We start from the raw sequence: 72,089 nt of genomic DNA, 5'->3' as shown, positions 1-72,089 counted from the left end.
AGGAGAGACCCACCCACTATCTGAGATTGGGTAAATGAATCCTGCATCTAGTAGCTTTTGCAGTTCTTCTTTGACTATAACCTTGAGAGATGGATTCATTCTCCTTTGGGGTTATCGAACTGGTTTGCAACCTTCTTTGATATAAATGTGGTGAGTACACACCGAGGGGTGTACTCCCATCATTTCCTTGTATCTCCAAGAAAAGACATCCAAATGTTCCTTTAGGATGTTGCACAACTTTTCTTCTTCATGTACAGAAAGAGATGGGTTGATTTTTAAGGTTCTCTTAAGGCCAAATTCTATGGTTTTGACACAGGTAGGATTTGAATTAGCTAAGCATAGATCAATCTGATGGTTTTTCTGGGTTTCCTTCACTACTTCCTCTAAAAACAATATGCTGGGAGTTGGACTTTGGAGTATGTGTTCAATCAAATAATCGTCATCCAGTTGTCCTCCTCCCATGGTTGTTTCTAAGGTATAGGGTTGGGTTGAATAAACTTCATCTTCTTGCTCCTCTTCCAACCATAAAGGTAAGTCATGTTATAGAGATGGTTGAGTAGGATGGTACATGACTAACTACTTGGACATATGCCCATTTTTAATAGTCATATTTCCAACCCTGCAACTGATGTAGGCACTAGCAGTGGCTAACCAGGGCCTCCCAAGGATGAGAGGGTAACCAGTAAGCTTAGCCTTAGGCTGGACAACTAGGAAATCTGATGGGTACTCCCAAGAGTCAATGGAGACCATCACATCCTCTACAATCCCCTCAAGGGTCACTATGGAATGGTCTGCAAGTTGCAAGATTGTTGTGGTCTTTCTCAATGAACCGTGGAGATTGAGCTTAAGCATGGTATCCTTAGTCATCACATTAATGGAAGCCCCAAGATCAATCAAAGTGTGTGGAACATTGGTTCCATTGATGTGCACATCTACTACAGTGCTTCCAGGGTCCAAATACTTCGGACAAATTACCTGCCCCAGCATTAAGTCGGACAGTTGTCTAATGACATTAATGGTAGGGGTGTCTCTTTTTCGTCTCCCTGGATGTTTGAACCACTTATCCTTAATCAACTTGTTGTAAATATGGCTTGGAGAAGTAGAATTTTGACACATGGATTTTTCAATTCTCCCAGAAGTTCAACCTCTTCTGGGGTAGGCTGGAGAGTATGAGTTAATCTCTCAGGAAAGGGTGGTGGATTTACTTTAGGCATGCTTTCCTCTCTTTCTTCCTCACTCTCCCTAGGTGGAGGTAGAGGTTGGTTGTCTAGGAGTACTCTCCCAGATCTCAAGATGATTTCCTAAATCTCCACAGCATAAGCAAGATATGATGTCTCTCCACTGTATACTTGTTGTGCCTGTTTGTTGTTCATGTTTGGATTTGGTTGGGTAGACATCTGGGGTTGTTTAGGTGGAGTAGGGTGTAAAATATGTGGTTGAGTAGGTGGTGAAGGCAATAAAGTGGGAGCATTATTTTATGGGGGTCTCCACCCCTAGGGCGGTGCATTCCACTGAGGCTGTGGTGGAGCATATGGATGAAATGAATGGCTGGTCAACTGGGAATCATACTGAAGTGCAAAGGACCATGCAAGAGGTGTAGACCATGAAGGATGAGCAAGGGGGCCCTACGAGGGAATGGATGTGGTCTAGTTGGGGTTGTAATAAGCATGCGATGACCCTTTCATGCCTTGCTGGTATGGTCGATGTCCATCAGGCCTCCTTTGATTTATGTAGCAAGCCTGTTTAGTCACCCCTTCAATTCCCTAATACACAACTTTTATTCTAGGTAGAGAAGGGCACCTGCCTATGGAGTGGTTTTCTTCACAGACTAAGCATACTTCAATCAAGTTCCATGGACATTCATTCCTCAGGTTCCTCCTTATGCATCTAGGGAAGAAAATAACTAAGGCTCTCTCTGCCTCCTCCTGTTTTCTCTTAATGTGCATAGTGTCCATCTAGAGGGCAAGGGTTTTAAGCATTTCACTCTTGAGATATTCTAGCATGTTCCAAATTTCACCCTTGATGGATTTCGTGGTAGAGGATGGATTGGGCATTGGTTGAATAACCCTACCCTTCTTCCTAGCTACCCTAGAATGGTTCCTAAAGCCAGTCTTGATATCTTCATAGGGTAGCTAGTAGATGTCCCCTCTTGCTAGAAGGTTTAGGGTATCCAAAAGATATTCCCCTACCCCTCTAAGAAGGACAAGTTTCAGTGACTCAGGGTCAAGTGTGCACCTGGCCATTTTGTAGGTAAGCTAGAATCTTTCTTCATAATCCTCTAGGGATTCATCATGCCCCAAGGTCATCCTAAAAATTTCCTCTTTAGTGTCTTTAGACCTGCAATAGTATCGATACTTGTTGTTGAAGGCTTGCTACATCTGAGCCCAAGTTGTGATGCTATCCCCAGGTAAACCCATGAACCAGCACAAAGCTGCATATTTGAGAGTGGATGGGAAACACTTCAACTTCTGCTCATCATTGGTGTAATCATAGATTCTGGATATGACAACAAACTCAAACAATAAAGTGTCTAGATCTTCTGAGGTCAGGCCATGGAAATGAGGACAGTAGAGGGACTTATATTCTTCATCTTGGTATCCCCATTAGTTTCTCGGATGGGAAAGGCACCCTCAACTCTTTCTCTATTTCCTCTTTCCTTTTCTATTTTCAGTCATTGGGTCAGTTGAAATGGGTTCTTCTTCTTCTTCTCCCCTTATAGGCTCTCCAAATATCTCTGGTTGTTCACCTAAGGGTTCCTCCAATTCACAACCACTGAAGAAGAGGGAAGATTGGCTATTTGAAGCGGTGGGGGTATTTGGCAAAAAGTTCCCTAAGTTATCCCTATTCCTACGAGGCATGAAAAAAATTGTTTTTTGTTTTCTTTTGTGTTTCTTTTTCAAGCTTTGAAAATAATTGCCTAATTGAAATTGTAGACTGAATGAAAACTAATTGCTTGAACGAAAACTAACTTGTAGAATGGGAAAGAAAGAAAAGAATTCATAATGGAAAGGAAAGCAAAGAATGTTGAATGGAAAAGAAAGAAATCTAAATTACTTTTGCAGAAATGAATGAAAACTAACTTGTAGAATGGGAAAGAAAGCAAAGAATGTTGAATGGAAAAGAAAAGAATCTAAGTTACTTTTGCAGAAATGAAGCTAATAGCAGAATATCAGAGACAAGAAATGGAAGAAAGAAAGAAGTAATCACATATTACTCAGACACCTCCCCAGCAACGGTGCCAAAAAGTGATGAGCACCAGTTTTGAAGCATGAATTTTGCAACTCCTTAGGCAACCAACTTTACTTTATCAACCCGGGGTTCGTACAAACTTGGAGGTGACATTGCTGTATACAAAAGTAAATGTGATGGGTATGCTCTTTGTCACTGCGAAGCTGACGATAGGCCACAAAGTTTTTTCAAACCAGACTTCTATGGACTCAGAAGAATCTTGATTACCAATGAGGAAAAGATAATTCTACACTAAGAGAAATCTTGTCTACTGCAGTAAGGAAAAAAACAAAAATCAAATGCTTAAACACACCATTTTCTAACTAATTGCTGAGAGGATATGCTTCAAAAGAATTCTAAGTTAACATGTATGCAATCCTATTGTCCTAAAAATTCAAATTCAAAGCATAAAACATCCTACTGTTGTGCATGTAAATGAATAAAATAAATATGTTTTTCTTTTTGTCCTTCTTTTATGTGAAAGTGTGAAAGCTAATCTCTTTTAGTGATGTGGCAAGTGGATTAGGGATGATGGTGAATAGTTAGAAGGATTGGGATACCAATAGGGTTCCTTTTCTACATTCCTAGAGGATTTTTCATCAATTTGGCCTCAAAATAGGCCACTACAGGTAAACTTACAGGATGTCCTAATGCATTCTATAAGATGTCCTAAAAACCTACAATATCCCCTGTATTTCTACAAGATACAGTTGAGAGAAAAAGTAGGGGTGTTGAAGGTGATTGAAGGCTTAGGGAATGTGGTTGGTGGATGGAATGAGGCAAGTGCATTCCTAGGACCACTTCATAACTCAAAACTAGAGTTGGGAGATGGCTGGATTTGCTCAACAAGCTTGGAGATGTTTTCTTGTGAAATGATGAAATTGGTGAGGGTTTTAGTGAAAGGAAAGGATTGATCATGGGTGGATGAAGTTGGAATGAGGTTGTTAATCATGAAATGTCTATGTACTTCTGAAACACATGCACTGCATCAAACTTTTAGATTTACCCAAAAATCATGTAAACAAGAAGGATTTCAATTAACTAGGGAAAACATAATTTCATGAGCTAGTTGCCTACTTCATGCATGAGGAAAACTTGTAGAATGAGATGAAACATTGATGAGATCTAATGTAATAATGAATATATAAGAAATGATAACTAAATCGTACTCTTGCAAACTGATCAAATGCTGGCTTAAGTACAGAAAAACCCTAAATTCCATGAGAAAGTAGAATTATGTCCTTTTCGGGTTGCATAGGAGTTCTTTCCTACAACCATGATCCCTGAAGGAAGGAGTGAGGGAAAAACCACCTAATGACAACTTTTTTATGTTCCTTTATCTCTTCTAAGCTATTGTTGAAGTAAAGTACAAATGAAAGCAAACTAATCAAATCTACACTACTTGCAATGAAATAATTCTAAAGATAATTCAACCATTAATCTATGAAATCAATCTAAGCATACAAATAAAATAAGAGGATACTTAGATACTAGGGTTGGGACCTAACGCAAGAGCTTCAAACCTCTGAGTTAGCTCAGTGTTGGATCAAGGAAATGCTCATTCTCATTATAAAATCAGAAAATTACATAACACTGTCTTCCACAAGTCTTAAACTCGAAAATGATTAGTGTTTTTACAAAAAAAAATTCAAATCCTAATGAGGCTCTAGGCCTCCTTATTTATACAATCGAATTTTCTGACAATTTCCTTAAATCTAGGGAGGCTCGGCTCCCAAAGTCAAGATAAACTAGCTCTTTAACTGTCACTTGCCCGGCTGCCTTTTGATCTCCATGACTTGGCTGCTTGTACTCTGAGCTAGTGTGATTGATGGAGGAATATTCGAATAAGTGAGGAGTAAATGAGGAGGATTTACCTCCTACAATTTCTCCTCCTTGTCTCACTTGATTTTTAGCCTTTAATTAGCCAAAATTTCCATGATTTTCTCTCAAAAACCTGCAATTAATCCACATTTGTCCACTAGGCATAATATCTCAATTTCACTCATCTCATTAAACAAAATACAATCAAAATATGTAATAAATTGTGATAAGAGTTTATTTAACAAAGCTATGAGGTGGATTAAGGTCCTATAGTTACCCAATGATGAGGCCCATCACTTTGTGTGAACGGTATAAAATATTTTTGTGAACTTCGACACGTCTTAGTCCCTTCCCTGCTGAAATGTGGTCCACTTTATGTACTTATTTTCATAGCTCCCAACAGTGTAATTCTACTCCTTGATTGCATCCCATAAATAATTCCAAGTGCATGTGGATGAAAACAGTGAGGGTTCCCTCTCGTCCCTCAACTCACAGTAAGTTTCCCACCAATCCTTGATGTGGGGGGAAGCTTTGAGGAGTGAAAAAGTAATATTTTCCCTATTTCAGAAATCATGAACCAAAAAATATCCTTCCAACATATTTTACCATGAAGATGCATCACCTATGGGCATCTTCTGAAGGAGATCAGTAAATTTATCCATCATCTCTTTCCTTTTTCGCTCAAGGGATTCTTTGAGAAATATTTTGAAAGGATCTCCTACTCCCTCTTCCTTCTTTTCTTTCACCATGGGAGGCCAGCCTTGCATAGGTTCAACCATTTTAAGCCCTAACTCCTTATACCCTGACCTCATTAAGGAAATGCATTAAAAAATAGGGAAAGAGTAGACCACTCTGATACCACTGATATAGATTTATGTATGAAGGAAATGAAATATATATAAATAGAAACACAAAGATACAATGAAAATATAACTTTCATTCATTAATAAAAGAGTACTGAAAGCTATTTACATGGAGAAAGGAAATAAACTAGATTAGGCGATGGTAGCTTATCTCTGAGAAGAGATGTGGGAGCACCATGCCTTTTGATCTATGTTACAATCATGCTCGAAGGCCTATTTATTATTGAGAAACAATGGATAACTGTAAACATCCAAAAACATAACTTTAGGAGATGAAACGCCAAAATTATGTGGGCCCTATTGGGTTAAGTTGGTACATCAACTTCCCAAGTTCATAACTTTGGCATACAATCCTTGTTTGACATGTGTGATACCTTATTAGAAAAATCTATTTGAGGACTATAACTTTCAACTTTAAACCCCTACCATAGCCCACGGGTTTTCCCGTTTTCCAAAAAGCATTGTTTAAGGCCTCAAAACATTCGTGGAAATTCACAACTCGAAAAAAATCTGAAAAATACTAAATTGTGCTATAATTAAGGAAACTGAAAGAGACAATGGTGGGGATCCAAGTGGAATAGGTGGGTGGCTCATCTCTTTTTCAAGCTCTTTCTCTCTCACATAAACAAAGAAAACTCTATCAAATGGTGGAATTCTCTTCACAATGGTATGCTCGATTTCTTTGGAGCAATTTTGGTAGCATAAAAATGCACAACTTCTTCTTGTTTTTCCTCTCCATGCTCTTGCATTTATAGCAATTTTGAATGCTCCTTCCCTCCTTTGGCTCATCAATGACTTTGTTTTCCTAAAAAATTAGATGATAGCTACCATCCCCTTACCATTAAGGATTTTTCGGGCTCAAGGCTTGAATGGCGAGCGCATCATGTCAAGATCTTGAGTGTTTTTCAAGTAATTTTGTGTCCCATGGTGTTGATTGTGCTTATAGCAACCATCGTGGCTATCAAAGAAAAAAGAACTAGGTAGTGAATAATTGTCTTTGGAGCACCTATGAGGGTTGATTTTAAAATTCAACATTAGTAGAAATTCCTGGTTTTTCCTGTTTCTTGTTGAAAATGTATCTTTTGTACGTACTTCTTACTGACTCTAAGTGTATTCTATTTTGTAGAAATTAGTGTACCATTGTTTCATAGTAAAATTTATATTCTTTTACTTTCCTTGATGCTTTAAAAGTTTCTTCCTTTATTCATAAGTTATCCTCTCCTTTTTTCATCTCATATCTAGTGAGTATTTCATTTATTTTATCCATATCCATAACTTCTTTAATTTATTCAATGTAATATATCTTTGAATTAAATTTCAATGGAACAAACATTTGTAAACAATTATTTCTTCATCAATTGTTTCTCCAAGTCCTCTAATAGTATTCACAACCTCATCTACATGATTGGAGAACCCTATAATGTCTTCTTCTTCATTCATCCTTAAAATTGCAAATACATTCTTTGTTTTTGAATCTTAGCCCTCTTTACCTTTTCATCTCCTTCATAGTTTCCTTGAAGCTTGTTCTAAATTTCTATAGTAGCATCACACTGCATTACCTTGAAAAATTCTGAATCGGGAATACCAGTTAGAATGGCTTTCATTCTTGTAGAATTATTTACAAAATAATTTTTATCATCTAGATCTATTGGAGGAGTTTCTACAACGTTATAAGCATCTACCACAAAAATCTACACATCAACAACATAAGACATTAGATATACGCTCACCCTTATTTTCTAGAAGGAAAAATTTGTTCCATGAAAGAGTGGAATTTTGTTTGAGAAAGCATTTTCCTTACTATCCATTTTTTCTTCTAAGATTTACCTTCCAGTGCTTATATTTCTTTTGAACGAACTTGCCTTCTAATATTTACCTTTCAGTGGTTAGGTTTATTTTGAAGGAACTTTCTCTAATACCAATTATTAGATTCCAGAATTATATTTGGAGGAGGGATGAATTGGTATAATGACATTTTTTTTCTTATTTAGGCGCTCAAACAACATAAAATATCAATCTCATAAACTAAACAAGTAACACAAGATTATGTGGAAGTCGTTATAGGAAAAAAACCAGAAATATATTTATATAAAAATATCATTTACACACCAACCTACAAGAGACACCAATCCCCTTTATTGCTTCATCGATACCATCCTTCAAGAGCCACCAACCACCTATGCTACTTTGCAGGCACCAACCTATAGGATACACCAATCCCATATGCTACTTAATAGGAACCAACCTACAAGAGACACCAAACTCCTAATTGCTTCTTAGGCACCAACTTACTGAAGACAACAACCCCATTTTCGACTTTTTAGGTACTAATATGCATCAGACACCAATATGCCTTTCTCTCCAATTTTCAATATGATTTTCTCTATTTTTCTTCTACAATTCTCTGCTCCATTCAGGGAAAATTTTAAGAACCCCCCCTAAATTTATAAATATAATAAATGGGCGAATCTCCATGGTATATAGGAAAAATGGAAGGCGATTTTATCAATAATATAATATGTATATATAATTTTTTGGCGAATCTCTCAGTAGGCATGGCGAATATTTTACTCAATTATAAAATACTGTAAGATCTTGGCGAGTCGTTCACTAAATAATAAAACTTTGTAAAGTCCTAGTGAATCTTACCATAGGCTACATGCTGGTTTAATTCCCCCATTTAAATAGGCTACATTCCAGGTGAATACCATGGGTCAATACCATGTGCCATTTTGGTGAATACCATGGGTCAATACCATGTGCCATTTTTATTTTTATTAATTCTAATATTAGGGTTAATAATGGTTTTTTGCATGGTATTAATAACAATCTAGTCCATGGTATTTGTCCCATAGTATTTTGGCCATAGGTTTCACCTAAATATAACCCATTTTTTGAGTGTTCGTAAATATAAGGTGACTTATGGAGTAAATATAAAAAAATGTTCTATTTGTTTACCATACCTCTCGTTTATTTAGATTTTTATTAATTTACCATACCTCTTTTAAAAATATGGTATTTGGCCCATAGGATTCACTTAAATAAAACCTCTTTCTTGAGCCTTCATAAATAGAACGAGGGTGATGGACTAAATATAAAAACAAGTTTTATTTATTTACGATACGTCTAGTTTATTTATATTTATTTATTTACCATACCTCCACTTTAGTTATCTTTTTATTTGTTTACACCCTTACATGTATATAAGGTGACTTATGGAGTAAATATAAAAAATGTTATATTTATTTACCATACCTCTCATTTATTTATATTTTTATTAATTTACCGTACCTCTTTTATAAATATGGTATTTGGCCATAGGATTCACTTAAATAAAACCTATTCTTGAAAATGGGCGAATGGATTCACTTAAATAAAACCTATTCTTGAAAATGGGTGAATGGAAGGTTGTAAGTCCTAATTTCAAGGGCTAAATTTACCTTTTTTACCCTCTCCCTTAAAATAAGGTGGGCTATTTGAGGTGATTTGTAAAAATGTACTATGATACAAAATATTCGCCCACTAAAAATTTAAAACCCCTTAATTTCGCCAAAGGGCGAACATTCGCCCCTAAAATTATCCTTGGCTCCATTACAATTGCCTCATCATCATTAGCTTTGCTTCAGACACTTTACTCTCTTAAATTTGCAAAACCATCTCTATTGCTTAGGTCTATGTAATCACCAACCTATCAAAGACACCAATCTACTTGGTTCTTTGATTTTGTAATATGATTTTCTCTAGTTTACTTCTACACTTCTTTCATCCAATGCAAATACCTCGTCAACATGAACTTCACTTTAGGCACTTTACTTTCCTAAATGTGCATAATCCTCTCTACTACCTAGATCTATTTTTTATTGGGTATTTATCTTACTTGCACAACTATTACTTCATTTCATTCAACATCAATATTCCTTTACATGCCCTATACAACACAATATTGTAGACCATGACACTTTGTTGCATTTCACTGTGGATTATACCCACTCTACTCACTCCATTCACACTTCAGTTCATTAAAAGTTAATTCTCACACTTCATATCACCCAAACACCTCTATGTTGATATTTAATGTAGTGCAATGCTTCACATGTCTACACACATCCATGTGCTTCCTTCCATAATAAATACAGATTTTTCTTCTCTCAATTATTCAATTTATATATTCTTCCTCATCCAAGGTTGTTACCAATAAATTTACAAAATGATATTCCTTATTTTTTACTCTCCATTAAATCAACCTTGAAACCCAATATTTAGAGATTATTTAACCATACACAAACACCAATTTTGAACTTTTCCAGGAATTTAGAAAATACTTGGGAATTCAAGGAATATAAGGAATGATTTAACACCAAGAAATCTCATAAAATCCAAGTTTATTTGGGCCTTTAAAAGGAAAATTTTTCCATTAATATCAACCATATTTATATCCCCTAAGATTGTCATTCAATGAATATTGGGCTATTGCATTTCAGGAGAAAACACCCATGGGTATAATATTTAACACCTAGATGCTAAGTCATTAAGAACATAGAACCATACGCTTAGACAATGATCTATATTAAGTCATGATCTATCAAGAACACTTGAACACTCTTTTTCGAGAATACTATAGGATTCTCAAGGTGTAGGGGTGCTAATATCTTAGATTCTATACTTCAACACCTTACGACTAGGCTTTGAGACTATGGGCCAAACCTTATCAGGTAATCAAGGCATTGGTAGATAGTTTTCGTAATTCCATCAAAGGATTATAGGGTTTCTAGGGCTTGATAAAACCAAACTTTCATTTTAATACCAATGATCTATTGTATCTCTCGATATTTTCAATTAATGGATACCGATCTATAAAGTGATGTGATAGAAAAACATTACTTCGAGACTCCAGGACTCTCACGACCTCATGAAGCCATATTTTCCATTAATTATTAACTACTTATTCTATCACCCACCCTTTTCAAATAAAGGATCTAAATATATCAATTTATCTAATAACAAACATAACTTCGATATTTTGGGGTTCTAGGGTGTAGTTATCGTACCACCTCATTCACCCAATAACCAATCATAGTTTGACACATGACTATTATTAATGTGTCCTCCGTCATATGGCTGTACTGACACATGTTATGTGTCACTCACCTTTACACAATTAGCCATCCAAAAACACTAAATAACAGTGGCATGTGTCCATTACCATGCCACCTGCTCCAATGGGCATGCCACATCACTTCTCTATCACCTACCACATCATTTTTCTATCTAGATAGCATATCCTGAGCTATGAGGTATTTATGGAATTTGAGAAATTTTGCATTAGAAACTTTTCCTATTTTCCAATGGTCGGGGGATGTAGAACTCTTAGCCCTTAGGCACTCTACAACTAGGAGCTTGACTAGGAGATAATCTTGTTGAGCATCAGGAAAGCGATGAAAATTTGCATTAAGAAACTGTTGGGTCCCTATAATACTAGTAATTACCCCATTACTATTGTAGTTGCATCCCTTATTAATATTTTTGTGCCCCTATTACCCCCTTATTGTTATTAATGTGCCCCATAAAATCCCTCTATTGTTATTTTTGTGGCTTTATATTATTATTGTTAGGTCGGCTAGGTTATATTGTGACTCCTTAGACTCCTATATATAGAAAGGAGGTTTTGTCATTTGAATCATTCAAGAATTGTTCATTTATGTAATGTAAAGGAGGTTTCCCCTCGAAGAGGCTAAATTCTAAGGCATTGTTCTATCTTTTCTATCTTTTCTTGAGCTGGTTTCATAACATTTGGTTTCAGAGCTTTGGATTCGAGGGTTTCGCTGCTCCAAACAGGTCATCGTGGCATTTTCGCTATAAATTTTTTTCTGCGATGTTTCAGAAGTTGAAAAAAAACCCATTTGATAAGAAATCACGATGAACCTCAGATCCAAATTTCAGAGCTTTTTGCTCTATATTTGCGGAGATATGATCTGAGGAAGTTGGTCTTTTTGCAGACTCCTGAATTACATTCCAAACAAGTGACCTCGGGAAAATCGTCATAACTTTCTCTCTAGGGATCAGATTGAAATTTTGTAAGAAGGTATAGAAATAGGACAGACTGTAGTTTCTTGTACGCATTTTTCAGATCTAAAGGTCGAAACAGTGACTCGTGGTACGTCGTACAAGTTCGCTCTACTGAACTAGTCTATAATCAAGTCACTGTAGGAGATTTCGCATAACTCTTCCTTGGAGAATCCAATTTGGGTCAGACTTGTGGCATTGGAAAGAGGACACAGAGGGATACTGCAGGTCACAAATTCAGAACTAGATGATTGGAAAGTACAGAGATACATCAGAGGCAATATTGAGCTCCTACAAAGTGAAAAAAGGTGTGTAGATTTTCTTAAATTTTTGCTTAAGCTTGGTTTGAAAATTTATTTTGAAGGAATTCAAAGGGCATAGTAGAGCATTATTATCAGTCACTAATGCCCCGAGGAAAGAAAATGCAAACACCTAGTAAGGAACCTGAAAACTCTAGCATGACTCATGAAGAAGAGGAAGAAATGCCACATGATATATCAAAATTACAAGAACAAGTGCAACAAATGTCACTATCACAAAAGCTAACAGAAGCTAAGATAAATGGCATGGAAGCTAAGATGAATGGCATGGAAGCTAAGATGGACAACTTGAAGATAGATTTGAACACAAATTTGAAGACAGGCATGGCATATTTGAAGACAAATTTGACAAATTTTCTACAAGAAATACTTACCAATGGTGAAAAGGTAGTAAAGGAAACTCATGATGCAAACAAAAGAAATGTTAATCATGATTTTTTAGACTCTAATGTGGGATCAAAAACCCACCATATTCCAAAAATCGATATGAGGAAGTTTGATGGCAAGGATCCTGCAACATGGATATTACAAATGGAGCATTTTTTCGATCTCAATAATGTGCAAAACACACAAAAGGTACGTATTGCAAATTTATATTTGGAACCAAATTAGTTTGTATGGTTTCAATGGCTTTGCTCTCGTAAACAAATTATCACTTGGGGAATTTTTACGGAAGAATTGATAGCACATTATGAGGATACAAAAAGCAACACTTTTTTTAGCCAATTGATAAGTCTCAAACAAAAGGGTTCAATAATGGAGCACATTGAGGAGTTCCAAAAATTGAACATAAGGGTAAAAGATATTCCAGAGGAGCATAGGATTGATGTGTTCATAGGGACTTTAAAGGATAATATCCAACATGATGTTTTCCTTTGGGAACCTAATTCATTAGAGAAGGCATTCAGGTTAGCAAAAAAAATGGAAAGAAAAATTATGGCAACCAGGAAGCATACCACTCACAACTATAAAGATGGAAGCGTGCTTGCTCTTAGTCTTCCACAACCTATAAGGTTGACACCACAACAATTGGAAGAAAAAAGAGTAAAAGGGCTTTGTTACAGTTGTGATAGCAAATACACTAAAGGTCATAAGTGTGCTGAGAAGAAATTATTCTACATAGATTGTGAAGAGGAAGAAGAAAAGGAGCAAGAAAGGTCAAAAGAAGAGGATATACTCCAGGAACAAAGCCTAGATAAAGAAGAAATGAATCCAACCATATCTTGTAATGCATTGGCGGGAATTACCACTCCTCAAACCATCAAGATAGAAGGACAAATCAAGAATAAAAACGTACTAATGTTGATTGATTCAGGAAGTGCCCACAATTTTATTCATTGTAATGTAGCAAAAGAATTGAATTGCTTCTTATACCCAGCACCAGAGTGTCAAGTGATGGTTGCAAATGGAAGAACAATAAATTGCTCTGGAAAGTGCCATAATATCAAGCTATCGATGGGAGAATATGTATTGACTAGCCCAATTCTTTCCATTCCAATGGGAGGTGCTCATGTTGTACTAGGAGTACAATGGCTACAATCCTTGGGTACAATAGCTTTCAATTTTCAAGAACTTTTCATGAAATTTTCCATGGAAGGGAAGGAAGTTGAATTAAGGGGTATTGCAGGGAAACCGGGAAAGATAATTAGCTCTAATGGTATGACAAAGCTTCTAAAAAATGAACAAAGGGGTGTAATTGCACAATTATGTTCGCTAGATGTTTCCACATTGCAATCATCTATTTCTCTAGATCTCCAAAAAGTCTTGGACAATCATTCCAAGGCATTTGATACTCCCAAAGGTTTCCCACCTATTCGTGATCATGATCATGCTATTCATTTGATTCCAGGAAGTGTTCCTCCAAACATCAGGCCGTACAGATATCCCTATGCCCAAAAGAGTGAAATTGAACGTATGGTTGCAGAAATGCTAGAGGCTGGTATAATTCAACTGAGTCAAAGTTATTTCTCTGCTCCAGTAGTATTAGTGCACAAGAAGGATGGATCATGGCGCATGTGTTCGGATTATAGGGAGCTCAACAAGCTCACTATTAAAGATAAGTTTCCCATTCCCGTCATTGATGAATTACTAGATGAATTGCATGGATCAATTTACTTCACCAAGTTGGATCTTCGTTCAGGATATCATCAAATCAGAATGAAGACTGAAGACATTCTGAAAACAACATTTAGAACTCATGAGGGTCATTATGAATTTTTGGTCATGCCTTTTGGCCTTACCAATGCACCTTCAACATTTCAAGGTTTGATGAATTCCGTTTTCAAACCATTCATTAGAAAATTTGTGTTAGTATTTTTTGATGATATACTAATCTACAACAAGTCTTGGAAGGATCATGTTGAACATGTTGACAGGGTGCTACAACTATTGGAGAAGAAACAATTATATGCAAAAGGATCCAAATGTTTCTTTGGAGTACAAGAGGTGGAATATCTGGGTCATATTGTATCTCATGAAGGAGTTAAGGTAGACCCTAGCAAAATTAAAGCAATTAAGGAATGGAAAATCCCCACATCCATAAAGCATCTGCGAGGATTTCTCAGGTTGACAGGGTATTATCGCAAGTTTGTTAAGAATTATTGGAGAATAGCAGCACCTCTAACAACATTATTGAAGAAAGATGCATTTTCATGGACTCTAGAAGCAAAAAAGGCCTTCGAACATCTTAAAGAGGCAATGTGCCAAGCACCGGTCTTAGCTACACCGGACTTCACAAAAACCTTTATTGTGGAATGCGATGCTTTAGGAAATGGAATTGGTGCTGTTTTAATGCAAGATGAAAGACCCATTGCTTTTGAAAGTCATCCAATCAAGGGAAAGTTTTTACACAAAGCTATTTATGAGAAGGAAATGTTGGCAATACTCCATGCACTTAAGAAATGGCGACCCTACCTAATGGGAAGACACTTCAAGGTAAAAACAGATCATGATAGCCTTAAATACTTTTTAGAACAAAGATTATCCTCTAAAGAGCAACAAAAGTGGGTCACAAAGATGTTGGGTTATGACTTTGAAATCATCTACAGAAAAGGGAAGAAAAAAGTGGTGGCAGATGCACTCTCAAGAAAGGATGAGGATGTGGAAGCATTGTTGTGCGCCATTTCTATTATCCAACCAGATTGGATAAATAAAGCAAGGGAGGAATGGAAGAATGATGAAGAAGTATGGGCACTTATTTGAAAGTTACAACAGGATTCCAGTACGTCTGATACATTTAGCTGGAAAAATGATTCTTTATGGTACAAAGATCGCTTATACCTCTGTAAGAATTCTCAACTAAAACAAAAGATTCTTATGGAATTGCACACTTCTCCCTTAGGATGGCACTCAGGATTTTTAAAAACTTACCACAGGGTTAAGAAGGAATTTTTTTGGGATGGCCTTAAATTGGATATTCAAAAATTTGTGGCGAATGTTTGGTTTGCCAAAAAAATAAAGTTGAAACAATTAAGACACCGGGTCTATTACAACCTTTATCCATTCCAAGCCAACGCTGGGAGGATGTTCCAATGGATTTTATCACAGGTTTACCCAAGTCTAAGGGAAAGACTGTCATCATGGTGGTAGTTGACAGACTTACCAAGTATGCACACTTTTGTGCATTATCACATCCATTTAAAGCCAGTATGGTTTCTACTGCTTTTATGGAAACCATTCAAAAGCTACATGGAAACCCAAAGATTATTGTAAGTGACAGAGATCCCATTTTCACTAGAAATTTTTGGACAGAATTATTTTCTTGTCTTGGTACTCAGTTAGCTCATAGCTCATCTTATCATCATCAATTTGATGGGAAAACTGAGATAGTAAACAAATGTTTGGAAGGATATCTTCGTTTCTTTGTATCTGATAAATAGACACAATGGGTCAAATGGTTGCCTCTGGCTGAATGGTGGTATAACACTTCCTTCCATACAGCAACAAAAATGACCCCATTTATGGCACTTTATGGATATCAGCCACCATCCATCACATCATATTTAAGAGAAAATTCTAAGGTTCAAGCAGTGGAACATCACATCGAACATCAACAACAAGTCCTCCAACTCTTAAAGGATAACCTCGTGTTGGCACATAATAGAATGAAACAACAGGCAGATCAACATCGTAGCGAAAGAAGTTTTGATGTAGGTGATTGGGTATTCCTATGGCTACAACCATATAAGCAAATGTCCCTCAAGCAAGCTAAGAAGGATAATAAATTATCACCAAAGTATTATGGTTCGTACAAGGTGTTGCAAAAGATTGGTACTATGGCATACAAATTGGAGCTTCCTGCAGCTTCTCGATTGCACCCAGTTTTCCATGTTTCATGTTTAAAGAAGGTTATAGGCGACAAGCTCCCAGTTCAAACAATATTGCCAGAACTTTATGAGGAATGAAAATTTATATTGGAACCGGAAGCAGTCATAGAAACAAGAACTCGACAGCTATGAAATCGATCAATTTCAGAGTATCTTATCAAGTGAAAGAACTTATCCGCTGAATATTCCACATGGGAGGATGAGAATTTTATACAGAAGCATCCATAACTACTCAAGTGTTGAGGACAACACTTTTTCTGAAGGAGAGGGGCATGTTGGGTCCCTATAATACTAGTAATTACCCCATTACTATTGTAGTTGCATCCCTTATTAATATTGTTGTGCCCCTATTATCCCCATATTGTTATTACTGTGCCCCATAGAATCCCTCTATTGTTATTTTTGTGGCTTTATATTATTATTGCTAGGTTGGCTGGGTTATATTGTCACTCCTTAGACTCCTATATATAGAAAGGAGGTTTTGTCATTTGAATCATCCAAGAATTGTTCATTTATGTAATGTAAAGGAGGTTGCCCCCTCGAAGAGGCTAAATTCTAAGGTGTTGATCTATCTTTTCTATCTTTTCTTGAGCTGGTTTCATAACAGAAACCATATGATTATCCAAGAATTTGATCACAACTTTTTCATTCCTGTATTATGTGACCTTATGTGTTAACTCTTCTCCTATGATAATAATGACAACTCATTGTCTATGTATTTATGCATTGACTAATCCAATCTACTTTATCTTGATCTAACTGCACTCCCCCTGGGAAGTTACACATTTTCCAACACCTTGGACTTCTCAAACTCTTTCTTTTATTCTCCTCCAACTAGTTGTATTTTATCTACTTCCATTTACTTTACCTATAATCCCCATTACTTCAATGATATCTTGTTTAATTTCCTCTATTGTATATTTCTACCTTCTCCTTCTCTTCATCAACCTTATTATTTTCTACTTCTATTTCTTCCCCATTATCTCCTATATCCATAACTCTCATAGGTTCTTAATATTGCCTTTCTTTTTAACTTTGGGGAGAACCTTCAAGGTTATATACTTCATCAAACTTAGCTTCATTTTTCTCATGACTAGGAGGATATCCTTCAAGAATATACACCTCCCCCATTTTAATTTGGCCTACACCTATTTGTGTAAAGGTGGAGTGCAGGTCATATTTATCAATATCTGATGTTCCCCATTCAAAAACCAATCCTAGTTTCTTAAGCTATCCACATACTTATAGGGGATTAATAGGACCTTTTCGACTTTTTTTTAACCCACTAGATTTTATCTACCTTATAAATTCTATCCTTTAGAAGTGTTTCTAGTGAATTTTTTTAGTAAAATGGATAGTGATTATAGAGGATGAAATAGGATGTATTTGTTGGTAATGATCATCTCCTTATAGATTTCTAAAATAGTTGAGATCAATGATCGTCTTCCACGACATTTAGGTGCACATCATAATAGAGATTAGATAAATTTTCATCTTTAAGCATGTATCCATAGGGAACCCTTTCAGATCTCAACTACCAAATCTTTTTCCATTAGGGAACCATTTTATTTTCATCAAAATCATCTTCCAACAATTACTTCCTTATTTCTTCATACAAGGCTTCAGATTCCATGTATTTTATTATAATAATAACATCAGTGGGCCTTTAGAAGGTGTAACATGGTGGAACTTTAGGTTACTCTATAAGTGGACAAGGAAAATATTACTCCATCACTTTGCTAGGGCCTTCATAAGCCTCCATGGTTTCCTTTATGTCCATCTGGGATTTTTGGTGGTTTACTTTTGTTCCCCTTCCATTTATATATCATTTAATTTACATCATACTTTCAAGGCTTATTGAGGTGGTTATCCATCTATATTGGTGCGGCCCTACTATCATGATCATTTGGCCTAATGTTTACATTCCACTTAAACCTAGATACCATGTAATTTGTGTCACACATTCAATGCTTATCCAAGTGGATATCGATCTCATTGTGTATCTTGGTCATTATTGTGGCACTTTTGTGGTTCTCAAAACCATATCCACCCAAGGATATATGGTATAGTAGATGTATCTTCTTCTTGGATTTTGTAAATAAAACCTAATCTACATGTAAGATTCACCTAACATAGTACAAGACAATATCCTTTGGTGTGAGAATCCTTGCTAGCCTATAGATAGCTATCTCTAATTCGTATAACATAATAGCTATATACCCCTTTTCTAAGAACTAATCACCTATCCTGTGAAGATTTTTAATGTTTAGGTAGGGTTTGATTTCATTTGTTATCCTAATTGGTTCCCTTCTTTTAATCATAGAGAATACAACATATGTAAATCTTATTACCATAATTCAATAAGTGTAGCCTCTCCCATTCTTGTTATCTGTTGATTCTGAAACCTGATTATCTTCCTGATTTAGAGGTCTTGGTTCAGCTTCTTTTCAATCCCAGTCCCTGATGGGGAGGTGTGGGTGAGCATGCTCCCCCATTACTGCAGTATGGGGGTCTAGGTTTAGGGTAGAAACATTCTTTTAAGCCCCCATGGAATGGGTTCACTGGCATTGCCCCCAAAAGAAAATTTTTGAGAAAAAATTGTCTTGTAAAATATTCTATTTCACAATCAATCTAGATTATTCGTTAAGAAAAAGATTGGTTATGTTAATTTAGGTTGTTTTTCCCTAGAAGTAAACCTTTTTTTTATATGAGACAATTATAGTGCGGCCATGTATTATTCTATGAGGAAAAGAGAAGAGACTATGCAAGAGAGAATATGAGTGACAACATATGTGAAATAGGTTGTATCCCTTCAGTTTCTTGGATAACAGTAAAATAAAGCACTAGCTATATATCCATGGACATCACCTAGATTAGGTGAACCATGTATATTTGTGTCTCTCTTTTTTATGATTTTTTTGTGTTTCATTGCTGTGTTATTTAATTTCTAATACTATCATAGGGGATCTAGCCAATAACTTTGGTTGGATAGCCTCCCTTCTAGGGATCTTGTTGTATGTGAACTAATGAATCTCTATAATTGTAGATAAAATGAAGCACTAGGCATGAAGGATAATAAATGTTTTATCTATACTAAAATTTTCTATTTTCTCCTTCATGTTCTTATTAATGGCTTCAACATATCAAAAAGATGGAAAAAATAAATATTTGACATATTTTAATAGGATTGACATTGCATCACTAATCATAGAATTGCAATCTCTTCCAAAAATTAAGGTGGCCATCACCACAATATCCTAGAACCAAGGAAAACAAAATTTAGTTTTCAACAAAAAGGAAGTACCCAAGACATCACTTGACTTTGGGAAAAGAAAATATATATTCTTTTTTCCTAGTCTTGAGTCAATCTGGATAGTAGATCCCTAGGGTTTGTATCCCTATATATTTTATATTATATATCCTATGAATTAATCAAAATAATGCATCATTACATGTTTTAACTTTAGTCATTCACCCTGTCTATTCATATCACAGTATTTACTATTCCTATAATTTTTATTTAAGGATATATCATGATCATTTGGCCCTCATAATCGGGGTATCTCAAGAATTCTAAAAATGACCTTATTAGTAATGATGAAAAATTCAAGTTTTCCATTACAAATAAGAACAATTGCATATCTAGGGTCATAACATTTAGAGCCATGGAGACTTCACATTTTTCACTAATATCTTATCATGTTCATTCATAAACTAACTTTTAAAATTCTGAAAAACAAAGTTAAAATATTGTAAGTATTGGGTGAGGATGTGAGGTAGAGTGAGGTTTATAGTTATTATGGTGTATAAAATTCATTATCTAGTTAAAATAGATTTTTCTTTTTTTAATTGGAAAGATGTATTAGGAGGAGTGTCGAAGAGACTTATTTGGGAGATATTTATTTATATTTAGTGAAATTAGGGATAATATTTAGCACCCCATGAATTCATGTTTTATGTCACAAGTTCATAGAGTAAAGACTCCATTCTTAATATACAACTTGGAAAGCTCAAGAAAAGGTTAAGCTTCCATAACTAGGTATTGGTACAAGCCTAAAATATGATGGAATTTTTTTTTGTGATCTCTATAGGTTTTTTCATAATATTTTCTAATCAATATTTGGGTGTTTGTCAAATGAAAAGTAAATGGAATAAGTTGGGTCAGGTTATCAAAAAATTGATACGGGATGGAGGATGAGGAATCTCTCACATCAAAATAATTGCTAGAAAATTGAGTTTTTTTATTTCCTTTGCATTGTGAATATGCCAAAAAAGTGTAAGAAAAATGATATGGAATTGTTACAGATCCATTTGGGTACATCACTCCCATCATCCATATCAGTGTTTTAGGGCTCATCATACCCTAATTTCAGTTGCTACATGCTCTAAACAAGTAACCCTTTTGAATGCCTCCTTCCCAAACAGTTTCACGAACTGAAGACATCCTGAAATGGCCTCTAGAGGGACCAACGTAGGTAAGCCCATGCCAGGGTGCTCTACAGAGCACTTAGGCCTTCATTCACCTACGCTAGGTGAGATTGAGCAAAATTCACATAGGGTTTGGGGAATATTCTTATCTTTTGGATTCATCTAGAAGGTTCCCTCACTTATCAACTCCTATGAGCTCGAAAATGGATGAGGAATGAGTTAAGATGCATCTTATCCTCTCATCCCTTCCTCCATGGAACTAATTATAAGTATTGAAGGCCATTCAATACCACCATTATGACATAACCTCCTTCATCTCCCTATAAATTGAAAACTCATCTAAGTGATCATGATCTGGACTATGTTGAATTGTAAAGAGATAATGTTGTTATGAGAATTGGCTTTGAAGCAAGTATTGTAACGCTACAATTTTGTCATTCTTTTGATGTGATGTGGATGGGATCCAAGCTGGAGGAATGACTTTGAGTCAGACACAATGATTGTAATTCCTCCTTATATTCAATAAAGTATTTGAATATTTTTCCATATGTTTGTATTGTCATATGATTCTTATATGTGTGAAATGTATCTGATTCCATTCACTTGTATTCAATAGATCTTTTGCTTTGATCGGTTCTTTGCCTTCTGTTGGTGTTTAGAGGTACTTCTCAAGCATGTTAAGTATGGGAAGGAGCAACATGATCGATACAAAGGGGACAAGAGGAAAGCAGAACTACAAGTAGTTCTTCTCATCTTCTTTGTCTTATCTATTACTTATAGGAAAAGGCTAAAGTGCTTTAAACTGTTGTTCTAGATATGGCTACTTATCTAGAGAATTAGTATTTATCCATAGATACCAAATTCTCCAAAACAAATTGGTAACTCCACTGGGGAAGATCATCCTTCCTAGTAGCTTATCCACCTCCTAGGACACTCTTTCAGACCCTACTTGTGTTCATTGATTGTATTTCAACTCTTTTGCATTGAAATTTTGGTCAAAACTGTGTCAAATTGCCTTTTGAAATGGCTCATTGTCACCAGCGCAGGCTTGCGAGGGACACCGTGCACTACATAGCACCCTTGGCTTAGGGACAGTGCTATGAAGTGCACTGCCCATTCAGGGCTGCATTGATCCTTCGAGGGTTAGTTTCCAACCTTTAGTTTGAGTTTTTGCTAACTTTATTCTATTTGTTTGCTTGCTGATTGATCAATGAATGTCATGTCTCAGAGAACAAGTTTCTATCCTCTTTTCTAGCCCTACTTTGACTTGATTGATTAATGTTTCTTAAATGCTTTATTTGTCAGTATCGATCCATAGTCAAAGTTAGAATATAGTTGATTAATCTTTGTTCGAAATAAAGTGTCATAAAAAGTCTTCTTTTCCTTCGAAACAGAACTGTCGTAAATTCTTCATTCTTGTTAAAGATTGATTGATCGTATGTGCATTAGTTTCTTTTTTGTTCACATTCACATTAAGGAAATCGAAAAGAAATACATGCATGTTGCATTGAAAAAGTTTGTGTGTGCTCATAGGAATAGTTTAGGGAAATTGCATTAGATTATGCTCTTTTCTCTTTGATCAAAAGAAATTTGATTGCTCTATCTCTAGTAGTAAGGATTTTCATTGTTAAATTGAATGGAAAGAATGCTTATCATGATAGTTTCATTCCTAGGAATTTCAAAATACATCACGTGGTGAACTTGAAAGGAAAATTCCTAAGCAAGATCAACTTAAAATTAACATGAATTTACCTAATGGAGAATTGTCATTAACAAAAAACATTTAGTGGTTCTAGGCTAGAGACATGTTCTAGCATCATAAAACAAAGCAGTTGTCACTAACCTGTCTGCAATACATCCTGAGTGTGATACCTCATTCCACGTACGTGAGTGTATCGTAGCTTGTCCACGTACCTTCGGGTATATAGGTCGGTGTTACAGTACATAAAGTATATGGGAATGCTCTCACTGTGTGGTTTTGCATTAGACAACACTTATATGGATTGGGCCTCCACGGATTTTCGGGTATATAAGGGAGGACAACACTAGGTTTCTTTCCATCCTTAGGTAACTAAGTCGGCCGCCTTGTACACTATGATACATTGAACACAACATTCAGGGAGATTGCCTGCATGTACTTCTTGGTTCACCAGGAGGTATTCAATAGTTCATAGTTGCTTGGTAAATGTTTTGCCTAGCTTACCCATTTTTTGTTTATTTCTTTTTTGATAATAAAATTAATCAGCAGTCATGGAGGAACATCAACCTTTACCCCATAATTTGCAGAGAATAGCGAGTAAACTGTCTTTGCCACCCGAAGCTACACCTATTCGGTCAAAGCGGTCTTGTTTAACTTAGTCAAGTACATCAAGAACTCCTGGTTATTCATCTGAATTACTAAAATCATCCATTTCGATAAGTACTGAGGCTCCAATTACTCCAAGTATTTCTCGTACATCCATTTCTGAAGAAGAAGTTTCACAATTACTTGAGGACATTATCACTGATCTTAGTGAAATAGTAACCGAATTTGTTCAACAAGTTGATCCTCAACTTGAAGTTGCTCAACAATAAATTACTTATGAACTTGAATCAGTTCAACCATAAGTTAATCTAGAACCTATCACAGTTCAAACCGAAGTTGCCTCTAAACCTAAAGTTGTTTAGGAACCTCTCCCTGAAACTGTTGTTCTTTTACTAGAACATCTAGACTTCGAATTTGAACATTCAAAAGTTGTTACTTTACCGGAAGACGTTCAACCGATTAACCATCGGACATAAGTAACTACTGAAACTTCCACTTTATCAACACCAGAAGTGTATTACAGACCAGACGGTGAAATTCTTCCACCTGGTTTAATTGTTGTTGAGGAAGAATTTGAAGAAGATACCACACCTGGAACCCCATTCCATTTTGGAACTGGGCTTTATCTTTATCCTTATACTCCTCATTTTATTGCTCCTTTTGATCTCGCTTCTTTTCAAGTACCCGTCAATTCTTTAGGACAAATTTTGGGTTAGTTAACTATGGCTGAACAACCGCCAACATCCCAGAATGTATCATCTAATGCAGCTGTGGTAGAATCTTTTATCGCAACCTCTTCGATGTTTCCTACTACACCTGAGTCGCACCTATATGGTGAACCGTCTATCCCGGTTGGTTACTAATATTTATCTGGGACCCACTCAGGGGTTGCTTCTACACCATGGTCATCACCCATGTCCTCAATCAGAATTCTACCTAGTTCTTCTTTAATGGAAGCTCAACATTTTGATCTTGTATATTAATATCAAACTGGGCAATCTAGTCAACAATGACCAATGTATCTATTACATATTGGATTGCCACCATATGAAGAGAAATACTCTTATTCACCTTATCCTCCATATCCTGTAGGACCATGATATGGTAGTATACCGTTGTATTCAGGTCAACTTGGAATTAAAGTCTGTCAATGGCAACCAACAATTCCAGTTCAACCAAGGCTTGTGTATCCAACACAACCAATGAAAACCGTGTTAGCTATTCCTACTACACCTATTGTTACCACTCTACTACATTCACAAGTTGAAACAGTGGTATCTCAACCTGTACATACTAGTCCTTCTACCTCGCAATCACCAGTTTCAGGTCAAGAAGTTCAAGTTTCTCAAGTTATTATACAACAACCGCTTCTGTGTGGAATCCAACAACCTCAGGTTAGTATACCTTTATCCGGAGTGACTCAGGCTTACACTGGTATAGTTTATTCACAACCTGGCCAATGTTTCATTGCTAGGCAACAACAACCGTTAAATGAACAACAGTTGATTCAACAACCATGGTAGCCCCAATTTCAACAACCTCAATTCCAGCAATTCGAACCCCAATTTAGACCTGCCCAACAGGCTCAACCCGGGTTTGTACAATATCAAGCTTACCAAGGTCCTGGTCAACAAGGCTTTGCTGGTTATGGACAACCACAAATTTAGCCTGGTTATCAACAACCACCTTATGTCGGATTTGTTCAACAACCACCTTATCAAGGTTACCAAATGCAGATGCCCTATGTTGGTATTCAAAGACATATTCCTCAAGAAATTCCGTCATATCCTGGGTATGCTCAACCTGACTTGAATTGACAATTGTTGTATGTAGCAACTCTATAATTACCAGATTTAAATCGGCTCACTAATGATCTAATCTTATATGCACCTTGGTGGCCGGTAATTCCACATAAGTTACCTTTCGACATTCCGCTAGTCAATGGAAATCCTAGAGAAGACCCATCAAATCATGTCATGACCTTTCATTTGTGGTGTTCATCAAACTCGTTAAATGATGACTTGATTAGACTCCATCTTTTCCAAAGAACATTGAGTGGTCCTACTGTCAAGTGGTACATTGAATTACCACGAGATTATTTTGACAACTTTACAACTTTAGCCACCACATTTATATCCCACTTCTAGTTACTATTAGATATGAGATTAGAACGGAACTCCTAACCAACTTTAAACGGACTACTGCTACTCATATATCAGATCATATTCATGAGTGCCGATGTCGTCATCGAATGGTTAAGACATATGTTCTTGATCAGATTTTGGCTGAGTGGTTCATAAAATCCTTGTTGCCATCAATCACCAAGGATGTGGCGAAAGGTGGAGTTGTTATAGAAGAGCAAGTAATTTCTGCCCAATATTTGGATTTGATTCATACACAATCTGGCACGCTCTACAACCAAATTCCAAATTCACCCCGACTAGCTTTCACTGTTCCTCCTCCTCCAGAATCGAGTAAGGACTCTCATGTTGGCGATGGTGTGATTGGTTCTTCGAGCACGCAAACGGTAGTGAGACCATCTAGTCAAACTCTTTCCATTTCCAATCAAACTACCAGTGCATTAGATAAAGCTCTTGCTTCTGAAGTTAATGTTGTGTCATCCCATGAAGGCAAAAATCAAAAGAAGAATGGGAAAAACAAGAAGAAACAAGATAATCCCCCTCAAGAGAAATCATTTGATTCCTCTACTTCGGCAAGGAAACCTAATTATCCATGTTTATTTTGTAATGACGAGCATTTGACAAGAGATTGTCCACACCATTCAAAAGTCTCTAAGCTTCTAAAGACTTCTAACACATTTGCAGTGTTGACTAATCTGTTTCCAAACCTGGAGATACATTTGGTTGCAACAGACCATGCTTCCACATCCAAAGTACTTATGTTATCCATTTCAAAGCCTAAAAACGAATTTTTGGGGTCAATAAGAAATAAAGATTATGGAAATCCATCGTCATCATCAAATAATCAGGCCACTGATCAACCTAATCCTTCGACTTTGACTTCATATGAAAATATTCCACCACCTATTGCACCAAAATTCACAATAAAACCACCAAAGGGAGTTGTGCATAAATGGACATTTAACCCTCGATCTCGAGCAGCTCATAATTATAACATAGTAGAAGATCTTGCTCAATCACCTTCTGCTATGTCTACGCTTGAGGTGTTACAGAACTGTCCCTCTCAAATGTAGGCTTTACTGTTAGCAATTGGTTGAATAGACCCTATGGATTCCAATCTTATGGTTTTTAACCATGCGAGATACACACCACAATTACCGGCGTAGTTAGCTTTGCTAATCCAAGTAAAAGCTCTCAATAAGAATGTTCACCGCACTATTATTGACAAGGGGGCATCTACTTTCATTATGTCAATGAGCTACTGGAAAACACTTGGTTCACCGCCATTGTCATGATCACCAACTATGTTAAAAGCTTTCGACAAACGAACATATACTCCTTATGGGATTTTGAGTAACCTGCAAATTGAACTAAGGGGAAAAATAGTTACTGTTGAAGTCGAGGTAGTTGACGGACCCCTTGATTACAACATTTTATTGGGAAGGCCATTGGTATGTGCTATGGCTGCTGTGGTTTCCACGTACTTTCGTACAATTGCATTCCCTGATAAGGGTGGAATCATCGTCATCGATAAGCTTGCCTTCTTTGCATCTAGTTCTCAGGCTATGGGAAGCATTTTGTTGGTACACGGACCCCCGTTGTCACTTCAAAATGTTGGTGTAGGTCTCTTTAAAGATCCTTCCCTAATGTGTACTTTTACGCTATCATCACCATCTGTTTTGGCAGAAGAGGCAAGAGTAGAGACTTGCAACATTATTTCATCCACCTCATATGATTTAAGGAGGATTACCAACAATTCTAAAGATGATAGTTATATTGAAGTTATGCCACTAAGCCCCATTGAGCTTGCATAGCAATCAATTTTTATGGCTTGCGTGGAAAACCCAAATCTAGTTTCACCAATTGTATGGGTAGATCGTTCATTAGAAATGGTACTTCTTCGGATACTTTTTGTTGGCATTATGATACAGGTATTGTCCTTGATGGCAACTCACTCAGATGAAAGATCATAGTGCAGCAGGTCAACAACAAATAATTACAGACCAGACTCCAAAGGATGAAGAAAGAGAGGTATACGCAAGTTCACCTTGTCCGAGATGCATATACACGCAGGTTTACTAAACAAAAGGAACATGTATGTACATAGACATCTTCATAGAAGGAAAAGTGCATATATCTTGGAAAACCAAAAAGTTTTTGGTCTAAGGTATTTCTTGGTCCAAGGTATTTGACCCAAGGTAATTGGTCCAAGGTATTTGGTCCAAGGTATTGGTCCTAAGTATTTTTGGTCCATGATATTGAGAAAGGCCTAAAACCATATAAGGAGGAGAAGATCACTAGGCCAGCGATGTGCAAGTGTTTTGAATATCTTATGAGGTGTTGGATCATATATGCAATTTAATGAGATTTTGATGGTTTTCTTGATCTAATATAAGGAGACACCTATATGGTTGATGAACGTTGATGGAACGGGATCATAAAGGCTTAAAATTATTATCATTATGTGGTTTGATATTGAACATTCTAGATCTGAATACTAACGCGTGTTTTATTCTGTAAATATGATGATCTAGGTATGACTGAAGTCCAGAATAGTTGTGATGTTTTGAGTTAGCATTTACAAATCTGTACATAGGTTCGCTTTAGTAAAAGAGCATATACACACTGGTTCAGCATATCAAAGTAGCGTATACATCATAAATTTGAATTTGTAGATCTGTACACTGGTTCCTTTTGGTAAATGTGTGTATACACGTTGTTTTGACACACGGAAATAGCGTATACCTTATGAAGTATGATGTTTAAAGTTTCAGTTGTTTCTCTTTGCTGTTGTAGAGTTCTGGGTTCTGCTTTGGGTTTTGGTGACTATATTCTGGTGACAGTGTTTTGAATGATCAGATTGATTGATTGTGATTTTCTACAGTGATGATGGGTTGTCAAGTTATTGATTGATTTAGTTGCGGTTGATTCAGAAAGTGATGATTGAGTTCAGTGATTGGTTGATGCATATGTATTTGATGGTTGTATTGTAGTTATGATTTTCTGAGTTTCAATGTTGTTGATGGGTCCAGTATGAAAATTGGATGAAATGTGGCCTTCAGATTGTGGTGTTGTGTTCTAGGAGTATCCAGTCTAAAAATTCATGAAATGTGGTCCTGTTGGAAGAGTGGAGTTTTCTGTAGGCTGGCACCTATGTGCTAGTAAACATATTAGCTAGCACAAGAGCTAGGGGGTTGTAGCTCTCTTCCAATAGCAGCTGGAGAATGAGAGAAGGTTGTAGCCTTCTATAGGCGGGTGCTTGCATACTGGTATGCGTCTACATCAGTACAAGATTGTAAACAGATTTTCTTATTATTGAAAGAAGACAGAGACGATGGCAGCAAGTGGTTTTTACCCACATTGGGTTTCCACCTTATATCTTGGTGTTCATGTGTGTTGCTTATGTGTGATGCTTTATTTTTCTTTTACTACATTGTCTAATAAATATCTGATATACTGGTTAAGCTCAATACATGATAAATTTCCTAAATCAAAAGTTCTCTGCATATACGTTGGTTGCTTTAAGTATAGTTGCGTGTACACGCTAGTTCACTTCACTGAAGTAGCATATATAAATCTGTTTGGGAAATAAAATTTTAAATCTGATAATATTGATTCACCCCCTCTCGATATTATTTCCGACAATTGGTATCAGAGCAGATCCTTCAAAAGAACCTTGATCGCTTGAAGGGAGATCCATCATCATGAGTAATCAAGAAAGCTTGGGATCCATTAGACCACCAATCTTTGATGGGAGAAAATTTGTTTATTGGAAAATAAGAACCACAACCTATAAACAATCACTTGGAATGGATGTTTGGGAAATTGTGGAAGGAGGATATACATTTCCAACAGCAATTCCTACAGATACAGTAGGTAAAAAGAAATATGAAACCAATGCCAGAGCTGTCAATACTTTATTCAGAAGTCTGTCATAATCAGAGTTTGTCAAAGTCATACAGCTCAAATCAGCCAAAGAAATATGGGAAAAAATCATTCTGAGATACAAAGGAGACTCTCAGGTAAAACGTGTTAAGCTTCAAACTCTCAGAATTCAGTATGAAACTCTTAAGATGCATAGTGATGAAAGCATAGCTAGTTACTTCCTATGTATAGATGAGTTTGTCAATTGTATGAAGAATCTGGGTGAAGAAATTAAGGAAGTTACCTTAGCTAAGAAAGTTTTGAGATCCTTGTCTGCTAAATTTGAATCCAAAGTGTCTGCCATAGAAGAAAAACAGGATCTATAGAATATCACTATGATGCAGCTTCACGGAATCTTAACCACCTTTGAAATGAGAAAAGGAGGATCATCAAATATGAGAGAAACCACATTCAAAGCTTCAGTAAAAGGAAAGGAATAACACAATGAATCAGGACATATTTCAGAAGAAGAGGACGAGGTAAACTTTTTCAAAAAACTTCAACGGGGTTCTAGAAGGTTTAGAGGTAATTTACCCTTCAAATTCTTTTCTTGTGGCAAAGTGGGTCATTATGCTGCCAGATGTCCTCATAAAGATAAAATTGAAAAATGAAATGAATATGCAAAAGGGAATAGAAAACAAGTTTTGAATAAAAGGAGTTACTATACTCATGAAGATAGTCATGGTTTATCTAATAGTGATGAAGATGAAACTGGACAAGATTATAGACTTCTCATGGCTTATGATGATGATAATTTTTGGGATGCTTTAGAATAGGAAGACCTTCATGAAGAAATATCTAAACTCAAAATCTATTTAGAAGAAAAGAGTATGATTATAGATACCTTAACATACCAACTTGCTGAAAAAGAAAAACGCAATGAAAAACTAAAATGTGAAATTGTGGGTCTAAGAAAGGATCTTGAGAAAACGAAATCTCTCAATCTTAGATTTGCTAAAGGATCAGAAACTTTAAATGAAATTATCAAAGTTTAGCATTCTCCTATGATAAAGACAGGTCTTGGATATACTGAAAAAGCATCTCAAGCAGAGAAGTTGTCAACCTCCACCAAAAGCTATCTTGATGCAGCAAAGACCAGTAAACAGTATGACAATCGTCAGCAAAAGCATAAAGTAGATCACCAGGTAAATCAGACTCAATTTACTCCAAGGATGAATAAAATCCACAACAAACCTCAGTTAAATCACACTCAATTTTCTCCAAAGATGAATATCAATAGAAACTACAATCACCATGTCCATAGATTCGATAGTCCCATGAACTTATTTAATGGGCAATGTTTTTCATGTCATAATTTTGGACACAAAGATGCTTAATGTGTTTCTTACAAAACCATCATGACTAGAGAAGCATGAAATCAAAGGAATGTACTAGGCATCAAGAAAAGTTCCTAAATAAATTTTCTCTTCTTGAAAATGAAATAGAATGCTCAATCTGTAAAAAAATTTGTCATGATGAATATGAATGCAGGAGAAAATTTCGACAAACATCTCAAAAGGAGAAAACTCCATTAAATCCCAAGATATGGAGAAGGGAAGAATCTCAAACAGAAAGATGTGGTATAGCCTTGTATGCAGAAGGACAAGAAAATCAGTGGCACATCAATAGTGGATGCTCAAAACACATGACATGTGAGAAAGAAAAACTTCACTCATATAATGCCTTAGAAAAGGAAAAGAATGTTTCATTTGGAAATGACACTCCTACAGTCTTAAAAGGTAAAGGGTCTATTTTCCTGAAAGAAAATGTTAAAGCTGGAAATGTTATGTATGTAGATGGTTTAAAGCATAAACTGTTGAGTGTCAGTAAAATGTGTGATCAAGGAAATGAAGTGGTGTTTCAATCAAACGGATGTGTTGTTCGTGAGGGAGGACAATAACAATGCTATCTAAGCAAAAATGATGAAAACTGGCTATGGCATAGAAGATTGGGACATCTAAGCTTTTCCCAAATAAGAAATCATGCAGATTCAAGGTTGTTCGTGATCTACCAGATATCAGCATCCCTAAAATACAATATGCGTACCATGTCAAATCGGTAAGAAAACCAGAGCTTACTTCATTGAGAAAGAAGGGTCAGCTAGTAAGCCTCTTGAACTTGTCCATACTGATTTATGTTAACCATCAAGGAAAAAGTCACCTCATGGAGAAGAATACTTTATTTTGTTCATTGATTATTTTTCCAGAATGTGTTGGATAGGTCTTCTAAAGCATAAAGATGAAGCATTCAAAAAGTTCCAATCCTTCAAAGCTTTGGTTGAAAATGAATCAAATTGAAAAATCAAATGCTTCAGATCCGATCGAGGAGGGGAATTTACCTCAGATGAATTCTTTGACTTTTGTGAACAACATGGAATAAAAAGGCAATTCTCCACCGCAAGGACTCCTCAGCAAAATGAAGTGGTAGAAAGAATGAACAAAACTGTTCAACAAATGGCTCGATCTATGTTAGATGAATCTGAAACTCCTGCAACCTTCTGGGGTGAAGCTGCATTCACTGCCATAACTATTCTCAACCAAGCAAATGTTTGGGTAAATAGCACTCAAACTCCACATGAACTTTGGTATGGTAGGGCTCCTACTGTAAAATACTTTAAAGTTTTTGGGAGAAAATGTTATATCAAAAGGACTGATGAAAAACTTGATAAGTTTGAGCCCAGAGCAGATGAAGGTATTCTTATTGGTTACTCTTCCCGAAGTAAAGGATATAAATGTTATAATAAAAGACTTGGGAAAATTGTTGAAAGTATTGATGTTGTAGTTGATGAAGCATGCAAAAATCCAGAACAGATAAAAATAGAAGATTATAACAATGAAGAAGGTGGGGATTATTTTCCCACACCAAATCACAATGATATTGAAGAAGAAACCAATGAAGCACCAGAAGAAGAGCTAATGACAGAAGAAAAGACTCCGTCTAGGTATCTTCAGAAAAATCATCCAGAAACTCAAATTTTAGGGGAAAAAGAGGCAGGTGTATAGACAAGAAGAACTATTACAGAGACCTCTAGCTATCTAGCATTACTATCCTCCACCAAACCTCAAAATGTAAATGAATCATGCAAAGATGAATGTTGGGTCAAGGCCATGAACGAAGAACTTGAGCAAATTGAAAATAATAATACTTGGGAATTAGTTACTAGACCTCATGATAAAAATATTATAGGAACTAAATGGATATTCAAAAACAAGCTGAATGAAAATGGAGAAGTCAATAGAAACAAGGCTAGACTTGTTTGTAAAGGGTATGATCAAAGGTATATATTTTGCATAAACTTTTGCACCTGTTGCTAGACTTGAAGCCATAAGGATGTTTCTTGCTCTTTCTAGCTTTCAAAAATTCAAAGTATACCAAATGGATGTAAAATATGCTTTCCTTAATGGAGATTTAGAAGAAGAAGTTTATACTGAACAACCAGAAGGATTCATTCTTGGAAATGATGCAAAACTTGTATGCAAACTCAAAAATGCTCTCTATGGTCTGAAACAGGCTCCAAGGGCCTCGTATTACCACCTTGACAAATATATACACCAACAAGGTTTTTCAAAAGGTTTAGCAGGTAGCAATCTATATACAAAGATTGAAACTGATAAATTGCTAAATATTGTTGTTTATGTTGATGATATCATTTTTGGTAGCAATGAAGAATCCATGAGTCAGAATTTTGCTTCAGTAATGCAGCAAGAATTTGAAATGTCCTTGCTTGGTGAACTTACCTATTTTCTTGGTCTACAACTTCAACAAAATAAAGATGGTATTTTTCTTTCACAAACCTAATATCTCAAATAGATCTTGAAAAGGTACGGCATGGAAGATTCTAAATGAGTATGTACCCAATGGTAACAGGATGCAGTCTTAGATCAAATGATGAATCAACAGCAGTACATCAACCAACTTACAAATCCATGATTGGCAGTCTGCTTTATCTAACAGGTACCCTAACTGACATCATGCATGTAGTAGGAATAGCTGGAAGATTCCAAGAAAATCCAAAGGAATCACAACTTCAAGCAGTCAAAAGAATTTTCAAATATCTTCAAGGAACTAAGAACTTTGGTTTATGATATCCTAGAGATACAGATCTTACTCTTCATGCAGATACACATGCAAATTGGGTAGGAAGTGTTGATGATAGAAAAAGCACTAGTGGTGGTGCATTCTATATGGATTCCAAGTTAGCGTATTCGTTTAGCAAGAAACAAAGTTCAATTGCATTATCTACAACTGAAGAAGAATATGTGGCTGCTGCATCTTGCTAACTACTTTGGATGATGAAAACCTTGCAAGACATTCAGATCACATGTACTCCACCCATCTCCATTCTATGTGATAATACAAGTGCCATCAGTCTTTCAAAGAATCCAGTCATGCACTCTAAGACCAAGAACGTACCCATTAAATACCATTTTCTACATGAACAAGTGCTTGAACAAAAGGTCAAATTGGAGTATGTTCCCTCCAAAGAATAGGTTGCTGATATATTCACTAAACCACTGCCCAAAGAGACATTTGAATATATCAGACAAAAGTTGGGAGTAGTTGCTGCATCATCCTATTGTTAAATCCAATTTTTCAGAGAAATGTTACTATACGCGTGTTTCATGAAGTATAATCGCATACACACGTGGGTTTCTGTGGGTCAAGGAGTGTATATGATTTTCAGACAAGAAAAACAGTGGGGCGGGATCTGATATGGGTGCTTTGACTAATATTGATGATTAATGTTTATTGATATGCTTTAATTTTCATCTAACTGACAAAAATGCCTTGATCATTGACTTGTTAACAATGCACAGGTAGCACAGTTTCAGGGGGAGCATTAGCGTTCACGTACATTCAGCATTGTCGGCATTATGGTTGCTGAGTCCACCTATGGTTTCAGATATTTATACCATTTGTTGCTTAAGTCATGTAAAATTCTAGGGTGTGATAAGTCTTCTCATACATTTGAATGAGTCCTTTTGGACAAATGATGTAATTTGTATCCCCACTTTTACATGGGATGGATGATGTAATATTTATTGTTTCTGTCATGTATAAACAACTGGTATGTCCCCAATTGGTTGGGTGGATGAGTAAAATTTGGTATATCCCCACTTGGTTGGGAGATGGATGTATGTATGAGTCATTGGTGATAGGAAGGTCATCCTCACATAGTTGAGTTATAGAGTCATGTTATTCTTTTAGAAAATATTTTTGCAGACTCTGCTTGTGCTCAGGGGGAGCATGGACGGTTTTAGTGCATCTCAGCATGTACAAAAGGAGAGCTCAATCAAAGAATTCATCATGTATTCAAGGGGAGCATGAACAACATAATGTATGTCAAAGGGAGAAAATATCTTGGTCCACCCTTTGCCCTTGATGTCAAAGGGGGAGAGTGATTTGGTGTTGTTGTTGCCATTAAGTCCAAAGGGAGAGATTGTTGGCATTATGATACAGGTATTGTCCTTGATGGAAACTCACTCAGATGAAAGATCACAGTGCAGCAGGTCAACAACAAATAATTACAGATCAGACTCTAAAGAATGAAGAAAGAGAGGTATACGCAGGTTCACCTTGTCCAAGATGCGTATACACGTAGGTTTACTGAACAAAAGGAGCGTATATGTACACACACACGTTCACAGAAGGAAAAGCATGTATATCTTGGAAAACCAAAAAGTTTTTGGTCCAAGGTATTTGACCCAAGGTAATTGGTCCGAGGTATTTGGTCGAAGGTATTGGTCCTAAGTAGTTTTGGTCCATGGTATCGAGAAAGGCCTAAAACTATATAAGGAGGAGAAGATCATTAGGCCAGTGGTGTGCAAGTATTTTGAATATATTATGAGGTGTTGGATCATATATGCAGGTTAATGAGCTTCTGATGGTTTCCTTGATCTGATATAAGGAGGCACCTAAATGGCTGATGAAGGTTGATGGACCAGGATCATAAAGGCTTAAAAGTATTATCATTATGTGGTTTGATCCTTTACAGTCTAGATCTGAATACTGACGTGTGTTTTATTCAGTAAATATGATGATCTGTGTATGACTAAAGTCTGGAATAGTTGTGATGTTCTGGTTTAGCATTTATAGATCTGTACACAAGTTCGCTTTAGTAAAAGAGCATATACACGCTGGTTCAATATATCAAAGTAGTGTATACATCATAAATTTGAATTTGCAGATTTGTACGCTGGTTCCTTTTGGTAAAAGTGTGTATATACACGGGTTCAACACATGGAAATAGCATATACCTTATGAAGTATGATGTTTAAAGTTTCAGTTGTTTCTGTTTGCTATTGCAGAGTTCTGGATTCTGCTTTGGGTTCTAGTGATTGTATTCTGGTGACAGTGTTCTGAATGATCAGATTGATTGATTGTGATTTGCTACAGTGATGATGGGTTGTCAAGTGATTGAGTGATTCAGTTGTGGTTGATTCAAAAAGTGATGATTGAGTTCAGTGATTGGTTGATGCAGATGTATTTGATGGTTGTATTACAGTTATGATTTTCTGAGTTTCAATGTTGTTGATGGGTCCAGTATCAAAATTGGATGAAACGTGGCCTTCAGATTGTGGTGTTGTGTTCTAGGAGTATCCAGTCTGAAAATTCATGAAACGTGGTCCCTGGTGTAAGAGTCGAGTTTTGTGTAGGCTAGGACCTACATACTAGTAAACATATTGGCTAGTACAAGAGCTAGGGGGTTGTAGCTTCATTGTAGTAGTAGCTGGAGAATGAGAGAAGGTTGTAGCATTCTGCAGGTGTATGCCTGCGTACTGGTATGAGTCTGCACTAGTACAAGATTGTAAACAAATTTTCTTATTATTAAAAGAAGACAGAGACAACAGCAGCAGGTGGTTTTTACCCACATTGGGTTTCCACCTTATATCTTGGTGTTCATGTGTGTTGCTTATGTGTGGTGCTTTATTATGCTTTTACTGCATTGTCTAATAAATATCTGATATACTAGTTAAGCTCAATACATGATAAATTGTCTAAATCAAAAGTTCTCTGCATATACACTGGTTTCTCTAAGTACAATCACGTGTACACGGTAGTTCACTTCACTGAAGTAGCGTATATAAATCTATTTGGGAAATAAAATTTTAGGTATGATAATACTAATTCACCCCCCTCTCAGTATTATTTCCAACACTTTTTCGTGTATACATTTTACGGATGAAGGATTCGTCCAATCAATGATGATAGGAGAAGAACATTGGGAAGATTATCAGTTGTTGATTTCCTTTCGAATTCTGTTTTTATAGACACAATAGATTCCAAGCAAAATCTGTCAAATATTGAAGAAATGATTTCTATTAATATTTCGACCAAACCTAATGTTGTAGAAAACATTCATGTTAGAAAATCTTGTTCTCCATCATGACTTGATAGTTAGCGTACTCTCTTTTGTGAATTTCGAGATATATTTGCATGGTCTAATGAGGAGATGCTAGGCATTGACTCTAGTATTGTTGAATGTGAAATCAAAATGTATCCTGATGTCAAACCAGTACGACAGCAGCTTTGACCTGTTCATCCAAAGAAAGCCAGTACCATTAAAGAAGAAGTTGAAAATCTTTTGTGTGTTGGCTTCATTTAGCCTGTACCTCTTACTGACTGGATTTCCAACATTGTTCCTGTCATGAAGGAACAAGGGAGAATTCGAGTGTGCATCGATTATAAGGATGTAAATCAGGCATGTCCAAAGGACAATTATCCTACTCCTTTTATCGACCAGATTATTGATGAATGTGCTAGATGTGAAATATTCTCATTTATGGATGGTTTTTCCAGCTACAATCAAATCAATATCTTCCCACAGGACCAATCTAAAACAACTTTTATTTGTCCATGGGGCACATTCGCGTATAGGAAACTACCATTTGGTTTGAAGAATGTAGGGGCCACATTTCAGAGGGTAATGAACTATGCCTTCCATGACATCAAGCACATTGTTCAACCTTACCTTGATGATTTATCTGCTCATTCACGAAAGCAGACTAATCACCTACAACATTTGAGAGAAATATTTTTATGATGCTGACACTACAAGATATGACTCAATCTGCACAAATGTGTGTTTTTTGTTGGTTATGGTCGTTTTCTTGGATTTTTGGTGTCTAAATACGGAATTCGACTCGATCCATTAAAGGTTTAGGCAATTCTCGATTTGCCTCCACCTTCAAATATTTTACAGTTATAGAGACTCCAAGTGAAGGCTAACTTTCTGAGGAGGTTCATTCCCAATTACGCTGAGATGGCTAAAGGTTTTACGCTCTTTTGAAAAAGGGGATACCCTTCCACTGGGATCAGGTTGCACAAGCTTCCTTTGATGCTCTTAAAGATACCTTGATTAGAGCATCATTAATGTATTCTTTGAATTATCAAAACGGCTATTACCTGTATCTCGCCACTGCATATACAACCATTGGCATGGTTTTAGTCCAAGGGGAAAATGGGATTGAACATCCGATATATTATTTGATTCACAATCTCAATGATATAGAAAGTAAGTACTCTTACGTTGAGAAAATAGCTTTGGCAGCAGTGCAAGATGTTCAGATATTTCGTCATTACATCCTACTTTGGAAGACCACTGTCATTTTGGATTGCAACCCTATGACATACATTTTGTCACGTCAATTTTTGGGGGGGAAATACTCAAAATGGATAGTAATTTTGTAGGAGTTTGATATGGAATTCATCAAGTCCAAATAAAAGAAATCTCTAGTTTTCGCTGAGCTACTTTGCGACCTTCCCTCGACCTCCATTGATTAAACATTTGAACCATCGATTTTGGATGATTATCTGTTTCTAATATCGTCATCTGACCCATGGTATGGAGATATAGTGATCTATCTCCAGACTCAAACTTTCTAGCCTAATACCTCTCGCTCGCAACAACGACATATTCAATACCAAGCCAAAGACTATCTGATCATTGGCAACACTCTTTACTGTCATGGTATCGATACGATTTTACAGAGGTGCCTCACACATGAGGAAGTCGAGAAAGCATTGAATGATTTCCATTCAGGTGCTTGTGGTGGACACTTATGTGGATATGCTACCGCAAAAATAATTCTCCATGTCGATTACTTCTAGCCAACTATATTCAAAGATTGTATTATTTCTATCAGAAGCTGACACGCATGGCAGATCTATGACCGAAAAACTATATTATGACCTACACCATTGCATCCAGTCATTGTTGTTGGACCATTTGCCAAATGGGGCATTGACTTCATGACAGGTAACCCCACCTCGGTCGGGGGGCATGGATATATTATAGTCATCGTTGACGATTTTACCAAATGGGCTAAGGCAATGTCAACATTAAATAACAATGGTAAAACGGCTGGTCTTTTATTTTTTAGCCATGTGGTTGCCCGGTTTGGTGTACCACAAGCCATAGTTACGGATCATGGGTCGTATTTTCACAATCACATGAAGGCTGAGTTCACTGCTAAGTTACGACCGTCACATGATAGTTCTACCCCTTATTACCCACAAGCGAATCGACAAGTTGACGCCATCAAAAAGGTCCTAAAGCAAATGTTGCAAAGAATTATAGGGGTTCATAAATGAAACTGGCATTTAATCCTATACTCTGTGTTGTGGGCATATCAAACCTTAGTGAGAAATGAAACTAGATTCGCACCCTTTCAGTTGGTGCATGGTTTGGAAGCAATCTTACCGATTCAATGTGAAATTTCATCTCTCAAACTTGCGATTGACCTGTTACCCAACACTTCTGAAGAAGAAGCGTGTTTCTTGGAACTAATCCATCTGGATGAAACCCGTCATGATGCCACATTAGCTAATGAAGTGCATAAGAAACGAATCAAGGTGCAATATGATCGAAGTGTCAAGCCTCGTATCTTCTCAGAAGGAGACCTAGTCTTGCTTTACGATCGGGAAGCTGATAACCTTGGAGTAGGGAAATTTGAACCAATGTGGATGGGTCCTTATATTTTCAAGCATGTTTTGGCAAAAGGCGCCTACGAGTTAGCAGATTATGATGGGATTCCATTGTCGCAGCCCCGAAACGTGTTGTACCTCAAACATTACTATGCTTGATTGAGTGTAGTAAAACTCACTGTATATATATGGTTTCATTTCATGTGTGTGTGTCTTTTAGAGTTTTTTATCTGGTTAGTAATCCGCTTTACATTTGTTGCAGATGTCGGAGTCTTCGGAACCATTTGTTGGTTATGCCGATGGTGCTAGTCATAGTACGCAAAACCTATCTTCTATAGCATGGGTCATTTTCACTCCAAGTGGTGAGTTAGTGAGTTTTCAAGGGATTTGTATTGGTTGATCTACGAACAACATCGCTGAGTATAGCGTGTTGATCAAACTTATCTCTAATTCCATTTCACTTGGAATTCACCGAATCATCGTTAGGCTGGACTCACAACTCATTGTACTACAACTTACAAGTGTGTATACCATCTGAAACCCAACAATTCTTCACATGTTCCTTAGAGTTCATATTTTGGAAAGGTATTTTGAATACATTCAATATCAACATATTTCCAGAAACTTTAACACATTAACTGATTCTCTAGCGAATTCTGTGTTAAATAGACATTTGTGACAGATGTAAAAGTAATATTTTCAATTCACATCATTAGTTGAATAGGATTTCATAACCATAGAAAACTATAAAAGTAAAATAGGTAGGTGTTTTAAAAGTTTTTACAAAATTTGTGTCCAAGACACGTTCGGTCATCTGACCCAAAAAACTCAAAATGCATGAAAAACATCCTAAGCAGATCTAGTGGTGCTCATGATAACAATTCACAACCTCTGCTATCATGTGCAAAAGCCTCATCCAGCGGCTAGAAACACCAATAGTGTGGTGCTGCAGCCTCATAGGTAACTCCTCGATCTAGACATCTTGAATACCAAGGGTTAATCCCTCTATGTGATCCTGCAATTCTACTAAGGTCTCAGCCAAATCCAAGTCCTGGAGAACTACTCTCCTAATGTTTCTCTGTGCTAGCCGACCTGCACCCTGTTGGTGTCCCACAGGTCGAACAGTTCCCACATCTGCATGCATGAGAATGATGTTAGTTTAGTCTTGGAAACACTAAAAACACAAAAAACATGTAGAAACTGAACAAAAATAAAAAACACTTTAGTCAAACAATTTACCTATAGCACCCCATTGTCCTCCAACTCATAGAATCAAATTTGGATCTCCTCAGAAATACATCCCTAAGTATGGATTCTCCTCAATGACGAGATGTTATCGATCAAGCCAACTGAAGAATGCAGTGGAAAAAATGATTGTTGACTGATCCGCATGTGGAGCCATCAGTTCGACCCACCTCTACATACGTGGATCTCTAGGACCAGCTACACCCAATGATACATGCGGTGGTTGCATTGTTGGGCACGGGATCCACCAAGGGAATTTTTGGGGTGCAAAGCCTAGTTTTTGGTTAGAAAGTGTAAATATGATGTAAAGACTCCGCATTTTGTGGGCATGGAGCGCGAAGTTGTAAATGAGTCATATGATTGTTTTCCCTCAATTTTGTAATATAATGTCGGCTTTAAAGATCCACCCATGGTCCGTGGACCATGGGATTGTATAAAAGGAGCGAGGCTCTAACTTGTAAAAAGGAGAAGTCAATGAAGGAATGATGAAGAATTGAGTCTTGTCTAAAGTGTAGAGTCGAGTCTTTGGGTCGTAGAGTAGGAGAAGGCTCTGCAACTAAGTGCGCAGAGGCCTAGTAGTCTGCCACTGAGTGTGCTAACCCCTGCAGCTGAGTGCGTAGGGCGAGTCAAGTCTGTAACTGTTGAAGCATTAATAAAGAGAATTTTTACATCAATTTTTGTATTTATTTCCTTTTTTCTATATCGAATATATTGGGCACAAATTGAATTTTTGTTGTCTATATGGTGTGCGAACATCTATAACTGTGTTGATTAAGTAAATGTGAGATATGGTATCTATTTACGCGAAGTTAACTAACAATTGTAAGAAGGTAAGTAAGATACGCGATGTAACTTTGGGAAATAGCACAGATCGCTGCCCTAGCAGCACGAAGGCATCTCAACCCCTACTTAGGGTTGTGCAAAAGGTGATCCTAACAGATCGCGAAGGTCTCATGGGTCAGGACAGTGCGTGAAGCAACCTGCATGAAGGTAGGCATAGTTGGACTAAATTGACCCCTCAAACATCTCAAGGGTGCAGAAACTTAGTTCCAACATCCCCCCATACTGCCTCGGGTGAGACTTCAGTCCGTGCACCATGGGCTGATACCAAAAGGGCCAGTAGTGTAGGGATTTATTTGGCTAATTAACTCTGAACCTGGGTCAGGCCCTCTCAAGCCAACAAATGGTTCCAAACCAGAATGCATGAGTGGCGCGAACAGGATTTCAGGGGTGCGGTTGAGGTCGAGCTGGAGGAGGACCTGGAAGAGGTCGCAAACAACTTATATGCTACAATTACGGAGGGCTAGGACATTATTCCCATGATTGTACAAACCCAATGCATCCATCATGTCTGTATTGTATCTTCTTTGATCATGAGATGGAAGATTGTCCTACGCTGATAGCTAGGATACACAACAAAGGAGTTCTACCGCCTCCCCCGACTCAGAACTTGTAGATGATGAGGTCTGAGTCATGCATGGAAGATCCAAATGTGAACACTGTGCTCTGAAGTGAAATCATGATGGGAGATGATAAAGTAAAACAACCCAAAGATAGTACTTGGGTTTGCAAAGCACCGACAAAAGAAGTAGAGTTTCATTTGGAGCGTGCTCGAGAAATCTTTATGGAAGCTAAGAAGAGCCTCGTTGATGCCTCCACTTCAGGAAGCAAAGATAGACTAGAGCTGAAAATGGAACCATTTATGCTGACGATGTTCCTGGAAACATGTATGAAGTTACTGCGCGACAGTAAAGCTGTAAAAGGATTACAGGAACTCATTAACAGATGCGCTAGGACTGCACCAGGAGAACTGTGCATAGTCTAGAAGATTGGAAAGCATAAGACGAGGACGGGAAGAGAAATGAGGTTAACCGCGCAAATTGTAGAATACGAGATGGACCAAGTAATTCTGGATTTAGGATAGGACATGAATGTTCTGCCAAAGCAGACATGGGAGCGCATGGGAAGGCCTATGCTACAGTGGTCCCCTATTTAGCTGCGAATGGAAAACTAGCAGAATATAATACCCATGGGGCGATTATAGTGAATCGCTATGGATATTGAGGGAGCGAGCGCGCTAGTAGACTTTGAAGTAATAGAGATTATTGATGACAACAATCCCTATCCCGAGCTCTTAGGAATTGATTGGGCCACTGATATGAACGGGGTGATTAATCTGAAGAAGCGCAAGATGATTTTTGAAAAGAAGTCACTACGCGTAGTTATACTTCTAGACCCTGCTGAAGGATAGCGCTATATAGAGCTAGTGTGCGACTATGAAAGTGATGATGATTTGGATTGCATCTATAAGGTAACATCACGAAACCACGACTAGGTGAATCACACTGTAGATGGACGGCTTGCATGGGAGAAAGAAAGCTCCTGTACTTTAGATTCCGATGAGGAAATAGAGCAATGGCAGACTAGTTACATGAGGTGACTACACTGAATTGTAATATGATGACAAGGTCACTGTGCTACATATCGATAGAAGTAACGGACCTGCCTACCTATGATGGGTTAAGTGAGGTAGATACCATCTTGGAAAATTTTGAAAGGCAGGTGTCGGAAAAGCAATGCTTCCAGGCCTTGAATTGGGTACTGCGCGCTATGCCTGCAAGATGGTGGGGTACACATTGGGTACTGCGCGCTATTGACTTTTTCCTTCAGAGCAACATAGGTGATAAGGCCAATATTGTAAAATTTTATAGTAACAATTTTTTGCTTCATAACATGAAAATGTGGGACCCAAATATCTTTTTAGATGATGCATAATTGATGGCCTTAACATCATGGCTAAGTAATGAAGAAATAGAAGTAGAAGAATTAAAGAGATCAGTCAACATGGATATGAAAGAACCACTCTAGATTAGGCTAAAACATCCTTCCCCACATGTCCTCATTTCCAATCTTGGACTTCTAGTAGAAGATCCTTAGGGGGTAGTAGTTTAAAATCAAAGTCACAAGGAATCCATCCTCCACTTTTAGGATACCTTGGGACTCTTAGGAGAAGAAAGTTCACACACATGCTAAAGGAGATGGAAGACGCTATCCTACAACATGAAAATCAGGGAATATCACTCTGTGACATATTAGAGGTTGCACTAGAAAGAAAATCCTTTTATAACTTAATCATCTTGAAACTTGAAATCCAGTGGATAGGGCTCACATTTAAACTTAATTTTCTAATGGGACTTCAAGAATATCAAAGAATAGAGGAAGAGTCAAAGGAATGACAGGAAAATGAGGTATGTTCATGTTTTTATCCAACAAGAAAAAACCATCTTCGACTCTGCATGGGACATTAGGTAGGAAATCAGAGGGATAAGTGAAGGAAAACATAAAAATAAGATGAATATATTTTTCAGAGGATGATAAACGATTTTTCTAGTAGGGTATGATAGACCTCCCAATTAGGTTGAACACAAGGCCCATCTCACCTTTCCTAGGCACAATAAACCTCTCCTTCTATACTTAAACATGTATTTATTATATGTAATAAGTTATTTTTAAGGTTATAAACGTTTATCATACTTTATGCACCTAATTTTTTTATTATGTAGATATTCAAGATATTTGGTATAGATCATGAGGGAGTCAAGTCAAGAGAAAATTATGGGATCTTTCCCCTATTGCAAGATGACCAAACGTGACTAGATTGAGCAATCAATACTCCTCCCTATAGTTGTGATGTCACTTAAGGAGCAAGACCCTACTTTCTAGGGTTTTTGGAGGGAAATAAGCCCTATCCTCAAGGAGGCTTCCCCTCAACTGTTTTGTTTAAATAAATGGGTTGAGTATCACACTAAGAGTCTAGTTTTTGAAGTAGAAAGTTAGTTGTAGTCAAGTGGAGGTATTAGGCTAAGAATTCCAGTTATGCAACTTTCCATCTATAAGCACATTTTTTGGTCAATGAAAGGCATTTTTGGTTCCTAGGTTGCTCTCTTCAGGGATCTGAGCCCCCTCGGGTAAGGTCACACCTGAGGTGCTCAAGACCCCTCTTTGTACTCTTTTTTTGATGCATTAGTTCAGTTAGTCACTTTTGTATTCTAGTTTCTAAACATCGTTTTCTGTGGGGTTAATGAGCTATATTTCTTACAAGTCTTTTCATGCATCATGTTTTAGTAAATATTAGTAATGGTTATTTTGTGCAATTCACATTCTTTTCCATGCATTAGATTGTGTTAATTAGTATTCTTTACCTATTGTTCATGCATTTTTGTATGTTGTCAATTGCATAAATTTCCATTCTACTGAGCTACAAGAAACCATAGAATTTCTCTTTTACTAAATAAAATTGTTCATTGGAGGCATAAGAACATGGATAATAGTTTTTTACCATCTTTTAGCCTCCCCTTACCTCCTCCTCTCTTCAAACTGCATCTGAAGTGCATTTTTCTTCTCACTAGATTGTCTCTTGTAGCAAAACAGGGACTCCCGTAGCTACCTCTATTTTGCATCAAAAAATTGTCTATATTTGCATCCAAAGAATGTTTACCCTTCCATAACATGTTAAAATTTCCCTAAACGTTAAGGATGAGACTCAAAAATAAAAGAGACCTCATAGATCATTTGGCGTAGTTGTTGTAGGAAAATTGTGCTTTTCTATGAATTAGAGTTTGATTTTCTTATGCTTTGTTTTAGATGCAAGTTTGTTCCCAATGTACAGTAGAATATATCTGCTTTTATTTTAGTACGATTGAATTGGTTTGCTTCCTGATTCTGCAAATAGTATAGGTTTTCTTAATATTCTTCATTTCCTACAATTTTGAATATTTCCTGTAGCATAGACAAAAAAATGGTTTCTGTGTAATTTAATTTCTCCTTAGTTTCTTTCTCTTGCATAATATCAACAAAAGAGGAAGATAATACATGTTACACGTGTAGTGTAGACCCCTCTTAAGTTTTTATTTACCCTAGGATGATAGTTAAATTCGAGACCCTTGGGAGTTGCAACATTCTTGTTGTAATACCAAGAGAAATCAATATGATGGAGAGTTAAATCTTTGAGCTCTTGTCTTTGTGCCTTATAGTGATAAAACGTCACGAGAATATAGTATCCACAAAAATATATGTGTGTCATGGAGCTATAAACTTTGGTCAAACAAGCTATTACTTTTACCATGGTAAATACCCATGATAAATTCGAATGATTTTTGGGTTGACCCTAATCTAGTTTGAACTATATATGCATGCCATTTAATTGTGTCGATTAGGTAAAAATGTGTAGATCTCTTAATTGTGCGATGGAGTGCATGTGCAAATTTCTAATGAGTGTGATGGTGTGTGTATTCTCATAGAACAATTAAGGTGCATAGATTTTGAAATGATGCAAGGCATATATATCTAATGTGTGAAAGGCATAGATCAATTGGATGGTTACTGTAGAAAGAGCATAAGGTTTAGCTCTCATTTGGAGCTAATTCTTCCTTTTATTAGTATGATGTGAGTTTAGTTTGCTATGGATGGATTGAATTAAACCATCGATGACTATTGAAAAGAGTTCATGTAACCTTTGAAGTGTATCTCTAGGAAACACAATGTGTGTTGTTGGTATGCGTTTTCTTGAGCAGAACAAAATATCTAATGTGAGAACTTGTCGATGGAGTGTGTCAATGAAGTATGAAGTGGTGTGAGTTGGAATGACATAACATCGAGATATGTATCATGTTTTGAGTGTGTGAAACACAAAGAACTAAATTTATGTGAAGTCGAACAACATAGATATGTAACAAAGTCAAGAAGCTAAGTTATGGTTTTATTTTATTTTTACTATTCCTTTTGTTGTTATGGGAAATTGCAAGGCCGAATCCATTTTATTTTGCATAGTCGAAGTTTCATATTATTTTTTAGTTGAGATATATGTGTTGCATTTATTATTACATTGGGGTCAGATCTAAATTCATCATCTCTACATAGGAACAAAGTTTTATCTATTGCACATGGTTGAAGTGAGATTAAAATGAAATAAAAGAACAATAGCCCATGAATTTTTGTTGCTTTCTTATTTATAATTCCAAGTTACATAACCGAATTTGTTGAGGAAACTTTTTTGTCTAGGATTGACCTAAAAGGCCAATGTGTGAAAGAGTATAATGAAAGGTTTGATCTTGGGATAGGGCATTGTATTTCGAGACAAAAAGTGAATAAGATGAGTAGTGACGTGAAGCTTATTTTTTGTTGTCAATAAAGCTAAGCTTGTAAAGGGCATTATCCATGGTGTAGTCTGCTATAATTAATTCAATAATGAAGTATGTTGTCGAGTTAATGTATAAGTAATGAATTTCTTGTTGATGAAGTGTTAATTATGATGATGACTAACTTCTATTGCAAGGATGTGTTTTTGATCTGAATAAAAATAATAAATATATTAGTGTGTTCATGAACAGAGAAGAATTTGCAAAGATCAAGAAAGGCGAAAGTATGTGTTTGTACAGTTGTGGGTCTAGTTTGAAAATTATATGAAAGGAAGGTCCATTGTGCTTCTGGGGTTTAGTTCTTGCAATTTTTTTTAGGGGTTTGGTGCCTCTAGCAGGTTGGTACCTACAAATTGACTAAGGAGGTGGGAGTCTCCATCAGGAAGAAGCTTGTACCAAGTTGGTGCTTACATATTTCAATGGGTCGAAGTTTCCTTCTAGTTGGCACTACAAAATTATTATAATCAAATATTGAAGAAGAAGCACTCTTCTATTTTCAGTTATGATAAATTGTGAAATTGGTTAAATTGATCATTATACTAATTCATCACACCTGTTAGTATAATCATAATTCCTAAGATGGGAATGTGAGGTAGAGAGGGGTTTATAGCTATTATGTAGTATAAAAATCAGTATCTAGAAAAAATAGGCATTTTTTTTAATTGGAAAGATGGTTTAGGAGGGTTGAAAATAACTATTTGGGAGATATTTATTTATATTTAGTGAAATTAGAGATGTTTTCTTAACATCCCATGAATGGATGTGTTGTGTCACAAGTTCATAGAGTGAAGACTCCACACTTATTGTACAACTTGACAAGCTCAAGAAGAGGTTCAGCTTCCATAATTATCTATTGGGACAAGCCTAAAATATGATGGAAGTTTTTTTCATTATTTATATATAATTTGTCATATAGGTTCTAATCAATATTTGGGTATTTATTAAATATAAAGTAGATGGAATAAGTTGGGTTAGATTATCAACAAAGGGATAGGAGATGGAGAATGAGGCATCACTCACATCAAAGTAATTGCTAACAAATTGAGTTTTCGGATTTCTTCAACATTATGAATATACCAAAAAGTGCAAGAAAAATGATATGGAATGAAAGGTATTCTCTTAAAAATTACATGGAATGAATGGTATGCTCTTATGTAGTGGTTTAGGATGACTGAGTTGATAGTTGAAGTTGGTGAACTCAAACATGGAGGAAATTTACTTTTTTGTTGGTGGGATTGTTGGGAATGCGTTGTTTAAGACTAGCTACCAAAACTCTCTTTTTCTTTGAGGATATTGCATAGAATGTGGGGGAGAATGGTAGTATTCTTATTCTAAATGAAAAGTTTCCTAATTCATGTATATTATGTATTATTATCAAAATCCTTAATTGGAAATCATCGAAACTTCACAATTTTAACAATTTGTGGTCAATACATGCAGACGAATTTGGTAATCTGGAGGAATGTTTCTTTGTGGATCTTAAATGGAATATGCATCATTCTTAGGCCACAAATATCCTCTGTAAAGAATATATGAGGTGACCATGCCACACCTTTAGCCATAGGACAGAAAAAACCTTATGATTATCCCTAATTATGAGAAAAGACCTTATGATTATCCCTAATTATGAGCGGTTTAGATAACTTATTGGAAATTAATATGAAGTTAGGATTTCATTTATACCATATAAATTCTTAAAAGCCTTCATTTCTTCTTCTTATGACAAGAAATTTAAATAAATTTTATTTCTAAGAATATTCAACATATGTTTTAGATTATATATGTTTTATTATAACTAATTAGAAAATAAATGTTTACGATGGAATTAAGTTAAAATAAGTAAACATCCAGAATTCATTTGGAATATAAAGGGTTATGTGTGTTGAGGATGGGAAATAAAATTTCACAAATAACTCGTTAACATAAAAATAAGCAAATGCTCATTTCTATTTGCATTACAAACTAAGATAGAATTTTTCATTTTCTTTATTTATAGGAAAAGGAACCTTCAAACCATAACAATATATTTAAATTATGAAGAAAATATATACATATAGAAGCTTCGAACAATAATAATATATTTAAATTAGGAAGAAAATATATACATGTAGTATTATAAGCTTAAAAAAATCAATCCCAAGGAGAATTTAGTTGAAGGAGCATGTCAAAAGATATTTGGGAAGTGAGGTGATGTAAACTAAACGATTTTACAATAAGTTATTTTATTTCCAATAGCACTACGTAGCATTAATATAATATTGAAGAGCGGTCTTCAACAAATGTAGAGTGAACTTATTCATTCCATTTCCATTAAATTGCCTAGGTGGACACATCATAAGTCTCCCACGAATGAAGTCTTCGATGAGCGAAGCCAACAGTGCATCGTAATATCAATGGAAAATAGTTGTTTACTCTTAAACAATTATAATTCATGTGCATGAGCTGATGCGGATGATGTAACAACAGTTTAGCGGAGAGATGGATGTGAAGTAGGGAAGATGTGACATGGAAAAGAAAGGCAACCAACTCCAATCACGAAGGAATCGCAGGAAAGAAGAGTATCCATCCAGCACATTGGCTGTCACAAATGTTGATCCAACCACGCTCAACACTCTCCATTTCCTCGCGGCAAAGTATTGCTGAAAGCATTTTTGTTGGAAGAATATGGAATCTGTAATTTCCACCCCAGGGATTCTAGTTACTGGTTTGGAAGGTTTACTAAAACCTACAGGCTTTGGTGTAATAGAAAACCTTTCCATGGTATCAGAGCTTGGACCGAGGTTTGATTCTCCAGAGTTGAGTTTGGGGTGTTGGAAGAATCACCACACCTCTATGAAATCCATAATTTCCACCCTGGGTGTAATGACCTGCAGTTCTGGGCGCGCGGATGGACAGTGCGTGCGCATGGGTAGGCTGAATGAACAACATTCGGTTGAAGCTTGGACGAGCTGCGGTGAGGCATTGGTGCAAGCTCATTGATATGCGACGGTATGTTATACATATGTGGAGTGGGCGAGCATGTTTATATGCATGGTAGCATGGTGATAAAGTTATGGAGGCCAACGAATGATTTGTGAAGCTGACGGAGGTTGAGAGGATGCGTAGGAGGGGCCGACATGATATTTGGAGACCTTCCGATGGCATGTGGAGTGTTGGGCAGCCAGACTTCGCCCTACACTTGGTATATATTGCAAGAGCATTGGATCTCATCTGGCAACCAACTTTTGCTCAACATCTTCGCTCTACAAGGTGGAGGTGCAAGTCTAGTGCATAGTTCTAAGGAGCAGGCGAATGTTCAACAATGCGTCCATTCTTGGGTAGCACTGCACGGTGATAGTGCGGTTGTGGGTGAAGGTGCGGGCAGGAGTGCTTGGTGGTTGGGTGAGGGCATGCATGGGTGTGTGGCGCCCGACAGACGGTTGAGGCGTGCATGGGTGTGTGGCGCCCAGTTTATGCGATGGAGTGCCCGATGGTGAAACGTTGGTGGGCACCCGGTTTGTGCAACGACTTGGCACGGGTTCTTGGGTGACTTGGGAGAGCGCCCACCCGTCGTGCAAGTGTGCACAGAGACTTAGTGGAGTGTTGAGATTGTGAACGGAGGTGTGTTTCGGGCAGAGGCGCCCGTGTGTGGCAACTTGGAGGCGCGCCTAAGTTGGGCAAACAACACGATCGTGCGACGAGGTCAACGAAGGGTTGGTGAGTCATGCGGCGACCGTGCAGAGGCGCCGACGAGCTAGGCAACCGAGTTTGCTGAAGTTGGAAATTTGGCTAAGTATAAATTTGGGGTTTCTAAGGGACTTAGTCTGTACTTTGTAAAAGTGGAAAAATTGTATAATATATTGATTCAGGCAGACTCATATTGCACGGAGTTGCCCCTCCCTTTATACTGTTGTGCATTTCTCTTGTATAATGTTGTTTATGTGAATGTTATGGGCTTTCACTTGTATAAAGGAACACGTTAATAATACTTGGTAACGAAAATAAGACTAAGTATGGAATGTTAGGCATAGTCTACAATCGTAAGTATTGGTAAAAAGAAAATGATTGGTAGTGCCGCACCTCGCTATAAGCGATTGAAAGACTACTACAGGTGTAGGGACGTGACAGTTGGTATCAGAGCTGGTGAACTGAATCAAGGAGCTGATTCTACAAAGGCCGATGACTTGGCAAGGAGTTCAAGTTTTGCAGGTGACAGGTGGAATATCAGGGTGATTCAGGTAAATGGTGAAACAGGTTTAGCAGAAGTGAAGCATCTTGCTTGGACCAAGCTGAATGAAAAGGCATGGTAGGTTTGGAAGAATGTGAAGGGAAGTTCTTGCTTACCTTATATAGGTTGAAGCAGATGAAAGAAAAGAATCCCCGAATTCAAAAAGAACTTGAAGTCTTGGAAAAGAATGTTGAAGACGAACTTCTTCAACTTGGTTGGACAATGGAGCAAGATGAAGTTGCAGATTGTGCTGACGAGGAAGAGGAAGCCATGATGATTGAGGATGTTGCAGATGTGACAACGATGGAGGATGAGCTTGAGATTGATCAAGTTGGACCAGGATCGTGCAGTTTCCAGACATGGATGGATGAGGATACTCATATGGAGGAGCCTCATGATGATGATAAAGTAAGTATTGATACTTGTGTTCAATCTGAGCATTTGGTAGATGGACCGTATGCAGGGAAAGGCAAAGTCAGTTTGCCGATGCTAGGGAGGATCTTACCATGGATGTCTACGATGAGACCTTGTATGGAGAAGCAAGGATTGTTGATTGTTGCAGGACTTGTTGGGGTTGTTTGTGACCTTATGGTAGAAGGTACAAAGGCCCGTGACAAGGGAGGAACATGATGATCGTTGTGAAGGATTGGGTCATGCTTTAGCCACATGGAGAATTGGCTAAGTTCCCGACATGACTCATGGATAGATTGGAGGGAACACACTTGGGTATCATGATACTTGGGTGGACTTCTCATGGCCGAGACCAAGAGAAACTCTTGGTGGAACCTTTAGTGGAGGAGCCATGATGGAAGGGACTCATGATGATGATGATATGGTTGGGTGACCGAGTTCACTAGGCCAAAGATTGCAGACTTGGATGAGGATGACCGATTGTTGTGATGGGTCTACTTGGTTGGACTACATGGGCAGCTTAGTCATGGACATCAGGTTGGAGACATGGAGCATGGTAGTCTTATACAGGGACATTATGCAGGAGCACTTGTAGAGGTGTCACTTATGGGCATCCAATGAGGAGTGCCAAGGCAGGGATGTTGTGCAGGTGGATTTTCTGATGTGACATGGAGATGGTTTACTTATGAGCCGATGGAGAGGTTGTGCACTTATGTACAATAAGGCCATGGACTTGGATGGAGTTGTGAGCAGACTATGGAGCATTTCTACTACATGGAGAGCTGAGGCATCTTGCAAAGAACTTTGGGCCGAGACTTGTATGCTTGCTGAGATGTTGGTTGGAGATGACTCATGGAGCTCATGATGACATGAGGTTGTGACTTTTAGGGACTTCATATATGGTGGACTTAGGGGATCTGATGCATTGAGGAGTTGAAGTCAGGGACTTTGATGCAGAATGGGATGCATACTTTCAAGTACATGTATGGGTGTGGCTTGGAAGAGTAACTTGATGTGGATGATCGATATGAGACACTTTGAAGTGATGGAGTTACAACGATGATGATGCTTTGGTGGCAACACTTGGGCATGGGTTGAGCCAAGACTCAACCACTTTTGACACATGGGAGCTGATTGATATATGATCGTGGGCAGCATATGGGAGATGAGACAAGTGGATACTTGTTTCTATGGCAGACTTGAGGGATGGCACATTGCAGATATGATGGAGGTTGCTTCATGGACTTGGATGTGGCACGTCGAGAGTCGGAGATTGATGAGATGGTCTCTTCATATTGAGGAGGTACACATATGGATGATGATGCTGGGGTAGATGTGGCTGATTTCATGCAGCACATTAGTACCAGACATCATGGACAACTTGTTGCAGATGAGATGAGGACTACTTCATGGACCTAAGCATGGCTTACACTTGTATGGAGATGGATTCTTGATTGAGTTGAGGATGTGACAGGATGTTCTAAGAAACAACCGACGATGGCATGGGGATGTACATTCTCATGGTTTGGGCATGACAGTTCAATTAGCTACCTAACTAGTTCAAACATGGGGGCATGCAGTGTACAGAGGTGTGTTAGCATTGTGTTGGAGTATCATGACAACAGTTCACATGAGGACAACACATGATGAGGTCGACACAAGATGTTGCAGGAAGCATGTAGCTTGAGATGGAGAGACCAGCCTTCCATGATGGACAACAGCATGTGGAGACTGTGATGAAAAGGTCGATGGTCATGGATTGAGATGATTTCTGATGTATGACATACTGATGAGGTGTATACCTTGGTATGGTGTTCTTGGTGACAGGTGGTTGCTGGGATGAGCCATGATGGAGACGATGGTTCTACATATGTTGCAGGGATGTTTGCAGTATGTGGAGGAGTTGACATCATGGATGACACAATTGTTATTGATCTTGGTGGATGGCTACTAGGATGGTATGTTGTCGAGGACGAAAACAATTTCAGGTCGAGGAGGATGTAACTACCTACAGTTCTGGGCGCGTGGATGGACAGTGCGTGCGCACGGGTAGGTTGAATGAACAACGTTCGGTTGAAGCTTGGACGAGCTGCAGTGAGGCATTGGTGCAAGCTCATTGATATGCGATGGTATGTTATGCATATGTGGAGTGGGCGAGCATGTTTATATGTGTGGTAACATGGTGATAAAGTTATGGAGGCCGACCAACGATGTGTGAAGCCGACGGAGGTTGAGAGCATGCGTAGGAGGGGCCGACATGATATTTGGAGACTTTTCGATGGCGTGTGGAGTGCTGGGCGAGTCGGCTGGGCAGCCAGACTTCGCCCTACACTTGGTATATATTGCAAGAGCGTTGGCTCTCATTTGGCAACCAACTTTCGCACAACATCTTCTCTCTACAAGGTGGAGGCGTAGGTCTAGTGCACAGTTCTAAGGAGGAGGTGCAGGTTTAGCAATGCACCCATTCTTGGGCAGGACTGCACGGTGATAGCACGGTTGTGGGTGAAGGTGTGGGCAGGAGTGCCCGGTGGTTGGGTGAGGGCGTTCACGTGTGTGTGGCGCCCGACGAACAGTTGAGGCGTCCACAAGTGTGTGGCACCCGGTTTATGCGACGGAGTGCCCAACGGTGAAACGTTGGTGGACGCTCAGTTTGTGCGACGACTTGGCACGGGTTCTTGGGTGACTCAAGTGAGTGCCCGCCCGTCGTGCAAGTGTGCATGGAGACTTGGTGGAGTGTTGAGATTGTGAACGGAGGTGTGTCTCAGGCAGAGGCGCCCGTGTGTGGCGACTTGGAGGCGCGCCTCAGTTGGGAAAACAACACGATCGTGTGACGAGGTGAACGAAGGGTTGGTGAATCGTGCAGAGGCGTCGACGAGCTGGGCAACCGAGTTTGCTGAAGTTGGAGATTTGGCTAAGTATAAATTTGGGGTTATCCAAGGACTTAGTCTATACTTTGTAAAAGTGGAAAAATTGTATAATATATTGATTCGGGCAGACTCATATTGCACGGAGTTGCCCCTCCCTTTATACTGTTGTGCATTTCTCTTGTATAATGCTATTTATGTGAGTGTTATGGGCTTTCACTTGTATAAAGGACCACATTAATAATACTTGGTAACGAAAATAAGACTAAGTATGAAATGTTAGGCGTAGTCTACAATCGTAAATATTGGTAAAAGGAAAACGATTGGTAGTGTCGCACCTCACTATAAGCGGTTGAAAGAGTATCGCAGGTGTAGGGGCATGACACTGGGCATCCTAATTACCAATTTGGAAAATTTACCAAAACCTAAAAAACCTCTTCAATTTCTTTACCTTTCTCTCTTCCTATTCTCCCTGTTTTATTCTCCCTAGTTTAGGTTTATGTCCTCCAATTTTACATTAGGGAGTGAGAAGCATCTGTCCAAAATGACAACGTACTCTAGTGCGAAGCAAGCGCCTTGACCCAGATCAGGTGTCATTGGGTGGAACGCGCCTCCCCAGTTTAGGTTTATGTCCTCCAATTGTACATTAGGGAGTGAGAAGCATCTGGCCAAAATGACAGCATACTCCAATGCGGAGCAAGCGCCTTGACCCATATCAGGTGTCATTGGGTGGAACGCGTCTCCAGAAACTATGACGCTCCCCTTGCCCTTTGCCTTACTGCTCCATTTCCACAGCCATTCCCATCTGAACCTTAGATCCAATATAGTCAACGTGTTAGCGGAACTGGATTGTAATAGCTCTTCAATGGGTTCCCCAAAACCCCTTACCGTGTCTAATGCCTACCGTCTCACGCTCTCTAAATCACGAGATAACTGGGCATCTATAAAGTTAATCTCATCATCTCATCTCACCACTTATAACCATCATGGACATACAAGTAAAGAAAATGTGGAAATAATCATATTCAATTACTTTGTGGTTGTGATTTCATGGTTATAATTCATGAGCATGAGCTGATGCAGATGATGGGAATGACAGTTTATCGGTAGGCAGAGTACGACAGTCAGAGATGGATGCGAAGTAGGGAAGATGTGACATGGAAAAGAAAGGCAACCAAATCCAATCACGAAGGAATCGGAGGAAAAAAGAGTATCCATCCAGCACATTGCCCATCACAAATGCTAATCCAATCACGCTCAACACTCTCCATTTCCACGTAGCCAAGTATTGCTGAAAGCATTTCTCTACCTTTCTTTCTTCTCTTCTCCCCACTTCATGTTTATGTCCTCCAATTTTATGTGTCCTCCAATTTTACATTAGGGAGTGACGCTCCCCTTTCCCTTTGCCTTACTACTCCATTTCCACGACCATTCCCATTTGAGCCTTAGATCCGATATAGTTAACATGTCAGCAGAACTGGATTGTACTAGCTCTTCAATGGGTTCTGGAAAACCCCTTACCGTCTCTAACACCGACCAGGTAAAGCTCTCCAAATCATGAGATAGTTGGGCATCTGTAAATTGAATCTCATCGTCTCATCTCACCACTTATAACCATCATCGACATACAAGTAAAGAAAATGTGGGAATAATCATACGCAATTACCTTGTGGTTGTGATTTCCTGGTTATAAACCAAAACACTCGTTTGCCTGCGCAAGGAATCATTCCTGCCCTCACCCCTGCACCCAATACTTTTAGCATCCTTTTCTCTACTGCATGGTAACCCTGAGGACACTCTCCCATCCCTCTGAGTGCATCACCATGTCAACAAGTAGCGAAGTGAAGTTCCATTATTTTCTTCAATAAATTTGGAAATAATATTTACTTACCGCCCATGCTGACTATAATTTACACGAAGGGTATCTGCTACACCAAGAGCGTCAAGCGCTCTCCAACCATTGGTCCATACAGTTAAAGCGGCACCAGTAGTTTGAAGAGAATCAATGAGCTCCAGCACTTGGCTCTTGAGGCCGATCCTGCATGCAGCATCCATTCACATTCATGTTCACATTCCCATTCCCATCCCCATAATATTAATGTTAATGTTCGGTCAAGATGTAGTGCTTGTAGTATTATTATTTCTCACTTAGCAAGCTAGCTCATGAAAAATGACACTATTATTATTTCTCAGTTACCAAGCTAGCTGAAAAATGAGATCATGAGACGAGACTCACCTGTGGAGGGAAATGGCAATGGTTAACCCTGCAACACTGCCTCCTACAATTACAATATTAATTGCTTCAGTTCCATTAGAACTAAAGAGACTGTTGGGGGTGGCCATCGTCCCACGATTTCTCTCTCACAAATTAAAGTTGCAATCTCACTTCGATCGTGCAATCCAAAATAGGCGTTAAGCCTGGAGGGTGTATATAAACACACACGTTTATATATAGTGGAAGAATCCAATAGATCGTGCAGGCTCCTTATACAGTTAGGTAGAAATGCCCTAGGAATTTGGGACAAATCATATAGAGATAATAGCTATAGCTGAATCATTTTCATCAGAGGTTAAATTTGAATAGTTTGACTAAAATTATTTTTCAAATATTTGATTGGACCATAATTTTGAAGGTCTTAACTTAGAATCTAAATGGTTTCCATTACTATTTGGATGCATATTTTGGTTTTGGTTTTGTCTTTCTGTTTCGACTATTACCTATCATTGTCAATGCAAAACATAAAATTTTACATTGATAATAAGTATCAATGCCATCATGGGTTTTAGAGTTTTTTCCTGGAAAAAGTCTTACAAACCTCTTGGGTTCTTTCATTCATCGTGAAATATATTAGTCGTGAAATATATGTACATAGGGTTTTATAGTGTTTCTTGTGTTGTTTTAATTTGTCAATATTATCTCTATCACAACAAGTTCTCGCATATTTTATTCCTTCATATATGGTTTAAGGTTGTTTTGGTTTTGTAATTGATTTGATATTTTTAGCAGCAACCAAAATTTTATCATTTTTTTTCTTTCTATAAACTTTTGGGTACTTTGTGATTTGCAGTCTTATGGTGTTTGTGACTTCAAGATATCTAGAATATTGCAACAACTATAGAAATTATAATTCTATCATGCTCTAATTAAGAATTTTGATAATTAGTTAGGTTATTAAATATATGCTTTAGCTAGCCTAGTAGATGAATAATTTAAGGATTGATATTGCCTTTTATGCATATATCATAACATGCTCCTATAGACAATATGAAGATAACTTTTATTAGAAGGCAATTGCTTTTCATTTTCTTGGGTTGTAATGTCCATGCAAAGAGCAATGTTGTCTCGGGTGAATTCCTACCCACAATTTTTCATCCATTACATTTGGTACCGACACTTGTTCATATATTACAATGTATCACATCTTTGATAGATTTTAAAAAATAAATTTCTAGACTTTTTTAAAAAGCATTGAACACAACTATATATTTTAGGTTCCAAATTATTTGAAGGCATGCCTATTACATGAATTTTATTCATTTTGATATATTCCATTGGAAATTAATTGAGGTGATGGATAATTGAGCTTTTACAAGAGTAAATATTGTTACAACATGACTAAAACAGGTTTGAATGTTTATGTTTACGGGGTGCGAGTTAAAATTTGAATATTTCTATTTGCGCGGCGTAGAGTCGAATACAAATGAGTGTGGCTATTGATTTCTTTTCATGTACATTGCTATTACACTTCACCCATCTCAGCTTTGGTTCAAACTAAATGCAATATGTTTTTTACATAATAATACAAGAACAAATTGAAATGTCTAATTGAAACAACTTTTTCTTTAAAAATAGAGAACTACCAAGGTGAATAATACTAAAACATGAAAGCAGTTTATTTTGTATGAAAGCTCAAGCTACACAACTATGAAGTCAATCTAAACATCATTGGGAGATATATATTCCTAAAATAAATGGGGTAATTGGATTTAAGGACAATAACCATCTAGTTAAAAGGGCTTGATCTGCAAAATATTCTTGAAAAAAAATAAAACATAAACTATTAAAAACCATGACTAGTATTCATTTATGTATGCACATCTTGAGAAAGCTACAATAGAGCAAGGTCAAAATTTTACCCTAAATATATTTTTCCATGTTTTACTACCCACAAGGATATATGTTTTTGTCTCACAACCTTCTTATTGAATTATGCAAAACAATAGGGATGATAGTGGTTCAGTTGGTGTTATTTATAATGATCCTAATTTTATCCTCCTAAGAATGGGCTAGCCATATTACACTTTTTATATCTATATTTACATTCTTATCTCCAAGCCCTCATGGTCATCCACTATTCATATCATCCTTCTACTGTAATGATTTTTCATTGTGAAGCTTCATAGAAAAACCACCTAAAATTAATTTTTTTGAAAATGGTTCATACTTAAGGAAATAACCTATTTACCATCACTTACTATACACCATAAGTTAAGTAAGTATGTGCATAAAAAAAGAATTGGAACAAGAACTTATTTACCATCACTATGCACCATAATTTATGCAAGTATTTGCATAAAAAACCAATTCGGACAAGATAGAAATAAATATACCTACTACCCACTATTATTTATATTTTCTTCAATACTTTAACATGTAAGAATAAAAGTGTAAATGTGAAAATTTAGTAGTGGTTATTACTCACCAAAAATTTGTTCAACTCCTTATGCCTTAATAAACAATTAGATGTTCTACTTCATAATATCAATTTGTATTTTTTCTAAGAACATAATATTCACGTGATTATGCTTCCTTGCAACACTTGTGTCATATGTGTCTTGGAGCACTTGTCTCATATATGTCTTTGCCACCCACGGACGCCAATTATCTGATTGTGTATTCTCTCTATGTTATAAAGTTTTATGATATCTCTTGAACAAAAGCATTTTCAACAAAGGAGTTTATATTTTATCTCTTTCAAATGTTTCACTAGTCTATATGGGTGGCACAAAACATCCTTATTTTCTCTGACAACTACCTCAGATATGTGAAGCAGGACCACATTTAGAATATTTATTTTCATTTTTTATTTCTTCATAAGTTAAACTAAACATAGTTTTGGTATTTTAGATATATTTTTTATATTATTTTGCATATATTTTTGTAGGAAAAATTAATAAACATTTTTCATGAAAATTTTAAGGATGAAAATTTATTTTAAGGTTTGGAAATATTAATGAATCTTATGTGTGCCTAATATGTAGATTGTAAAAATTTTAGTAATATATTTCAAAACTTATTCAAATTTCTAATGATCTTATATATAGTCTCTATAAAATTTTGGTGATTTTTAAAGTAAAATAATTTTATACTATAAAATTTTGGCGAATCATTTTAAGTAAAAATGGAAATTCGGAATCTTTGTTTTGGAAAAAACATAAAAATTTATCCCACCTACGAATATTAGCCCCTAAAATTTTCCGTGACACATTCTTTTTCTTGAATATGTACCCATCAATGGAGGTTCTAATAAGTTATTTCTCTAATCACATTCACATTACTTTAAGAGGTTTTTATTGACTAACAATAAATTAAAAAATAAAAATAATTTGATCAAAATTTTAGTAGACTCTGCCTTAACCCATTAATTGATACGATATTGGACTCATTCACATTCAGTTCAATGGGAAGGGGATTAGAGGGGGATGATCTAAATCAAGGTATTTCATCCCAATGCTTATTGACCTCCCTAGAATAGGTGCATATATTGGGAATAGTTTCAAATAACTTGAAAGAAAGTGATTTTGTATGTAAGGATCCCTCCCAACTAGATACAAGGCTTGAAGGAAAATAATGTGCAAAAATCCCTCCAAGGTGTCCAACAATGAAAGTTCAATAATAGTATAATATGCCACATTATTACATCTTTTAAATAGAGGAGGTGTTACTCTAAGCATGTTTCATGGTTGTCAATTAAGTGATGTGTAAAGTATTGAACATTCTGTCGAGGTGTTGAATCCTTTACTTAACATTTAATCACGTTCATTTAAGCTAGATATTTCCCATATATTCCTAACTACCCAATCATTAGTAGTTTTAGGGGTTATGGTGCCTACCATGATTGATCATTAATAATAGATGGGTTGAAGGATTGAATTTGGGAAAGAGTTTACCACTTCCCCAACCTACCCAATCATTCATTCATACATACATACATATATATATATATATATTTGGTTTCGTTCATTTTATTTAAGTTTCAATATTTTCCTAAATATACTCTAGAAGGTATTTGTGTTGTTCGGAAGTTAGATAAGTGTCATCTAGTTGTTATGGAAAGGGATATTTCAGCAAAATAGATTCAGGTTGTTAATTTGTATGAGATTTTATGTAATAGAACTTTCAATGTAATTGAGATTCATAGGACAAAAAGAGGTTCTGAGATTTTTGTAACACCCTCCTCCAACATCTACTCAAGTAACAAGCCAACTAGGGTAAACATGTGATAAGAAGTTACTATGATATGATTTGACTCCCTATGTGTCAGTTAGGGAAGTGGAACTGATGGAAACACACCATACAGACCTTCTACATCAGCAAAAAAACTCCCAATAGTCATCCCACCCATTTAGGTAACCATCCCCTGACACCAACTCAAATTTTAGACCATTAAAGTCTCGGATGCTCCCTTTAAATGGGCATGCATGCATCTAGGAGGCTTTGTATGCTCCCACAACATGGGTATGCATGCATCCAAGGACTTTCCTTCTAAATGTTGTCCCTACATCTTTAAGATTCGAGCCATTTTTTAAGGAGCAGAGCCTAGTTAACTCCCGAGAACTCAATGACAATTTCAAAACCAAAAAATAACAATAGAATAAGGAAAAAAATGCAATTAATTGAACAAGCACTTGACTAGATCCCTACTAGCCATGAAAAGAATTTAATCAAACATGTCACAAATATCTAATCTATAGGTTTAAACGTTAGATCTAAGCATATGGGTCTCATACTTACCTTAGAATCGCTAAGAAACATTGATGCCTCAACACATTAGCTGTAGTTTCATCCATTAGGCCATAGATACATTGCTCATTCATTTACAATTAAAAAGATGATGAGAGCCATACATAGTCGTTGCCATAATACATGTTAAGAACTAGAATAATAATAACATAAATACCAAGGAAACAACAACCGTATAATCCACATATAAATTGGTACAATACTCATGAAATAATAAGGAGAAATTACCTCATGTTAATAATGCAAAGGCCAACTAGTTGTGGGACTTCCATGAACCACCCGGGCATAGACATGGTTGAACCTAAACTCTCTTTAGTCAGTCACGCTCGTGCCATATTATAAGCATGAATGTGGAATCTCATAAAACACATTAATCAAAACAATATAGGGCTTCTAGAGGCCAAACTACCTCAACCCATCAAACAGTGTTTCCACCTCACGGTCAAACATCATAACTATCACTAGATTAGTCTCTACCCAAGTCTTCTAGGGCTCCACAATGTTTGTTCCAACCAAGTCTTCTAGGACTAGTAACTCAAACCACAACTTATACAGGGCTCTAGAGCATTTATCCAACCAAGGCTCTAGGACTAGTAATTTAACCCACCAAGGGCTCTAGAGCATTTGTCCAACCAAGGCTCTAGGACTAGTAACTTAACGCAAGCTATTACAGGGCTCTAGAGCGTTTGTCCAACCAAGGCTCGAGGAACAAGTAAGTCAACCCAAGCAAAAGTAAACATGAGAACCAACCAGTTAAAAAAAAAAAACCACAACAGCATGGTTATCCATGAAATGGAAAGGCTAGGAAAATCCACTATCAATCGAGGAAATCCTCCATGTGAATGACATAGCATGACCAATAAACCACATGTATTTTTCATGCATACCAAAACCAGTGTGGAAAACATACATGCAACTCGGTACCTGCAATAAAAACCCATTGTAGTTGCTGATTTCGATGTCCTCTCATTCTTTTCATGCTTTTCCTTTGCCTTCTTGCTCCAAAACTCCAAGTATGCCACACTCTCCAAGAGTGCTCCAAGAAAACTAAGAGTGTCTAAAGAGCTCTTAATCAAAAGAGTTATAAATAATGGGATTAATGTTAATTAAATTATATTAAAAAAATGAGTATATGTGTGAAGGTTATTACAAGTAGTGTGAGAGTTCTAGGTTACCACCCTGGACCTTCCATGGGTCATAAACTAAAATACTATTTCTTATGTGATATATAAATAATTAATAATTATAAGAAGTTACAGATTGGTTGAAGGAAATAATGGACAATTTTTTGTAGAAGCACAGGTGAGGAACATAATACTGAGATGAGAGTTATGGGAGGAGAAATTGAAATACCGAATGATGATTATTGACAAAATTACTACTATATGGTTAAATGAGCATAGTAAAAAGTTTACACCATTGTTGTAACAACAACATAATATCCATGTTTTCACCTAGTTGGTTCTATCATGAACTAATCTTCACGAAACCCTATGTCATAAAACTTACACAGTGAAAAACAATGTTAAAAAAAAAGTTGTTGACATGATTAATACACAATAATAAAGAAAGCTGACAAAGAATAATAAGAATAAATGTTTAAAATCCACTTATGACGGTTGAGTTATACCCCAACTGAAATAATTAGTTATAGACATAACCATAAACATATAATTAAAAAAAATTGTACAAGGTTGGCAAGAAAGAAGGTTAATAAAATTATTCAAACCTTATGTATAGTTGTAATTAATACAAACTTTAAAAAATGATAGGTAGGGAAATATTTAAGAGGCCTTATATTTATTCAGTTAAACACATGAAACAAAAAGGTTAGGTTTCATAAGTGATAATGTTAGTCAAGAAATATAACCTAGAGACCTCATTGGAGAGAGGTTAGGTTTCATAAGTGATAATGTTAGTCAAGAAATATAACCTGGAGACCTCATTAGAGAGGATTTATAGATAAATGAAGAAGTCTTAAAAAAAATTTAATTAAATCATTATGAAAACTGTCCAGAATGCATTATTCTAAAGGGAATCTGAAGTCAAAGTAAGATATGACCAAGTTTGTTAAATCTCCAAACTTTAGGTGGGGTGGACAAACGTCATTGTGTACTCTATCTACGTTATAAAGAAAAGCCGTATGAAATTTCTCAATTATCTCTTTTTAATTTTGCACAAGTCATTATAGGCCACACATCACTTGTTTATTGTACCTTACAAAGTCACCTTAAATGATCTTATGAATCACGTGTACTACTTCAGATTCTCTCAAACATTACGTTTACCATTCAGGTTTCTAATTTTTATTTTTATCCTTGTCGTTGGCAGGATATAATGTAATCACTTTGTGTTCACTCTTCAATTAATCGTTGGTTGACCAAAAATTAAAGAGATAATTTATAAATTAAACATTAGAAAACAAAAACACTTTAGTTTAAAAAAAAATGAATTATATTTATTTACGTTCTAATAGGTGGAGAGCCCTTGAATCTTATTTAACAATGATGTTCAATGTATGATGAGCAAGGTAGACCGTCGTTGGATCATCCATTTGCAGGGAAGTATAGATAATGTAATGTACGATTATGAGTGTAATATTTACTTTCACATTTACTATCTCACAGTTCAATAAATAAACTTGTGTGAGCCTCCATACCTTGAATTTTATGCCGGATGTCTTATTCTAAGTTCACACAATATATAAGTGTACACATTTCTACCTAGGACATGTTGTTCATGTACTAAAAGGCGGGGGCGACTATGGTTGACCTTCCTCTATGTCATTAGCTTCACTCCGGATCACCGACTATTGACTATGTGACAATGCCATAGTCCTTTTACTACTCTCAACCATTCTAATGTGTAGTTTCTGTTTGTCAGGACCTTTCTATTCACCAACGTGTTATTTTCTAACTATAAGTCTGGGCTCAATATGGTTGGGCTTCATGTTGTGTAGGACATTTATTCTGGGTTGTGACTGACCTCTCATTACTAACAATGACTCAATGTAGCATGTGGCAGGATTACATTTTAAGAATAATGTTCATCCTCCACACAAAAATGGTTCAGCGGCCCAGGCGGCAGTAGTCAATTGAAGGGCCAATCGAAGTCAATACTATACATGAGCACACTCGGTTTCATTGTTTTTTGGTTCGAATCTCAACCTCCTTGGTGTCGGGATCGACCTCCGATTACTGGTAGTGACTCAATATGCGATGTAGCAGCATAACATTGTAAGAAGATTGCTCATTTTATATTATCATTATATAATAATAATAATAATAAGTAATTTTAACATTATATAATAATTTAATAATATTTTCAAAACCATCATCGTCCATTATCCGCATGGAAATGACTTTATGTGCCATGTGACAGGGTAGCATTGTTTGAAGACCGTTCAAGCTCCGTGTGGCAGCGGTTCACTGGCTCAGGTGGAAGTAGTTAGCTAAAGGGCTAGGTAGAGGGTGCCCAGTTTCATTTACGCTACACATTTCCCATATTTTCCTCACTACCCAATCACCAATAGTAATAAGGGTTATAGATCTTAAAATGTTTGATCATTAACAGTATATGGGTTGAAGGAATAGAGTTGGAAAGAGGTTCACCACTTCCCCAACCTATATATATATATAGATATATATAGATATATATATAAGGTTATGAAGCCTACCTTGTCTGATCATTAACAATAAATGGGTTGAAGGAATACACACACTAGCACAACCCTATAAATTAAATGGGTGGTAAACAATGATTACCATTATAAGCATCAAAGTAATTACTTTATGATACATCTCACGTTGACAAAACTAAAAAAATCATAAAATTAACCAAATTATAACTTTATTATTATTATTTGTATTATTGTTATTATTATTATTTATAAAAATAATTAATATATGATTTTTGTTTTTTTAGAAAGAAAAAACTAACAAGTCTTTTATTGAGGTAATTTTTTTTACATAAGTTTGATGGAGCTAATACAAAAACCATGGATTGTAACAATAGAAATTATGCATTGTAGAAACATCACCCAAAGTATGCAAGTATCATATACTACCTGGTATACATGAGACAAAAAATTCCCGTTTTGGAGATGTGCCACATGATTCTATCAAAAAAACTAAATATAAAGTATTTGCCTAACAAAAATTTTAAATGTTAAGTCTATCTAAGAAATTATTAATGTAAAATCAACATATTAGGATCTTGCTTGTCCTTTGAAGAGAACCATGACAAAAACTTTGTAGGTGAATTCTACGCATCTAATATCGGTGTCCTTGTCTTGAAAGAGCATCAACCACTAAATTTTTCCCCTAGCATAATTGAGTAAATGTAATATTCCCTTTTCTTGATAGGGTCAAAATGGACGAAATGTACCCATGGTATTTGCTTTAATTTTTGGAGGGAAAAAAATAAGATAAGGTTTCTAGAGAGTCCATCATGCCTATAAAAGGGGATACGAGCTAGGAATTTGGATTATCTTAAGTTGTTTATCTTATTGTGTTTATTCAGAACTTGGCGTGGCTAGTTCACTTTAATCCTAAGATGAAAACCCCGTGGTGAATTTGTGGTGGATCCAACCAGGATTCACGAAGGTGCTTCAATGACTTAGATTAGTGTTTCAATGAGTAGTCATGCATGCCATTTGCAGGGGCTCCAATTGTATTTGTATGGGCATGTATCTTTGTTTTCAATTATTAATATAAATAAGAGGTTTCATTTTCATATCCCCTTTATGTTCAGTGTTTGATTGCAAATGATAACATTTAAATGTGCCATAACTATTAAGATTTTCTATGTTTGGGATCTTACAGTGGTATCAGAGTTGTGCATCGTGTCAACCTGAGGGTTTTATTAGGAAATTCTAAATTATCTGTAGGATTATTTGGGTGTTTCATACAGAGAACATCGGTGATATTTTTTCTAACCGTAACTCACATTTCCATCATTGGTGATATTCAGTATCACCCTAGTATTTTATTTGTAAGTTGATTGAAAGGGAAATTTTTTGCATCGGTACAAGGGTTATTATTTATTGTAAAAGAAAAGGTAAAAACTACCTTTGCCAAATTATTTATTAAAGGGAATTAAGATTGGATTGGGGTATGTTGTATCATATATGTCCATTCAAGTTTGTAGTATCATTCAGATCTTGACCACGCATCATCGACTCCATCGGGATTGGATCGTTGTCGCGCATAACCAACGTTCTTTGTAAACAAGGCTTTGACATGTCATATTCCTTCAGAAGCGAGTTACTTTCTAGTGTAATAATTCATATTTCAATCGCTCCACCGTATTTATCTGTGAAAGCTAAAATCAAGAGGTTTTCTAAAGGCTAAGAGGCTAACTCATCAATGTGGAAGCCATACATTGAAGGGTTGAGAACCCAATCACATTGTATTTCCAATGTCATGGAATATCGCATGTATATTGAGGGACGCATAGATGGTCGAGGGACACAAGGCCATATTTACCAGTGCTCGGTCATATTGTTGACCGTTCCAATTTTGGGGATGCTAGGCATACGACTGGTCGCAGGAGAGTTTTTCCTGTCTTCATGGATCATGAAGCCATGATTAGAACAATAGTTATAGTTATATATAGTAATAAATAAGTTGGAATCACAAATCATTTGAATCCCATACCACCAGTGTTTAAAGGGGAAAGTAAGGTTGGAGAGATAATCATTTCATTGGGAGAGTTATGACTCCTAACCAAAAATCACATGAAGATCCACATTTGAATATCGAGAGACTTTGTATTCCAGACCGAGGATTGACCACTCTGGTTGTTGTTGGGCAGAGTTGTAGGAATTGTGAATGATGCTTGCTCTATTGGAATGTTACAAAGCCAGTGTATGAGTAAAGGGAGTTTACAGGGTCATTAAGGACTGAAAGCAAGGATTAAGCAGTCATTTAATTATCTTTTTCGTTGTCAAGACAAAGGTTTTCCACCTCTTTCCAGAGATATTCAATAGACCTGTCGGATCGCTAGTCAAGTTTGATCCTCTATTTGGTGTAATAAGACTAAACACATCATTTAACCGATCTAATTGCATGTTTATTAGATCTCAAGAGATCAGTCACATTGCTTACGCAATACTAATCACTTATTCGCATAAGTGGGTTGTTGAGAGACCATATATGCTAGCCATGGGATATCAATCCAACACAGAGTTGATCATAGAGGGAAATGGAGTTGGAATTTAGAAATTCAAGGCCTAGGGTTCCCTCCTCTAACTGTAAGGAGAAAGAAAAAGTCTCTGGGGCATCATAATGGTATTATAACCATCCTTTATAAAGTTATTAAGGTTAATGATAATAATATTATAGAAAAGAATGACCGAATATGATCAACCAATGTATTTTATGATTGAATGTGGTAAACCATTGTCAAAATGCACAATCATAATCTATGATAGAAAAGTATGGTGTGAAACAATGGATAATCATGTTTAGCCATGGAAAATGTAGGTCAACCATGGTCAATCAAGATCAACCATAGTCACACAATTGTCAACCATAGACATATAATTGTCAACCATACTTAAAACATAGTTTGTGATGTTTAGACATGGTGAACATGGACACATATAGTCAACTATGGTTAGCCATAGTGAAACAATGGGTTCATTATCCTTTCAGTTTATAATACTAATCCCTTAGGTTTATTAATCCCTTGAATTTATAATATTATTAGTCCCTTGTGTTTACTAATATGTTAGGTTTAATATTCTCATGTTGGAATGGTACAAAAATTTATCCAATGTCATAGTCTCACAAACATCATCGCAATAAGTCAAGCATAGTGACATGCATCATTGCAATAAGACAAGCACTCTCACAATCATTGTCACAATTATAAATTAAATTGTAATTTATTCAATGTTGCATTGCGATGTTGAATAAATTAGGGTTTAATATTCTCATTTATAATATTGCATTTAGGGTTTATAATCTTAAGGTTTATAATATTATTCTTAGGGTTTTTAATCCATTGAATTTATAATATTTATCCTAGGATTTATAATCCCTTGGGTTTATAATGTAAATCATAGGGTTTTATATTATTCTCATGGCTTCATTATCCCTTGGGTTTATAATATTAATTTCTTGGGTTTATTAATCCCTCGGGTTTACAATATAAATAATCCCTTAGGTTTAATAATCAATAATCCTTTAGGTTTAATATTGTGATGTTGGAATGGTATGGAAATCTATCCAATGCCGCAGTGTGATAAGCATTGTCACAATGTGACAATCATTGTTAGCAGTCTACTCAATGTCGCATTGCAACATTGAATAAATTATGGTTTAATATTCTCATTTATTATATTGGATTAAGGGATTAGGGTTTGTTATGTTTTATAATATTGGTTTTAGGGTCTATAATCTTAAGGTTTATAATGGTATGGTTTATAATATTATTTTTAGGGTTTCTAATCCCTTGGGTTTATAATATTAATCCTAGGGTTTATAATCGCCTAGGTTTATAATATAAATCTTATGGTTTAATAGTATTCACGTGGTTTCATTATCCTTTGGGTTCATAATATTAATCCATTGGGTTTAAATTTTATAATCTTAATGTTTATTATCGTAAGGTTTATAATAGTAATCCTAGGGTTTTTAATCCCTTGGGTTTATAATATGAACCCTGTGGTTTACAATACCTTGGGTTTACAATATTAATCCTAGGGTTTTTAATCCACTAGGTTTATAATATTAACCATGTGGCTTACAATACCTTGAGTTTATAATATAAATCCTTGGTTTAATAATATTCCCATGGGTTCATTATCCTTTGGGTTTATAATATCAATCCTTGGTGTTTATAATATCAATCCTTTATGTTTATTAATCCCCTCAGTTTATAATATTATTAATCTCATGGGTTTATTAATATGTTGGGTTTAAAATATTAATAATATCTTAGGTTTAATAATTTTAATCCCTTGGGTTTAATATTGTGACATCGGAATGGTAAGAAAATCTATCGAACGTCACAATGTGACGAGCATCATCACAATGTGGCAAACATTGTAGGAATCATTGTCACAATAACACACTACACTGCAAGTTATTCAATGTCACATTTGGACGTTGAATAAATTAGCCTTTAATATTCTAGTTCATAATATTGGATTTAGGGTTTATAATCTAAAAGTTTATAATCATAATGTTTATAATAATAATCCTAGGGTTTTTAATTCCTCGAATTTATAATATTGATCCTAGGGTTTATAATCCCTTGGATTTATAATATAAATCCTAAGGATAAATATTACTCTCATCGATTCAGTACCCCTTGGGTTTATAATATTAATCCCTTGGGTATATTAATTCCTTTTGTTCATAATATTATTGATCCCTTGGGTTTATTAATCCCATTGGCTTTAAAATATCAATAATCCCTCAGGTTTAATAATCAATAATCCCTTAGGTTTAGTATTGTGATGTTGGAATGGTACGAAAATCTATCCAACATCACAGTGGGGCAAGCATCATCACAATGCGACAAACAATGTGACAATCATTGTCAACAATTTATTCATTGGGTTTATATCATTAACACCTATCGATGTTTTTCAACCATATTTACTAATGTGGTTGGGTTTATAATATTAAAAATCCATAGGATTTATTAATCCCTTGCGGTTTATATACCTTGGGTTTATAATATTTATCCCTTGGGTTTAACATTATTCCCTTGTGTTTATAATCTTTTTGGTTTTTTAGTATTAAAGCTTTTGGTTTATTATTCCCAATCCCTTGGGTTTATTAATCTAAGGGTTGTTATTCCTAAGGTGCAATGTTATTCATATGATATATAATATTAATCCTTCGGTCTAATATAAATCCCCTTGCTTTATAATAATGGTCATCCATGGCCTAACGTCACATTGTGACAACGTTTTTCTCAATATGAAATCAAACATGGTCCAATGTCGCATTGTGGCAAAGATTTTCTCCATATGAAAATCATTGATGGTCAACCATGGTCAACTATGGTGCAACGCCACACTGTGACAAATATTGTCTCAATATGCAAATCAACCATGGTCAACCATGGTCCAATGTCACATTCTCACAAAGATTGTCTTAGTGTGAAATATTATTCATAGGGTTTATAATATTACTCCTATGGTTTAATATAAATCCCTTGGGTTTATAAACATGGTCAACCATGTTCCAATGTCACATTATGAAAGAGTTTGTCTCAATATGAAAATCAAATATTATTAACCATGGTCAACCATGTATCAACGTCACATTGTGACAAATATTATTTCAATATGGAAATCAACCATGGTTAGCCATGATAATTCTAGGGTTTGCAATATTTATCTTAGGTTTTATATACCTTGGGTTTATAATATTAATCCATTGTGTGTAATATTATTCCCTTTTGTTTATAATCCCTTTGTTTTTTTGTATTAATCCCTTGGCTTTATTATTATCATGGGTTTATAATATCAATCCCTTGGGTTTATTAATCTACAGGTTTGTATTCCTAGGGTGTAATATTATTCATAAGGTTTATTAATGCTTATCGATGCTTTTAGACCAGATTTAGTAATGTGGTTGGGTTTATAATATTAACAATCCCTAGGGTTTATTAATCCCTTGGGGTTTATATACCTTGTATTTGTAAGATTTATCCCTTGGGTTAAATATTATTCCCTTGGGTTTATATATGTTGGGTTTATAATATTAGTCCCTTGGATTTAATATTATTCCCTTGGGTTCATCATCCCTTGGGGTTTTTGTGTTAATCCCTTGGTTTTATTATTCCTTTGGGTTTATAACATCAACCTCTTTCGTTTATTATTCCCAAATTGTCTCCACTTAGGGGTTATATACCTTGGGTTTATAATATTAATAATCCCTTTGGTTTATTAATCCCTTGGGTTTATAATATTAGTCACTTGGATTTAATATTATTCTCGTGGGTTCATAATCCCTTGGGGTTTTAGTATTTATCTGTTGGGTTCATTATTCCTTTGGGTTTCTGATATCAATCCCTTGGGTTTATTGTTCCCTTAGCTTTATAATATCAATCATGGTCAACCATTTTGAATCATAGCCAACCATGGTCAACCATGGTTGAATGTCGCATTGCGACAAGGATTGTTTCACAATGAAAATAAACCATGTTTATTTTAGTGTTTGTAATATTTATATTTGGGTTTACTAATATTGGGTTTATAATATTAGTCCCTTGGGTTTAATATTATTCCCTTGGGTTCATAATCCCTTGGGGTTTTAGTATTAATCCCTTAGGTTTTTTATTCCTTTGGTTTTATAATATCAATCCCTTAGGTTTATTAGGTTGATAGGCCTTCTTTTGAATCAGTCAACCATCTACACTTTTAATGGCAGACTCACATCTGTGCACAAATTTTTAGGGCCATCCTTCTGCTCTCCATTGACATCTCGGGGCATTTTTTGGATATTCGTCATGGTCTTCATCCTTCGGTTACGGCACAACTCATCATGGTATTCAATTACGGGCAGAATGGTGGACATTTTTGTTATGGGAAGAGAGCTCGAGAATTCCCGTCTGCATTGTTAGAAGTAAATGCTATGCTGATTGTCTATGTTGTTACAGGTAAACACTATGCCCATTTTTGCACCGCCCGCGCTTTTCCTGCTGTGACTGAGAAGACGCTTCTGGAGACGGTGAATGTAATATATAGTCTCCAATACAACACTGATTTTGTCACTCTGAAAATTAGAACGTTCGATATGTTTTATTCGTCCAGTTTTGTTGGACCTGGAGAG

The 72,089-nt window shown here is 36.5% G+C and overlaps 2 pseudogenes; both read right to left on the bottom strand.

Moving 5' to 3' along the window:
* Positions 1 to 49,216: 49,216 nt before the first annotated feature.
* Positions 49,217 to 55,324, bottom strand: LOC149168785 (monooxygenase 3-like; annotated as a pseudogene).
* Positions 55,324 to 56,074, bottom strand: LOC149168784 (monooxygenase 2-like; annotated as a pseudogene).
* Positions 56,075 to 72,089: the final 16,015 nt, after the last annotated feature.

This window comes from Pinus tabuliformis, chromosome 4_2 (genome assembly GCF_031772625.1).
Source record: "Pinus tabuliformis cultivar Carrire ecotype Pingquan chromosome 4_2, CPIR1, whole genome shotgun sequence".
Taxonomy (NCBI): domain Eukaryota; kingdom Viridiplantae; phylum Streptophyta; class Pinopsida; order Pinales; family Pinaceae; genus Pinus; species Pinus tabuliformis.
This window is presented reverse-complemented; position numbering and strand designations above follow the sequence as displayed.